Source organism: Diabrotica undecimpunctata, chromosome 9, assembly GCF_040954645.1.
Source record: "Diabrotica undecimpunctata isolate CICGRU chromosome 9, icDiaUnde3, whole genome shotgun sequence".
Lineage (NCBI taxonomy): Eukaryota > Metazoa > Arthropoda > Insecta > Coleoptera > Chrysomelidae > Diabrotica > Diabrotica undecimpunctata.
Genome location: NC_092811.1, coordinates 84,877,700 through 84,949,788, shown reverse-complemented (window position 1 = coordinate 84,949,788; position 72,089 = coordinate 84,877,700). Strand labels below are relative to the sequence as shown.

The window sequence follows — 72,089 nt, the reverse complement described above, 5'->3', positions numbered from 1 at the left end:
AAACTTGCTTTTCAACATTCCGCTAAGAGCATGTACACTTCTATTGCCTGCCATTATTCTAGCTTGTATTTCTTCTTTAATGTTGGGTTTACGTGATATTATTGTACCTAGGTATGTAAATCTTTCTACCATTTCGAATTCGTATGATGATCTTTTTTCTACTTCTACTTTAAACTTTTGTCCATCCCTGAACTGATCATCTGTCCACTGCACACGTTTTAGTTTCATTTATGTAAAGTCCCATTTTCTTTGCTGCGTTTACTATTCTCTGTACTATCTCCTGTAGCTCTTTTTTTCTCTTACCAAAACTTGGTGTCTTTTATGATATAGGAGTCCTTCTCTATTGATTTTCCTTTCTCGCATTATTTTTTCTAGGCATAAATTGAAGAGTAATGATGACAAAGGATCGCCCTGCCTTAATCCTTCGTTTACTATAAATTTGTCCGATGCATGATTGTTTACTTTGACTCTGTTTTCTGTATTCTCTAAAGTAAGATGTATCATGTTACGCAACTTTCTGCTAACTCCCAGTTAATTCCTTCCTTTTTATTCTATCGTATGCTTGCTGGAAGTCGATGAATAGCGCTATCGTTGGTAAGTTGTGTTCATAGCTTTCTGCTTGTAATTCTCTGATTATGAATACTTGGTCCGTTGTGCTTTTCCCTCGTCTATATCCGCACTGATATTCGCCTATTATATTTTCAACTTCTTTTTCTAGCTTATCTTTTATGGATTTTGATAGGATTTTATTTACGGTATTTAGTAACGCTACTCCTCTATAATTACTGCATTCTGTTTTGTCCCCTTTTTTGTGTAATGGACAAATAATGGCTTCCTTCCAATCTTCTGGTATTCGTTCTTTTATCCATATCTCCTTTATGATCTTGTATATACAATTATTTAGCAGTTTTCCACCATATTTCATCATCTCTGCTGTTATGTTATCGCTTCCAGGGGATTTGTTGTTTTTCAGATTTTTTATGATTTCCTCGATTTGTTCTTTGCTGGGTGAATTATCTTCTATGTCTTCTAGGTGTTTGATTCTTGCTTCTGCTTCCATACATTCTCTTTTTTTTGACTTATTATTGCCATTTAGTAATTCATCAAAATATTTTTTCCATATTTTGACTATTTCTGCTTCCCCGCTTATATTATTTCCTGCTTTGTTTTTAACGAATATGGGTTTTTGTTGGAAACCTTTTTTTTTCATTTCTAGCACCTTGATATAGGTTTTTTATTTTTTTATTTCTGTAATTCTCTTCTATTTCTTTTAGCTTATTTTCTATGTGTTTTCTCTTCTTTTCTCTCAGCACCCTCTTTACTTTTTGTCTTTGCTCCATATATATATTCTTTGTCTCTGTTGTTTCTTTCGTGATCATTTCCATCCATCAGTGTGCTCTGCTATTTGTATCTTTTTTAGTTCTCTTTCCATTGTTTTCTCGTATATTTCTTGCTCTTTCTTTGTTGCTAATCTAATTGGGTTATTTATACATTTCTTTTGTTTTTGTTTTCTGGTATCAGTTGCTTAATTTTGATACCCACCATGTAATGATCTGAGTCAGCGTCTGGTCCTCTGTATGTTCTTATCTTCTTTATACATTGCTGTTCTTCTTTTTCGATGAGCACGTGGTCTATTTGGTTTTTAGTCTTTCTATCTGGCGATATCCATGTTTCCTTGTGTATTTCTTTTCTTTCGAAATATGTGCTCATTATGATCATATTTTTTTCTCTTGCGAAATCTATCAGGAATTGTCCGTTCTCATTAGTTTCATTGTGTTTACTATATTTTCCTATTGTCGGTCTAAATACTTTTTCCTTCCCTATTTTGGCATTTGCGTCGCCTAGAATAATTTTCATATCATATCTGGGTATATTTTCGATTGTTCTGTTTAATTCACTATAGAAACATTCTTTGACATCATTACCTTTTTCTTCTGAAGGCGTGTGAATATTTATGAAGGTGATTTTTTGGTATTTTCCCTTGAACCTGATACTACATATGCGGTCTGATACTGGTTTAAACTCTACTATTACTTCTTTTAGTTCTTTTCTTATCATAAAACCTGTGCCTAACGTTCGATTCTTTCCGCCGCTGTTAAAAAACATTGTATCTTCTATTTCTAATATATCATTTCCCAGCTGTTTCGTCTCCTGTAAAGCTAATATGTCAAAATTGAACTTTTCGATTTCTCTCGCTAAATGTTTAAGTTTGCCTTCTTCATATGTGCCTCTTACATTCCATGTTACTAAAAGTAAGTGTTCTTTTCGTAATGTTTTCTTGTGTTTTGGTCCGGTTTTCATTTTTTTTTCTTTTTTCCTTTTTTTTTGTATTATCGCTAACCTTGTTCTGTGCTTGTTTCGTCAATGTTATTCCAGTAGTACATTTAGTTGCTAGTTTTTTTATGTTTTTTACATATTGCGCCTTCTTTGTCATTCCACTTCCATTCGCTGTTATTTACCCATATTTTTTTTACTCCAATCTTGACTTCATTTCCTTTATTTCTTTCTTCTTGAGCAATGTTTCTAATTGTTTTCTGTATTTCTCGTTCTTTTATGGTTGCATCTTCGTTAATATATATTCTGTACTCTTTAATTTCTTTTAACTTGTGCTTTTTTCCATTATTTTTCTTTTTTCTTCTTGGTTTTCTAATTCAATTAGGCATGTTTTTTCGCCTAACTTGTGAGCATTCCTTATTTTAACCTCTACCCCTATATGTTGTTTGATGAAAGTATTGATTGTTCCTTTTAACCCTGCTTGCTCATATGTGTCTATCCTTAGGCCGTTTATAACTATGTTATTTATTCGTCGGTGTTTTTCCATAACTTCCATGTTTTTTGTTATTTCTCGGAGTTCCTCCTTGATCTCTATATTTTCTTGTTTTTATTCTGAATTTTCTTCTCTCAGCTCTCTGTTTTCCATTATGAGCTTTTCTATCGTTTCCTTGCATTCTTTTTGATTTCTTTTTATTTCCTTAATATCGCCGGTGAGGTGGCTCATCATTATTAGTAATTGATCAATTTTTGTTGCCTCATTTTTTTTCTCTGGAGTTTTTGTTGGTGTTCTAGAGAACTTCTTGCTCTTTCTGAAAATGTTATCTTATTCCTCGCTGTCTTTATATCTGTCCTTCCTTTTTGCCCCTCCTTCTGAAAGTGTATCATCACTGTCTAAATTTTTCATATTTTTCCATTTTCCGGCGCCAAACACTGTCTTCCACCTCAACAGTTCAGAGTAGACAGCGTTTACCGTATTTATTTTATGTTTATTAACCGTTGTTATTTTTCTGTGTCTACCCCGAAAGTCTACTCACAACGGCAACGTCGCAATTTCAAAGGTCAGAGTTTCGTTTCTATGCTTTGATGTTAATTATTATAGGCTTATCAATTACAGCGATCTTACTTTTTATAGGGTCTTGGTGTTTTCGGATGTTATTTCACCGATTTTAAAGTTTTTTTCTTAGCACTCTCCTTCACTTAATGTCTTATATTGTTCACTGGATATTTTCAATAATTTATTTTCCGTTACAACTCTCAGAAATTGAGTTTATTGCAGACGACAAATAAAATATTTGTTTACGTTTTGGTTACCGTGTTGCCAATCCACATATATAGTGGATTATATAATTATATAGAATCTAAATTAGTATATAGAAATAGCCAGTCATTAAATTTGTTGGTAGAAAAATTTCGTGAATAAACGAAATTTCGTGATTCTCGAAGTGCCATTGATGTATTTAATAGTTAAGTCATGTTCACCGTTATTTTTGCGAGTTTCTAGCTCACTTCGGAGTTCTTTTAAACGTACTTATTGAATGGGCCTCTTGTCGTCAATTATTGAGAATTTTTCCGTGGCTTTGTTCTCCAGAAGTTTTTCTTTATTTCTCAGAATATCTTTAACGTAGTATTCCGAGCCCATTACTACCTTTATCATTCGGGGAAATCGTGGGTTTGCTTTGCCGACTCTGTAGAAGGTGATTTGCTTTTCCTGATAGCCAACAGTTTCCAAAATAAGTTTAACCTTATTCGCGTCGTCATCTTTTCTGCGTTATGTATCCCCAGAGGAAGATTCTGTTACGCCTGTAGTTAGAATATTTTTAGTACGTGTTATGCGATCTATAGCTTCGTTAGCAATATTATCCGTGAATTCGGTAGACCTAAATAAATCAATCTGGCTGAGCTTATTGTTTAACTCAGTTATTTTATTATCAAAATCACCAATTTTCGTACGAATTTCCATTTTAAAATTTAGCAGAAGATTTCTGAAATATTAGAAATATTGGAGCTGCAAGAATTACAAAGTTTACTTAAACCACGAATTTTCTGTCGGGTGACGCGATCCTCCAAAGAAAGGTCGGTGCATGTGATATGTATTTGTCGCTTAAATCCATTGCACTGGAGTTTGCGGTCAGCTGGTTTTCAAGCAGTTCGAACAAAAAGAGGTGGACGGCATGGTCCGGTTTTTTTTGTATGTAATTAGTAGTTGGTTTTATATTAATAAATTGTAAAATCGTACTCACAGTAATTACTCGCTGTAATTGCACTTTTTACACAAAATTTTTATAAAAACTACTGGCTATTAATATAGAGAACAATCATGCAAAATTTCTTTGCGAAATGATTATTTTCTACAGAGTAATCGTGAAAATCAATACGAGCACAAAATTTGACGTGAGAAATCAACCAAAGCAGGTTGTAGTTGTAATTCTTTGACAATTGCTGGCCGTTCGATTTTAACATAGGTTTGGTTCTTGTTGCACCATTTCTTTACTTTATCAAGAGGATATTGGCCTATATAGTTCGAAGCTAATATGATGGACTTACTGGCATACCATTTGAGAGCAGTAATATTTTTTCTTCTGTCTATTTTTACATCAGAGGATCCACGACCTTTTGCCATTAGAAATTTGTCTTCTGATAAAAGACAACCTGCCAGCCGCCCACTTCTTACAGTCCCTGCAGCAAGGAAGCTCCGTTCTTTCAGACTAATAATTAGATTATAAGATGTGAACCATTTATCCGTGAAAATCTTGAAATTCATGTGGTTTGGCAGATTTATGACCAACTTCAGTATTATTTTCCCACTAATTCCAAGACCTGATTAATATTGGACTGTTCTTTCCCCACATATATCTCAAAATCGTATAGTATGCCGCTGCGTCCTGCTCTTGCAAAAACTTTTATGTCCTATTTATAAGGTTTATTTTTTATATATTGCTTTAGATTACTATGCCCTTTGAATTGTATAATACACTCATCGATGCTGTTTAATTCCTCAGATTCTATCTTATTCATATTTTGCCAAACTTTTTCAATGAAAGGTTTTATTTTATATAGTTTGTCATTGTTGCTAGACGAGACTTTTAAATTATCTTTGACGTGAAAATATGCTCGCAGTTTATCAAAACGATTACGTGACATGATATCAGCTATCATATTATATCGCGTTTCTTCTGTCCAATACATTCTATACGAAGGAACACGAACAATTTCACTCAATACGTATATGCCTAAGAACTGCTCTATCTCTGCTGCATTTGTATCAATATTTTTACTGACTTTTTGCACAGAATACAAGTTTGTCTGCTTAGCAGACAGCTCAGCAGAAATATTGGAAAGACGTATAAATATTTTCATCAACCGAAAAATCACCAATGTATTCGCTGTTTACATTAATTAAATTGTTGTCTGTCCAAGTTGGTTTTTCTATGCTTTTTTTTTTCTTGGCATGACTTGTCTGTGGCTCTTCTGTAATTTCTTCAATAGTTTTTTCTTCTATATTCTCTGTAACTTGGGTGTTCAAGCTAGCTTCAACAATATTTTCCAATAATTCTTCTTTTTAAGTTTCTTCAATCATTTCTTCTTCCAAAGTCTCTTCCTCATTATCAACATTAAATTCGATATCAAAGTCGTCAAGAAGACCAACTACTTCTTCCTGGGACAGATTTTGCAATTCCCGAAAAGAAAGTTTAATTTTGGTAGTTTTGAACACACGATCCATCTGAAATAAAAATGTATATTGTACTTTTGTATTTTATTGACAGAAACAAAATTTACACGACTTCCCAATGATGCCATTTGGAGACCTCCACAAAGACCCAATGATTCCATTTGGATTCATTGATATTTATAATGTTTACATAAACAATCTTATAAATATGAGCAAACTATAATGCAAGTTATTAAATAAATACAATGTAAGAAGCAAAATAAATGTTTTCGTGCAATTACTGGTTCAATTACTCACCTTAGAATGATTTGAAATTTACAGTAAATTGATGATCGTTGTTTGACTACAAAGTTTTACATTGCAATGTGACTAACGCTTACTGATGGAATTGTCAAATAAATGAATGCAGCGTCATCTAGTAGAAAGGTGAGGCAACGCAATACCGTTCGCCAAATCGACATAAGTAGTTTCCTTTGCCGCTAAAGTAGAAAACATTGCTATGATCCCAAATGGGATCATCTGACTGGAAAGGGTTAAAAGTTGACAAAACAGATATATTATTTGTTTCAAGTAGTCATTCATCTGATAGAACAGTTGTCAAAATTTCATTTTACACAACATATTTTACCTCACGATCCACCATGGACCAGCCCATGGAGGATCTGCAATCATAGTCTGATCATCTGTTAAACATAACACTTTACAAAGTTAATTTACACTTAAAATTGAGAGCACTTCAATCAGAATATAAATCTTCTCGTGGCCATTGATTGTTGGAGTTATTTATTCGCCTCCTAGATATAATATCCAATTGAAGAGTACGACAGCTTCTTCCAAACCCTTAGCTCGCACTTCTTGGTAGTAGGTGATTGGAATGCTAAAAATACTTTATGGGGATCACAACTAACTACAACGAAAGGTAGAAACCTACATCGATCATTACAGAAAAACAATTTATTCTTCTTATCCACAGGACAACCAACATACTGGCCAGCAGATAACAACAAAATTCCAAATCTTCTAGATTTTGCAATATTTAAACGTTTACCCAACACGCATTCAAAAATAGTGCCTAGTTTTGACCCAAGTTCGGACAACACAACATTAAGCACAACTATAATATACAATCAACAGTCATTTAGACTATCTAAGAAAAAAACAAACTGGGAACAATTTGAAAACACCATTAATCAGAATATGACGTTAGGTCACCGAATAAAAGAATCTGATGAGCTGAAATTTGCAGTACAAAAGCTAAAGGCTGTAATACAAAACGCTGCTTGGAAATCTACTCCTATAAGTAAAAATGGTATCCTAAAGACAACAATGTGACATTAAATATCAAACAAATTCTAACCGAAAAAAGGAGAACGCGTACAAAATGGCTAAGGACATGAAATCCACTCGATAAGACACAGCTAAATAGACTAACACACCAGCTAACGTCAGCGCTAAATCAAGCTTGTAATGACACCTTTAATTTTTATATTAACAATATCTCTTTCAGATGACCACTCTATATGAAGAGCAACTAAAAAATTCAAGAAACCGACACTACCAATTTCTCCAATAAGAAAACCTGATAAAAGTTCAGCGCAGACTGACAATGAAAAAGCTAATGTATTTGCAGAATATTTAGAAAATATATTTACTCCAAATTTAGGTCAAAACATAAATGATAATGCAGTTAGCGAATATCTAAATACACCCTGCCAACTATCACTTCCAATAAAAACATTCTCGCCATTCAGGGTTCGCAGAATAATAATGAGTACCAACTCTCACAAACCCCCAGGATACGATTTAATCGATGGGAGAATCCTCAAACATCTACTCAGGAAAGCAGCTCTCATGCTTAGTATTATCTATAATAGAATGTTGCAGTTAAGTCATTTTTTAATCCAGTAGAAATATGCTCATAATATATTGATTTGAAAGCCAGTTAAATCGCCTACAGAATCTTCTTCCTATCGTCCGATAAGCTTGTTATCCTTGATGTCCAAGATATTTGAAAGACTCTTGCAAAATAGAATAGGCGAAACTGTACCACTCGAGAACATAATACTCGAACATCAGTTTGGTTTCCGTCAAAAATATTCAACAATCCAACAGTGTCATAAAATAGTAAATAAAATCAAGAAAATGTTGGAACAAAAGATGTGTGCCTCAGTGCTTTTCGATATTCAGCAGGCTTTTGATAAAGTCTGGCACAACGATTTGCTATACAAATTTAATTCTTTACTGACTAGCGATATGTGCCTTATCCTAAAATCCTATACTAACGAACGCTAATATACGACTTAACGGGAAACCTTAACGGCAGAACCGGAAGAAAAAAAACGATAAAGTAGCGGGAAGATTTGGAGAGGATGAATAAAACAATAACGGGGAACGTCTGATTGAATAATGCCAACTAAACAACCTAAAAATCACCAACGGATTCTTCAGACATAAAAATATTCATAAATATGCATGAACGTAAGAAACACGAAAGCTGAAATCGATAATAGACTACGTAATAGTCACACAAGATACCACAATAAAGATAAAAGATATGAAAGTCAGAAGAGGAGCAGAATGTGGAACTGGCCATAAACTACTGACAGCAAAAATGGGCATTAATTGGAAACATAACAAGACCCCCTCTACAGAAGAACCGTTGAACACTATAAGAGAAAAACAATACAATATTGAACTACTCCAAGAACAATCAATAAGAGACTATACAAACAAAGTCCAGACCAATAATTAATAGAATTCAGATACGGCAACATCGAAGAAATATACGAACATATAAAGGCGAGTATAAAACAAGCAGCATTAGAAGCCCTTGGAGAGAAAGAACATATAACAAATAAACAGTCCTTTTATGGAATAAATAAACCAACAAAAAGAATAATTGAAAATAAAAGCAACTATACAGAAAATAGCTGACTACAAACAACGATGTTTATAAAGAATATAGAGAAAAAGATCGAAAAGTGTAAAAACAAATAACAAGAAAATGAAGAATGGGAAAGAACCTGCTTGTACAAGAACTTAGGAGTCATGGAAAGTACTGAGAGGATTGAAACAAAATAAAGAAAAAATTAAATTGGAAAATATACAGTAGAAAGAAAGGACTATTACAAGGAACTGTATACAGAGCAAAGACCACAAATCATTGGAAAAGAAAAAAGGCGAAGAAAAAACAGATCCCCACAACAAGAAATAGAAATATCAGATAAAGAAATGAGAACGGACATAAAACCAAAATCAAATCAAATCAAAAATAAGAAAGCACCGGAACCTGGAGGCATCTCACCTAAGCTTATAAAGTACGGCTCAAAAAAATTACACCGGATGATAAAATGGATATTTTAGAAAGCAATAAATAGAGAACAGCTCCCAAAGGAATGGACGGAGGCATAGATGAGATCTATATTTAAGAAAAGAGAAAGAAAACGATGTGAAAACTACAGAGAAATAAGCGTAATATCATCAATAGGAAGATTGTATGGGAAGATACTGCGAGAAAAGATAGAGCAAGCGATAAAAGGCAAAATCGGAGGAGATCAGGCAGGCTTCACGGCAGGAAGATCATGCATAGACCACATATACACACTGAAACAACTGTTGGAAAAGAAGAAAAAAGCAAAAAATGGAGATATACATTTGGCATTTACGGACCTAAGAAAGGCGTATGACTCTGTACCAAGGTCAGAACTATGGGAGGCAATGTACAAATTAGAAATACAAACGGAAATCATAGAAGCTACAAAAGCTCTGTGTAAAGAAAATAAAGTGTCCATTAAAATGGGAACAAGAATCATAGGAGACTTCACCTCAACAAAAGGGCTCCTGCAGGGTTATTCCACATCTCCAACCCTATTTCTCCTAAGGCATGGGAGAACCGGTACGAAACGTATACCTATATACGTTAAGCTTTGCAGACGATCAAGTAGTGATTGCACAAGACCAAGAAGACCTCAGTTACATGATGAAGAAACTACAAAAAGAATATACCAAGGCTGTCCTAGATATTAACCTCGTGAAAACAGAGTACCTATTAGTGATGAGAAGGTCACATACCTGACGTCACATTGGCGAGTGTTGCCGATGGTACAGCCGTTTTAGTTTCAAACAAAGACCTAGACATAGCATCTGAAAATCTGCAAAATTACTTGCATACGTTAGAGAATTGGTTGACAAAATGGAAAATTAAAGTAAATAACGAAAAATCAGCCCAAAACACATTTACAACAAGAAGACGCACTTGCATGACCTGATTATAGGTGAAAATGTAGTACTGCATTGGACGGTACCCAAATCAAGTCAATATTGTCATCACATTTACTAATTACTCAATGTGCTGTGTATGAGTAGATTGTAAATATGCATTCAAAAAAAATGTAAACACGTGGCAAGGTCTATCATGAGGGTTAGACATTATTAAAATCGTACCGTATTTACAAATGTATCGACTTTATTTAAGCTCACCTTATATTTAGTATATAAATACAATCAAAAACTGTTAATAATATTAGAGGTGTTTTATGTTAATAATCGATAAAAGATATAAGTTATTATTTTCACAATAAACGACAAATAAGACTTTTCTATAAAAAAAAAATTTAGGTGAATCCTTGACATTAGAGAACGAGTATCTATCGTACTGGTCAAACACATTTAGAAAATAGATATCTACAGAAATTACTACAATATTAAGATCACTAAATCATTAGAGAGAAATTAGGAATATCATTAATATAATTATTTTGTGAAATTCAATAGCTTAAAATGCATCGCATCGAAAATTGTATACCCTGTTTGTTACGACCTATATTTAGAATAGGTTTTCCGTTGGTTTTTTCTTTGAAATTAACATGTCCTCACAATACTAATTTTATAAGTGAAATGTGTGTTAAAAGAAGACCTTCCTTGTGGATTGAAGTTATTTGTTGTGTATTTTATGCTTTATCGATATACTTTTCAGTCATCAAAATATCACAGTTGACGTTTAAAGAGATTTACTACGATTTCGTTATAACATTTATGAACTCAATTTTCTTTATACAATTTTTATTTTTTCATATTCATTTTAAATTCCACTTAGAGTATTTGAATATTTCCATTCAATTATTTGATAAAAGTGGAAACTATTATTTTAAATCAATGTTTGATAACCAGTTCTCCCGAGAGATAATTAATTTTTGTAATATTTTTACTGGCTATACATTTTTTCACTTTATATTATTTGGGGTGTACAGAATCTATGTGAATATTACCATAGTAAACTGTATTATAGAGGTCGGCAGATTTATGGGTGATATCATATTCCACTTTGCATTAAGTTATGGTTCAGTTTTGGCGGTCATTTACCATCGAGCATTCGAAGTTGTATTCAATACAATGGAAGATACATTAAGGACCTTAAATAAAAAACCGCGCAAAATGGATGCAAAATTTGCGCAACTCAACAAAATGGCATTATATTTGGTTTTCTTACGACAGAATTATCAAGATCATGTCATTTGTATTTGCTGTTCTCTAGTTTACATATTTGGATATGCCTTTACTATAATTTCTCCTGTAACTTTTTGTATTCATTTGTATAAGACCAGAGGGGAATATAAAGATTGGTGGATATTGATAGATTTTGCTTATCGATATCATATATTTTTTAAACTCTCTGATAAGTTTTATTTTGGTACCTCTACATCAGCCTCTAGTTTGGTAAGTAGTTTTGTTTTACATACAGAAAATACTAATTGAAATTAAAACAGTAAAAATTAAAATATCTTATTTTTGAGTTCTTTCTTTAACAAAAGATAGACTTAAGATCTACATTTAAAAATACTGCATTTAATATTTAGCAGTTTGTTGTATACGTACGTGTAATGTAATGAAAATGGTGTTGAATGTATTTTATGTTCCTTTATTTCACTAATTAAAAACATATGTGTGGTAACCTACATAACGTAACTCCGTAAGTAATGAAGTGAGTAACGGCCCATGGCATCTGTCAATGTCCAAGTGTCATGTCATAGAACTACTAAATGTCAAGTATATGACAACTCTCCTCCTCGTAAGGAAATGCTAAACTTGTAAGGTTAATAAATTAAAAACAAAAACATAATACAAGTCCAGCCTTACAGGCTTTTTTTTCACCCGTTGGGACCTTCGTAGTACGGGGGCGTTATCTGAGCTAGCTGCAGTATTTATAGTATCTAGTATATGTGGTAAGCAAATTGAAGTATTATTTAAATCATGTACATCTTTATCTTGAACTGAACTGAGAATATAAATCGGAAATCGAATTCAGGATTCAGCCTAAATCTATGCAAAATAGGCAGACGACAAATGTACATTGGCATGGAGATTTATAATTGTATTCACGTCATGCCAATTTGTTTAGACAGAAATCCTTCGGGAAAACGATTTCTTAATACTCCACGCTAGAGTAAAATAATAAAAATAAAGCCAAGAGTCAGAAATATGCATGCCAGCTAATGGTGGTGCGCTGTATTTACTTGTGGTACCTTATTTAATTTTAAATATGTTATTTATATTTTAAAAATACAGACAACCTATAGTACGAAACTCCGCGTCAGTCTACAGTACCGTCTATTGTTCCACTTTTTTTTGTAATTTTCTTTCAACTGAACTAGAACATGGTGCTGCTTCATTTGACGCAAAAGTATCTGGAACAATTGGATTATTACCCAGGTCAAAATGTGTCGGTTGTATATTAATGTATATAGGTGTACTTTTTCCTATAGATCTGATTTGATCTATATGTCTCTTCCATATTCTTGTATCGTCTAACTGTATAAGGTAGTGAAATTTCCCTAGTTTACGTTTAACTCTACCAAATTCCCATTTATCAGCATGTATGTAATCACGAGTCTCTACTCTATTTCCCACCTCTAAGTTTCTCTAAGTTTCTCTAAGTTTCCTCTAACTTGAGATGGTTTTGATTTTGTACAGGTGTTTTGTAAAACGATTTCAATAAATCTAATCGTGTTGGGATCTCTCTTCCAAACATCAAATTTGAAGGACTGACATCAGTTGTACTATGAGGTGTTCTTCTGTAATTTAGTAAGAATTTGTTGAGCTGTAGCTCCCTTTCATTATTATTTCCTTTTTGTACACGTAGCGCTTGTTTGAATGTTTGTACGTACCTTTCTGCCATTTTATTTGTAGTTGGATGATATGGTGCACTGAATTTGTGAAAGTGCTGCAAAATCTACATGAACTCTTTTAAAAGTGGTTATAGTTGTCTTCCATGGGTGTACTACTGTTTTTTCTGGATTATTCCTGATTTTGTTGCAGTCTGTACAATTTTTGCATATCTCTTCTATATAGAGAGATCCAAAAAACTAAAACTTCTTCTTCTTCTTCGTTTGTTTTTGGGTTTCGATTATATAATCATTTACCCAGTACATGTAAGGTTATGCTCGTCTTGCTCTAGGCAATGCACAACCAGGGATAAATTTCTACTTCTGTTTACTTAACTTTGACAGTTATTTTGACAATACTCATAAAAACTGGCAGCATCAGATAAAACATTATAAAAACTAAATGCATAGCTAGAAATATATTGGAGCAGTTTATTACATAATTAGTGAAATTTATTTAAAATTTATCTTTGAGTAATGGCTGTTCTGTTGGTAAACGATTTTAGAACACGTTTTTACTTAGTTTCCAACTGAGATAAAAGTTTTAGTTGTGTATATTCAATTCTATCAAAATTAAATATACACAACATCGTTTCTTGTTTATTTCTTTTATATTCCCAAAGAAGAAAATAAACAGTATCGAAGGTTTTAGTAAAAAAAGTACTATTTTTATCAACCTATATATATGTATATATATATATATATATATATATATATATATATATATATATATATATATATATATATATATATATATATATACCTCATTCTATTTTCCTGAATTTAAACCGTCGAATTTCAATACAAAGTTTAACCACGAGTTTATCCTTTAAGCCTTTTTATTCACTGAAAATGTCATATGAGATAAGCAAAAAGAAAAGGAAATTAACATTTGAACCTAGTTAGTTTTCCTGAAAATCGACGAAAATCGTCGCAGCACATGCGATTCTTTATACACAAGAAAATTCAACTTTCACGTAGAGTTTCCTAGGAAACCCCACAGTTCTCATATATTTTACGCTGTTTGATTTTATCTTTTAGTACTTTAAAAGGCATAAGGGATAAAATCGTGGCTAATTGTAAAATTGGGTAAAAATAGATAATAGATGAATTTTTTTTAAATATTTTTTCTTTTTTTCAGAGTGATGATTTAATCTCGTTCTTATACAAATTCCCAATTAGCAAACTTACCAAGGCTGAAGCCAATCAGGTAAGACATAAAAATATTTTGACATATAAATAATTAATATCACTTTGCTACAGACTTTTGTAAGTATACGTTTTCTTGGGGTCAGGTGCAGCATAGTAATGCCCAGTCTCAGCCTAAGAAGCGAAATGTGGTTAGTAAGAACACAAAGTCATTGATACTATACAGAGTGTCCAAAAACTCTCCTGGTAAACGAAAACCGGAGATTCCTCAGATAATTTTAAGACAATTTAACCCAATTTACCTCATCTGAAAATGCTTCCTAAGAGAGCTAGAGCTCTTTGATAATAACTGTTTGTAATCAGTTTCTTTTTAATACCTCCAGAACGCTTCTATTTAGAAAAATAAAAACTGGTACGGGGGACCGATTCTGACTGAGCACAAGTTAACCTGTGTTTTAGTTATGATCGTAATTTATGCAAAAAGTGCAAGTAAAAATCTGATTGATTTTGTGAAAGTTGTGCATATCAATAAAAAAGGTAGTAAGTGACCAACGAGATATTATTTTTCACTTAATTATTCCAAATAACAAACATTTTATTGTATATACCAATAATATAACATTAACCAAAAAATTTTCAATCGAGGTTTAAATTGATAAGAACTGGTTGAATTCCCATTAGGGGACAGGGCCACACTCACTCTTGCGGATAACACCTCTTATTTTAAAATAATTTTACCGAAGCAAGCATGGATATAAGTAATGCATAACAATTTGATTCCGAACCATCTCAATATAAAAGAAATGTACCAAAAAGCTACTCAGCAGTGACCAATCAAATTAAATTTCCTTCCAAAGAACAAGCACTAGTGTTTAGTGCAATTGAAAATACTTCGCTTTAAGACTACCTAATTCCTCTTGGTAATATAATTCTACCATGGTACCATCCAGTACCATGGTGGAATAAGGATTGCAAAGAAGCAATACGGCAAAGTAAAAAAGCTCTAAATAGGTTTAAATGGCACAAAACCCAAGAACGTAAAATAGAATTAAAACGATTAAAATCTAGAGCCCAATTAATCATAAAAAATTTTAAAAAAGTCTCATGTCAAAATACGTCTCAGAAATAAACAGTTCTACTCCAACAAGCGAAGTTTGGAAAAGGGTAAAGAAAATTTCCGGTTTAAAGTATTCTTCATCAATTAACACTCTTAAAATAAATAATATCACAGTCTCTTCTTCACAAGACATTGCTAAAACTCTTGCTTTCACCTTTGAACAACATTCCTCTAGCGAAAACTACTACATTAATTGTCTATCTTGACATATCATTATAGAGACTATCTTGTCTCTAGAAGAATCCCACGAAAACCCCCTATCTTAACCTCTTACTATTATAGAACTAAATAACTCCTTACAAGATATGAAAAACTCAAGTCCAGGACCCGACAATATTCATGTTGTATTCCTAAAGCTAACTAAAGGATATAAAATGGGATATCCTTGGTATATGCGAGACCAGAAGAAAAAGTGATGAGTATATAATACTAAAAAATGGCACACATTTTATACATAAAGGTGTATTCTTGGTAAAACAAAGCCTCACACAGTGTATCGAAGAATTTAAGCCCATATCAGACAGAGTAGCATATCTCATCATCAGGATTAATAAAAGAACCACTCTGAAAGTGATCCAAGTATTCGCTCCGACCAAAAGCCACGACGATGAAGAAGTAGAAATATTTTATGATGAAATAAGAACAGCTATAGATACAAATAAAGCAAATTACGAAATACTATTAGGAAATTTTAATGCTAAATTGGGCAAAAAAGAGGAAGATTACGAACATTTAATTGGTAACTATGGCTACGGGAAAAGAAACGATAGAGGAGAAATGCTTCTCAATTTCATGAATGAACATAACATGTACTCAATGAACTTCTTTTTCAATAAAAAAAACCAAGCAGAAAATGGACATGGATGAGCCCCGATAAAAAGACAAACAATGAAATAGATTATATCTTAACGAAGAATAGAAACCTAGTAGAAGACGTATCAGTATTAAATCAGTTTGACCTAGGAAGCGATCATAGACTAATAAGAACAAAACTAATAATTAACAAAAAACTAGAAAGAAAAAGAATACATGAAAAAAGATACAAATGGACATCTGAAGAAATCAAAAATAGTGAATTTAATAAAAAGATAGCGCATGCATTAAATCAAGTTAGCATGCAGCAGATAAACTTCAATGATATTGATGATTTAAATAACCTTATTACCGAAACAGTGAATAAAAGCCTTCTGCAACTGAAAAAACCAAAAACAACATACAATGAATTAGACAAAGAAATATTACAACAAATAAAAAGAAGGAAGATCTTAAATAAATCTAACAAAAGGGGAACCGACGAATATAGAGAACTTAATAGGCAGATTAGGAAAGGAATCAGACAACAAAAAAGAAAAGAAAACGAAAAATGAATAACAACAACTATTGAAAAAAATAAGAGTATGAAATGCCTCAGACCGACACTAGGACGACGTCAGATGATATCATTAATGGGAAAAGACGAAAATGAAATCACAACTAGAGAAAACATACTGACACGAATAGAAGAATTTTACACAGAACTTTACAGAACACATCAACAAGATGATGAGATGAGACCAGCACGGAAATTAATAAAAAATGTTGGATCAGAAATAATGCCAAAAGTAACAATTTCAGAGGTAACTACAGCATTGGAAAACATGAAGAGAAATAAAGCTGCAGGAGAAGATAGTATTACCACAGATATGATATTAGAAGGAGGTAAAGAACTAATTGCAATTGTAACTAAGCTTGTGGACAGTTGTTTACATCAGGGCAAAGTCCCTAAGAGCTGGAACAACTCTAAAGTAATCTTATTACACAAGAAAGGTGATAGTCGAAAATTGGAAAACTACAGACCCATCAGCCTACTGTCACGCCTGTTTAAAATACTCACCAAAGTCATAACTACTCGAGTAGTTAGCAGTTAGAATAACAAAGTTTCCAGTTTTCCTAGCATTTGTAGACTACGAAAAAGCTTTCGATACCATAGAACACACGGCCGTAATAAACGCAATGCAAAATTGTAGAATAGACAGCAGATATATTAACTTAATAAAAAAACTATGAACCAAGCTACAGCTACATACTACCTAAATGAAAATGAACACACGAACCCTGTACCATTAAACAGGGGAGTCAAACAGGGAGATACTTTATCACCCAAACTGTTCACCTTAGTTTTGGAGGACGTTTTTAAAAACCTAAATTGGAAATATAAGGGAATAAACATAATCCTGATAGCTACTGACCTACAAGAAATGTAAACCATGCTTTTAGAACTACATACCGAATCTTCTAAAATAGGACTGAAAATGAATTTAAACAAAACGAAAGTCATGCACAATCTAAACAATTGGCACAGATCAATTTTAACCTGGAGACCATACCAACACAAAAGACCCAGAGGCAGACTTCCTATGAGATGGACAGATGATCTGAAAAGGACTGCCGGGAAAAATTGGCTACAAGTAGCGTACAATAAAAAACAATGGAAAGGAAGACTTGAAGAGGTTTATGATCAGATGTGAACGTGAATGGCTAGACGAAGAAGAAGAAGAAGAAGATTTCTAAAGCATTTATCAATCTTAGCAGAACATCTACTGCAAATTTTCAATCAAATTTGGCAACAACGACAATATCCGTCTATATGGGCAAAAGCCACAATTTTGCCGTTTTTAAAATCCAGAAAGCCTCGACTTGATCCAGAATTATACAGACCCATCTCTCTAACATGTGCCATAGCTAAATTAATGGAGAAAATAGTCAATGCCCGGCTTATGTGAACACTGAAAAAATCTCATTGCTTCTTACCAGAGCAAAACGGCTCCAGACATAACCGGTCAGCAATTGACAATATCGTAGACTTACAAAGTGATGTCCAAGAAGTGTTAGCAATGAATCAAATGTGCATAGCTATTTTCTTCGATATAAAGAAAGCCTTCAAAACGTGTTGGAGATTCAACATCAATAAAAAATTGCACGACTCCAATATTAGAGGACACTGCTTAGCCTATATCGAAAATTTGTTAAAAGACTTGTCTTCCCAAGTAAGAGATAATAACGTTTATTTTGATTTTTGTACTGCAGAAAAGGTACCCCACAAGGCTCAGTACATAGTTCTACCCTATTCCTAGTTGCCATAAACAACATATTAAACAAATTACATAAACCTCTCAAAGCTCGCCTCTATGCCGACGATTTAGTGGTGTACATTAAAGGAGACATTTGACATTTTTAACCCAACTAGATGAATGGACAGCTAGTACAGGCTTCGAATTCTCCGTTACAAAGACAACTGGTATGGTGTTTACAAAAAAATCATCCATTACACCAGTCCTTTATCTTCACAACAGCATTATTCCCTTCCAAAACTCGGTGAAATTCCTTGGTATGTGGCTGGATCAAAAACTTTCCTGGAAAAAGCCCCTACAACACTTGGCGCTAACATGCAACAAAAGATTCAAAAACAATCTAAATGAGATTCTTGAACGAGACTACCTTAACTGCACAAACATCTTTATTGATGCCTCTAAATCTAATGATGGCATTAGTTGTGCATTTGTTACTCCAACGTATACCTTCAAATTTAAACTACCCCCTAGCTTAAGTGTTTTTACCGCTGAACTGTTTGCTTTGTACCGTGCCCTAAAACATGCAAACTTCTCAAGAATTTCAAAACCTCTGTTTTTCACCGACTCGCTCAGCTCTCTTCTTGCAATACAGCAACTATCATAAACAGCTATTGGAGCAACTAATAAAAACTGAAGTACAAATCGCCCAAGAGAACCACATAACTCCTAAATTTATATCGATCCCATCACATATAGGAATTATCAGTAATGAAGAGGCAGACACTAGTTTTCGTGATGCAGCAACAAGTGCGGAATCTGAATTAGTACGTGAGAGTGTATGTAAAGATCTCAAAACGTTTTTTAAACAAAAAGTGATTGGTCAGTGGCAGCGCGAATGGTTTCTATCGCAATCTAAATTAAGATCGCTAAAACCAGATAAACGACAGTGGAAAACTAGTGCCAGTATACGGTTTATTCTAACGCGCCTACGTATAGGACACACTTAGATCACACTCGTATTTACTTTCGGCCAGTAAACGCCTCCTGTGCGACCTATGTGCTACGCCTCTTACCGTCGTCCATTTGTTAATTGAGTGTCCAAAATACCATAGAGAACGTTCAATCAACAATATACCAAATACTCTACCAGATTTATTAGAAGAAAACTGTCACGTAAAAAACTTATTAAATTACCTAAGGTCAATTAATATTTTGTATCCGATTTAAAGTTTTGTTTACTGAGTAACGCCTCTAATAACCTATTGGTGGATGCGGCAATCTTTCTTCTTAATAAAAAAAACTGGTACGATTATTTATCGTCCAGAGTTAAATTGATTCCAATAATTGCAAATTTCTAGTACCGTTTATAAGCGTCCGTCTTGGGTAGGTCAACGGGTATTTTAACGCATAACTTTTTTATCTGTGACTTTTAAGCATATTTGTGATAATAATTATTAAATTTTCAGATATTTTAGTACTAACAGGTAATTTTACTTTAAGTCGGTAGAATACACCGTTTTCAAGAAAAATCGATTTAAAAATTTTTTTTCGTCATGGAAGTTAAATTAATATTTTTGCACTAGTAGGCAGTGAACTGTCAACAGATCTATAAACTATGTTTTTCCTTGTCAAACTCTTGACAGTTCGTGAAGTTTCTCTTTTAGTTTTTACTTTGTGGCATTCAAACACAATAATTTCAATTCAACAAAAATGGTTTTTAGTAGTGAGGAATACGCTGATATACATTTAGTTTATAGTGAAATGGCGTGTAGCGCTCGAGCAGTAAAGTAGATACGCTGAAAAGTTTCCCGATTAAGAGGAACATATTTAGTATTCCCAAAAAATAATGAAACAGAGAGACATAATAATGAAACATTACAATAAGTTATCACTTTAATGGAAGTTTAGGAAAATTTAGAAAAGTTCGAAGTATACTGTCATGTATCCCACAATTTCAAAATCCTCCGCAAGAAATATCTTACACAACGAAAATTTATATCCTTTTATTTTACAAAGGTACAAGGAGATTTTCCTGGTTAAAAAATTTTCAATCAATTTTTCTAGAAAACGGTGTATCATACAGACTTAAAGTAGTAGTACTTTTTAGTACTAGAATATCTAAAAATTTAATATTCTAGTATCACAAATGCTTAAAAATTACAGACAAAAAAGTTATGCGTTAAACCCGTTAACCTACCCAAAACGGACGCCTATGAACGATACTAGAAATCAGCAATTAATGGAATGGATTCAGCTTTGGAGGATAATTAATCATATTAGTTTTCATTTTTCTAAATAGAAGCGTTCTGGAGTAATTAAAAAAAAACTACTTACAAGGCGCATCTTCAAAGAGCTCTAGCTTACTTAGGAAGCATTTTCGGACTAAGTGAATTGGGTTAAATCATCTTAAAATTATCTGAGGACTCTGCGGTTGTGGTTTGTCAGAAGACTTTCTAGACACCCTGTATATTGATGCACGAAAACGACGAAAAAACAATGACCTAACATAGTAGTATATGATTATCTGCATCGGCATTAGGGTAAAGAAATTACAATTATTATAAAATAGTGTAAAAATTATTTCCATTTGTGATGGGAGGTCATCAATCCCCACTACAAATATTATTCTTTGTGATCAGAAATCTATCTACTACCGTCAAATTATTTAGATACCTTAAAACCTTAACTCTCTAAAGGGCACTTACTAATATTGTTGAAAATCTTACATAATTATCATTGTAATCATAATATACACATATCATATAAAATATCGTTTTTATGAAATTTATACACTAAACAACGTATATTTTAAGCATATAATTATATCTATTTAAAGGCCTAAATTTTCCGCAACTAAATGTAGGACTGTCTAAGTCTTGCCACTTATCACTATCTTGTTCATTTTTAACCAGTTTCAAGCAATTCTCTTTAGGTCGTCGGTCAATCTGCTGGTGGCGTGCCTATAATTATGTAAGCTTTGTGTCTAGGATGTCATTTACTTATCCTACATGTCTCGAATAAGAAAGATGTTTTTTCCTATCCGCGTCGATCCAAAGAATCGATCAGACAAAGGAGAGACGCTCTAACGACCCCCCTTTACCCCTTCGATCTCTCAGGTCGATGACCACATCCTGATAGTTTGTCGTTCTATTAATTTCAGTCCTTTTGTCAAATTTACAAAAGTTTGTTTTAATAATTCACGCAAAATTTTGCAAATTAACCTTTGAATATTGACAAAGTGTTGAGTTTGTAATATTACTTGATCGACACGTACATTTCTTGAGCATCTAAGTGTAAAAGAAATGCACATAAACCATCTAAAGAAAAAAATTAGCACAAGTAACATCATCCAGCTTCACAAGTCCACTGCTAAACATAGGCCTTTTTCTCATGTTTCCAATCCTCTCTATCTTGCGCCATTTTCATCCAGTTTTTTTCTTTTTGAATTGTCAGACCATCTTGTAGATGGTCGACCGACCCTTCTTTTGTCTTCCCTTGGTCTCCATTAAAATAACCTCTTTGTCCATTGCCTATCCGCCATTCTAGCTATGTGTCCTGCCCATCTCCGTTTTAGTCTGGCTATCCTTTCGATCACGTCAGTCACCTAGGTTCTTCTCCTGACCTCTTCGTTTTTTATTTTCTCTCGTAGAGTTATTCCTAACTTAGATTCTTCCCTTTGTAACTCTGAGTTTTCTAGCCGAGGCTTTTATTAAAGTAAGTGTTTCTGCACCGGACGTCAAGACTGGGAGGACGCATTGATCAAATACTTTTCTCTTTATGCATATGGGCAGCTCATTTTTAAAAGTTTCTCTCAGTTTTCCATATGCTGCCCACCCAAGACCGATTCTTCTCTTCAGTTCAAGGGTCTGATTATCCCTGCCAATCACAATTTTATGTCCTAGGTATTCATATTGATCTACAAGTTTCTCTGATACGAATTAAAGCTTTTTAGCACATGTCTCATGGTACCGTTTTTTGTTAAGTAAAATATCAAAATATCACGTCTATTTGACACGAATAAATATCAGAGAGAGAGAGAGCACATTTTCGTCTGTTATATATACGAGACAACAGCAGAGCGTGATCGAAAAAGCACTTCTATTGGCTACGAATGCCAAGATTAGAGATAAGTGTGAAAACATGCATCTTCGATGAACACATCTACAGTACATTCAACCAACTTACACCTCTAAACGATCAACGGAATTCGCAGAAAACCTTTCGTTGTAGTAAAAATCACGGTAAACTGCATTGGTGTTCTCCATAATGTTTAACACTTTGCTAAATTTGGGTATAAAATAAATATATGTGTCATTAACCCGTTATTCATAGTTTTGCATATTTTGTTACATATTTTTTAATAAATAGTATTCTTGCATAATGCTATTTAACGTAAATTTCTTTCACCTACTTGTTTAATAATTTTTTGTGAAACAAATACTACCGTGCTAAGGATATTATTTTATATTCAAAATAGATATACAAAGTACTAAATTATTACGTTATTACTTTTAATTTTTGTTAAAAAATACATCGGTGTAAACTAGAATATTTTGTCAATTTAAATAGTGGTGGTTAGATTGACCATATATGTATGTTAGAGTGTACCGTTTTTGAGACGTCTGCGATTACGGGTTAAAGTTAGGGTTTTGGTAAATATATTTAACCTTTTATTTTCAAATGAAAATACTTGTACTAAAAAGAAAATAATTGTGGGAAACATTTTAATTTGTTTATGTACGGTTTCCAACCATTTGTAAACTTTTTATCAAACATAATTAAATTATAAACGACATCCCTAATGATCATTAGGCTAATTTGCTTAATGTGTTTAGGATCTTTGTAAGCGGCTATATTATATTTTACCTCTCAAGCACAATAGTTAGAAAGTTTCTGTTGATCTAAACTCAGTATATTGTAATTCAAACGTGTAGTTTCAAGTGATCATCATGCCCAGACGTAAGTTGGATATTGATGAATTAATTGCAGATATTGGAACAATGGTTACTCTCCACCTTTTGTGCTATCCCTAAAAATACAAACGCTAAATATTGCAGTGAATACAGAACAATATCACTAATAAGTCATATTCTCAAATTATTCCTGAAAATAATATATGGTCGTATAAATAAAAAACTGGAAGAAGGAATAGATGATAGTCAGTTTGGGTTCAGAAACAGAATAGGAACCAGAGAAGCGTTATTTTCTTTTAATGTCTTAGCTCAAAGATGCATGGATATGAATGTTGATGTGCATGTTTGTTACGTTGATTTTGAAAAAGCATTTGACAAAGCAAGACATGAAAAATTAGTCCAAATTCTAAAGACAAAAAACATAGACCATAGGGACTTACGAATAATAACAAACCTCTACTGGAAACAAAGAGCACAAATCGTAATAGATAACGAACCTAGTCCAGAAATTGAAATCAGGAGAGGAGTTAGGCAGGGATGTATTATGTCCCCATTACTGTTTAATGATTATAGTGAAGCCATTTTTGAAGAGGAAAAGTTTCTGGGAAAAATATGGACCAAAAATGAATATAAAAAGACCAAATACATGATAATAACAAAGAAAACAAATTATACCAACAAACATACATTTGGGAAATGTATCGAAAGAGAAGGTTGATAATTACAAATACTTAGGAACCTGAATTTCAGACAATAATGATCAAACAACCGAAATAAGAGCAAGGATAGAAATAGCAAGAAATGCGTTTGTAAAAATGAAAACAATTCTCTGCAACAAAGACCTTAGATTAGAACTGAGAGTAAAAGCACTGAGATGCTACATGTTTTCGATACTGCAATATGGGTTTGAAAGCTGGACATTAAAGCAAGAACACATAAATAAGTTAAAGTCCTTTGAAATGTGGTGTTACAGGAGGATGCTTAGAATAGGCTGGACACAGAAGAAAACTAAGTATTGTGAGAAATGGGCAAATAATGCGAAATAATAAACACAATAAAAATAAGAAAGTTACAATATCTGGGACACGTAATGAGGGGACAGCGATATGAACTGCTAAGGCTGATAATACAGGAAAGATAAGAGGAGGAAGGAGTATAGGAAGAAGAAGAGTGTCATGGTTGAAGAATTTAAGGGACTGGTTTAAATGCAGTTCTATAGAACTCTTCAGAGCGGCAGTAGATAGGGTAAAGATAGTGATGATGATATCCAACCACCGATCGGGAGACGGCACGGCACTTAAAGAAGAAGAATGGAAAAAGACAACGATGGACCTTTAAAGTCATTATTATGTATAAATCAACGTGTTAATGACGCACTCGGGATAAGTGAAAGTAAGCTAAAAACTGTAATGAAGACTGTCAGAGATTCTCAAAAGGATATTACTGTGACTGAGTATCACGAAGACAAGAAAACAACTCGTAAACATTCTAGAAGGATTGATCTACCTGATGGAAAAAAATTTGAAATTCACAATATTTTGTATCGAATGCGTAAAAACAATTGACATGTCCGTTTAGATATTTTACTAGCCAAAATCAAAGAAAGGCAAGTTTCTTGAATTAAGAGGACTAGCCTTTAGAAAGTGTTGAGAGATTTAGGATTTAAATTCAAAAAAGAAAATAATAGGTTACTTTTATGCAAAAGGAGTAGTGTGGTTCACAAAAGAATTAAATTTTTGAAAAATATACTAGACTTAAATCTGAAAATGCAACATTCGTATACTTTAATCAGACACAGATATTTGCAAAGGGTAAAAGAATTTTGGCAAGACGACGGCATACAATCAATAAAACATACAGATAGCGAAGGTAAAAGACACATCATTCTTCATGCAGGAGGGAAAGAAGGCTTTATAGAAAACGCAGATTTGTTTTTTTCTTTAAAATCAATATCTGCTGATTATCATGAAAACATGAATGCATATTTGTTAAATGGATTGAGGAGAAACTGTTACCTAATCTGAGTGAACCATCAGTTATAGTTTTAGATAATGCACCTTACTATTTGGAGATTTTGAAGAAACAACCAAAACAGTCATGTAACGTACCGAGCATAAAAAATTGGTTAGTTAAAAATAAGATCAATTTTTTAGAATACGCCTTTAAATCAGTTACTGGAAATTTCGAAACGTAATGAAAAAGTTATAAACGTAAGTTTATATAGTTAACAAAATATATCAAGTTATGGACATCAAGTACTACATGGTACTACGGTTACCGCCGTATCACTGCCAGTTTAATCCCATCGAATACATCTGGGGTATATGTAAAACGTATTATTATAATCATGTTGGATGCAGTTGATACAGCGACGATGCAGGTAGGAAATGTGGCAAGAAGCTCTTAAAACTGCTACTCCAAAAATATGGGTAAATAAATGTAAAAAATTAATAGAAGAGTGGTGGATCCGAGAAAATAAAATTAGTGAAATTAATCCAGTGATTATACATTTACATAATGATAGCGGTAGTGAATCTAGTGACAACGATGGTGATTTATAAATTTACATAATCAGTAACTACACTATTATAATGTTATTTACAAAATAATTGTATAGCAGGTTAACCATTATATTTATACATTCATTATTAGCCAAATAAACAATAAGGTTGGAAACAAAAAGGTACTCATTAGTAAAGTGTCGATAAATTTTAGCTCCGAATTAAACGTGTTTTTTGTTATTTTATACCAAAAATTTAAACACAAGTTTGTACTGGGAGTGAAATTAAAGTGTTTTCTAATTACAGAAGTGAAAAATTGTAAGTAAAATTTTTATTTGATTCACATAAAATCATTTAAATGATTTTATTGAAAACTAAACAACAGAAGATCTATTTTTATTTCAAATAAAAATAAGCCGATAAGCTGGCTTAATTACCTTAAGTCAGTAGCGGCTCTATTAATAATACTATTAAATGAATAAAATAAAAATTAAAAATGGGTAACAATTTAAAAACTGACACAGTAATCACCAAACCATTATTAACACCTTCAGCACCAACCTCTTCTTCAACATTAACCTACTCTAATGCCGTAAGCAACTTTAACTTTCCATCCAAAGAACAAGCAGTTGTTTTGTCATCGGTACCGAAAATAAAAATACACGAATACATAACAGCAATAGGAACTTTAGTACAAACAAAAAATATCATCTTCACGTCCAGAATCTTAAATAACAGAGTATGCATTTATCTCAGTAACACTAAAATCTTAGAAAAATTACTATATAATCACAAATCCGTTTCAATACAAAGAAACGACATAGAAACTAGAAAATTAATTACGCCTGCGAGCCGACTAGTGATATCAAATATCTGCCCCAGTATTCCAAACACTATTATCGAAGAAGAGCTCAAAAAATTGGAACTTATTGCAGTGCCTAAAATAACATTTTTTAAAGTTAGCATGTCTGAATCTGATGATGAATACAATCATATATTAAGATTTAGGCTTCAAGTATTTGTTGCTCCAACAACTAATAATCATATCCCAAATTCACTTCTGATATCTCATGACAATACTTCCTACAGAATTTATCTCTCCTTAGATGACCTAAATTGCTCTTAATGTAATACCACAGAACACAAAGATGAAAACGACACTACCGAATCAATTAATACGCAAAATACTGATCAGCTGTCTCAATCTATAAATATTACTATTTCTGAAACAGAAAATTATCCAATAAATAAAACATTCCTTACATCAGAAACCCCAACTGCTCATCAATCCAGTACTCCTGCTACTTCTTCAACCAGACCACTATCAAATACCTCCTCCAACTTACAAAACCTACCCGAATCACTATCTAATAATACCAACATAATATTATATACTTCTATAAAAAGATAAATGTCAACATCTCCTGAAATAATAGAGTCAGACAATCAAAAAATAATAATTCCTGTTTTAAAGAAATCTGCACCTAAAAGGATTAAAAAAGCTTTGAACATCGAAACCTCAATGAAACCTATAGAAGCCATTTTATCGTCAGCTACTACTCCTTACACACTAAAATACACAGAACTATGCGATTATATTACAAATGCTAAAGGTTCAAAGTTTCCTAAAAACGTAGCAAAGGATTATACAAATGACCTAGAAGGACTTAGCGCTGAATTGCAAAAGGTACACGCAAAAAAAAACGACCGACGTCTTAAAAATAACATTTCAAAGATCTTAAAAAGATACATGAAACAGACAACTCTTCTATACTGAGGAAGAAAGCGACGGAAACCCTATCCAATAACCAAATTTATAGTTCAATGGAATTTGAATGGCTTTTACAGCCATATCGAAAACTTAAAAATATTAATCAATGAATTCTCACCTTTAGTAATATGTTTACAAGAAACACGACTTTCTAATAATAATGAAAAAGTGAAAAACTATACACCATACATCAAAAATAGATCGGTGCAGCAAATAGCTAGCGGTAATGTTGGCATCTTTGTTAAATCTACGGTCGAGTCCAAAGAAATTCCGTTAGATAGAAATCTGGAAGCTGTTGCAGTCTCAGTAGTTCATCATTTCAAAATTAACATTTGTAGTGTATATTTACCACATCTGAAAGAATCCATACTCCTAGAACTTCAAAAAATGATAGAACAAATTTTTCTACCACTAAATTTCACCACTACTTGAGTGGAATACACTTTCACACTTATTTAACAGCGACCATCCATCAATTTTAATTACTTATATTAAAGACACAAACATTAATACAAAATCATACGAAACATGGAAATTAAAATCAGCGGACTGGGAAAAGTACACTAGTTTCATAACTGAACTAATGACTTCAAAATATTAGAAGATATAAACATCACAATAACAAATTTTAATGATATTCTAATAGATTTAGCTATAGAAACGATTGAAAAAACTAAAACTACCACAACCTCTACCCTGGTAGAATATCGAAATAGGAACTTCTTTGAAACAAAAAAACACTCCTTTAATATATTGAAAAAACACAATTCCGAAACTAACTTAGCTGGACTTAGAGCATTAGAGCCAGATCAAGGTTTCTAATCAAAAAATCTAAAAAGGAAAGCTGGGCCAATTATGTCTCATCAATAAATTCGTCTACGCCAATAAGTGATATTTGGCAGAAAATAGGGAAAATAAAAGGCTCCACCAAAATTAATCATATTGACTCCATTGCTACAGATAACTTCATTACTTCAGATAAACTAGAAATTGTAGTAACCTTAGCTGATCACTATCAACTATATTCGAGCAATGATCAATACAACTGTACATTCTTAAAACACAAAAAAAAAACCGAATTGTCACAAATCAAAATAGAAGATATTTTATTCCCTCTCAATATACCGATTACACTAGACGAGTTAAACTAAAGCCTAGGCAATGCTTAAAAAACTTCTTCAGGACCTGGTGATATTCCAACAATATTTATTGAAAAACTACCTGAAACAGTAAAAAAAATTCGAGTTTACATCTTTAACAATATTTACACAAATAAAACGTTTCCTTCAATATGGCGTCAAGCAATTGTAATTCCTTTTTTTTAATGAATAAGCCAAAAAACTTACCATCCTTCTATTGTCCAATATCTCTCACCAGTAACATTTGCAAAGCAATAGAGAGTATTGAGTAAAAGACTGAAATGACACTTGGAAAGTAAAAACTTTTTACTCTAATACAAAGACGATACCGTTCAGAGAGATCGACAGCTAATAACATTATTGCACTAGAATCCGAAATTCATAAAGCATTTACAAATTAACAAAAAGTAATTGCAATATTTTTCGACATCCAAAAAGCTTTCGACACAACATGGACGCATTATATCGTCAAAATTATGAAATACTGGAAAATAGTTGGTTACTTTCTCGCTTTCACCAAAAACTTTCTTCAAAACAGGTCCATACAAGTAAAAACGAATGGATTCATGTCAACATCGAAATCACTCCATAATGGAATTCCTCAAGGATCGGCCAAGTTCACTATTATTCTTAATCGCAATAAATAATATAACAAACCATATAAAGCTTCCCGTCAAAGCTAATATTTTTGCCGATGATCTAGTAATACATTTGGAGCCTACTCCAATAAGAAGCCTGCAAGTGATAGCAGAAGAAATGCCACTATACCTCAGAAGAAAATATATATCACTATGCTAAGCTTCAAAAATTCTAAGCGTAAAGGATCATACCTTGCTGGCAAGTTTAGTATAGGCAGAATCACTAGAACAATACGCAAATTATACCACCAAGACAGTAACATTTTACGAACGAGTTAAAAGACTATCGTATTATATCAATCATATCACCTTGGCACCCATATAAATATACCAGACACCTCCCTGGATAGTATTTTTACCAATAGTAGACTCTCCTTACTTAATCATAATAAGCATTCACATATTTCTGCTGAGGTCAGGCTTCAGTATGATGCAAATTTACTTAAATATTCCACTTACAAATTGTTCTTCACTGCTGACTCCAAAGATTGCAATGGAGTAGCAGCTGCTACTGTATCAGAAGACGTAATTTCTGCCACTAGATTAACTGACGTCTGTAGTATTTATACCGCAGAGCTTCAAGCAATACTTAACGCACTAAATTATTGTAAAACCACAAATGAAAAACAAATACTAATATTATCAAATTCATTAAGTTCTTTATAGACCATTAAACATGTTTATCCTACACACATCAATCTATTCCTATTTAAAGACGCGTTGCAACAGCTCCAATTTTATGGGAAAACCATATTATTTATGTGAGTCCCATCACATGTTGTAATAACTGGTAATGACCTAGCAGACAAAACAGCGTTTAAAGCAATAAACAATGTGAATATTCCGACTACAACAGGTATACCAATATCAGATACTAAATCTTTATTTAAGACTTATGTCAATAAAATCTGGCAAGAAGTATGGGATCAAACGAACACAAATCTTGAAGGCATCAAACCAGACGTATCTTCAAAATATCTTCCTATACCACCAAAACGAAAAGACCAGGTAATTATCAGCAAACTCCAGCTTGGGCATACACGACTTACGCACGACTATATAATCTCCAAAGAACCACTACCAATGCGCCAAAGATGCCAAATACCTTTCACAGTCAACCATATAATAATAGAATGTCCAGAGTATACATCAGTCAAGGCGATATTCAAGATAACCAACAGCCTGAAAGAAGCACTGGTTACAAAATTCATTGAAGTTCTGTCTTTTTTAAATTATTGTAAACTCTATAATAAATTATGATTTAATTTTTGTTACATGTACATTGTACTATATTGTTGTAAGAAATGACTTTTAAAATGTACCTCATTTTCTCTATTTTATCATAAACCTATCGCTAATAGCCGCGGTGGTTGATGCTGATAAGTAAATTAAAAACAAAACAATAATATTTAAAATTCAATTTGCATTTTTGCTCCTCATTAACTTTTCCATCAACTGATAATACAGGCAAACATATTCTAAACAAAGTAAATAATTAAAAATATTATGGAGAACTAAAGTGCAGTTTACCGTGCCTTTTATTAAAACAAAAGGTTTTCTGTGAATTCCATTAATCGTTTAGAGTTGTAAATTGGTTGAATGTACTCAAAGGAAGAGAGCGGAGTGAAAGCATATTTCTGGTATGATCATCACGATCAGAGAGAGGGACAGAGACTACTTTTTGTTAATTAAGTAGAAATTAGTGCTCAGGTTTGGATTAAGTAATGGTTTTTAATATTGGGTTTGAGAACTATAGGATTTGATACAGCGAAAAATAAAGCACTGTGTTTCCCATGTGAAAACTTGAAAAATAATAAAGTTACTTTTTCTACACAAAAGTTTAAATAACCGGCGATTGATTTAAGACTAAGCATTCAAATAATAATTTAAGTAACCTACCCTACCCTTAAAGTTTAATTTTGTTTTTTTTAGAATTCATAATCAGAAAATACTGATAAAATTTATAATATTCAGAACATAATAGGTATTTAGTAATATAATCTTTTCTGGAAAGTCTATAATCGTAAACACATGGACGGTGATATCTGTGATACCGCCCACTACGTTTGTGTGTACAACAAAGGAGTTTCACAGCCGAATATATACTTTAATAACATTTTATTTTAATAGATTTTACTAATATACTGCTATATATTCTTTTTTTTATGTAGACATGACTCTGTCGGCTTTTCAAGGTGCATCCAATAACTTTCCAATAGGGAACTGTAAATATAAGAATTACTCTATTTGTTAGTATCCGACTTATATGGTTGTTCTATTCTACTCTTCTATTTCTTAACCAGTTCTTGGTGTTCTCTATATCTGTATTTTTAGCTCTGTCCCATTGTGTCTTACCATCAATTTTTTTAAGTATTTTTATTTTTGCTGTTTCTAACATCCTTTTTGTCCTCTCTGTATCAGGTTGTGTTTCTGCCGCGTATGTCATTATTGGTATGACGACTGTTTTGTAAATTCTGGCTTTCATTTCTTTCCCAATATTTTTATTTCTCGATATTGTTTCATTCAGGCAGCCAGCTGCTCTGTTTGCTCTATTCACTTGATCTTTTACTTTAGTTTCGAGCGTTCCGTAGCGAATTTCGTAGATAATGTCATCTCTAGATATTTAAACTCCATCACTTGTTCTATTATCTGACCTACCAGCTCCAATTTACATTTTGGTAAATTTGCTGTTGTAACCATGCATTTTGTCTTTTTTGGGAAAATTAAATGTTAAGTTTTCTGTTATTTTCGGTTATATTAAATTGGTATAGCATACGTTGTCAATCGTCGTCACTTTAAGAGAGTAGTATTGCGTCGTCTGCATAGCAGATTATTTTAAGTTGTTTTTCTCCCATTTGATATATTCTTTTTTGGTTCTTACTTTTTTTATTTTATCCATAATCAGGTTGAACAATAGAGGACTCTGGTAATCTCTCTGTCTTATCCCATTGCCAGCTGCAATAGGGTCGGTTAGTTCTTCTTCTACCTTTACTTTTATTGTGTTGTTTTGGTAGATATTATCGATCGTTTTTATTATACCTAGAGGTAGATTCATGCACACAAGAAGTGGATAACGTCCTTTAATTTGACCTGATTAAATGCCTTCTTCACGAAAAATAGATATGCCGGTTTATTGTATTCTAATGATTTCTCTTTCACTTGCCTCATCACATATATATATATATATATATATATATATATATATATATATATATATATATATATATATATATATATATATATAAATATACAGCGTCGGCGATCATCCCGACCTAAAACCTTGTTCTTCTGCTACTATTATAACTTCATTCAGTTTATGTGTTATCACATTGGTTGTTAGTTTTAGTGTTGTGTTTAATAAATTAAGTCCTCTGTAATTTTCCGGGTCCGATTTGTCTCCCTTTTTAAAGAGAGGTATTAGGATGCTTGATTTCCATTCTTGAGGAATTCTGTTTTGTTTTATTATTTTTTGGATTAGTTTTAATAGCTTTTTGCTCAGATCTGATCCTCCATACTTTAGGAGTTCGTTTGGTATTCTGTCCTCTACTGGTGATTTTCTATTTGTTTATTTCCTTAATGATTCCTTTACCTTTTCCTTCTCAATATTTAGTTCTTTGTTTGTCGTCACCTCTGGTGTTGGTGGTTCACTATCGTCACCATTAGCAAATAGGGATCTAAAGTAGTCTTCTTATGTTTCCTTCTGAATGTGTTTTATTGTTATAAGGTCGTTCATCTCTTTTCTTTGTCCTCTGGTCATTCTCCATATTTCTATTTGTGTTCCGTAGAAGTCGTGTTCCATCTGTTCGAGAAGCTCTGGCAGTGTTCCTTTTTTATTTGTCTAACTAAAGTACTTGTTTCATTTCTGATTCGTTTAAAGTGGTAATAGGCCTGTTGTGCTTGTTGTGTTTTTTATTGTAAAATGACCTTCTTATTTTTTTCACATTTTATTTTCACTTCCTCTCTAAACCATGGTGTTTCTTTTGCTGCGTTAGTTATGTTATTGTTGAGTTTTTTCCAGCTTTCCTCGATGTTATTGTTGTCTAATATTGCATTCCCAGCAATCTTCTCTGTTATTCTTTTTCTGTATAAGTATTCCGTGGATTCCCTATTTAGTCATTCTACTTTGATTTTTATTTGTGTTGGCACCGCTCTCTTGTGTGTAAAAAATTTCAGGATGATTTTTATTTTAAATAATACTAGGCTATGGTCACTACCTACATCTGCTGAGTTGAGGCATCTTACGTCAATTATTTTTGATGGATGTATATCTCTGGTGGTTATAACATAAGCTGTCATAGATCTTTTTTTCTCCTTTTTTTTATTTCCTGAAGATCGCAAATGTCTTTTTTTTCTCTTTTGGCACTTCTGTTATTTCTTGGTTCCTTGAGTTGAGTGATCTGATATTTCAAGTGGTAATTCTCATCTGGGTTTTGGATGTTTTTCGCTTGTCCTTATTACATTTTATCCTGGCTTGGTATCGGTTGTGGTAACCGCAAAACTACTCAATCCACACCGAAATCACCCCAGGTAGTGTTTACTCCTTAAAAGTCGAAATACTGCAAGGCATATGCATTTATGACAAACATTAGAAATATGCAGCATATATATGTGCATATGCATTTTGCATATAATTCAGTCTGTAGTCGTTACTATTTGTTGCACAGGAATATCTAAGTATCCGTAGTTATTTGTGTATTAATTTTTAATAATAAAACCAACATACAATAACTCTGTAAGCTATTTAAATAATTTTAGGTTGAAATGTTAGTTACAACTTTGGTTCTGGAAAAACCCGAGCTTAGAGCTTCAAATATATTTACTGTGGGCACAAATTTACTATCATCGGTAAGTATAATAAATATTTATGTTTAGGAATAAGTTTAATAAGATTTAAGTCCGGAAGTTAAAAAATCTTTTTCTTTAATTAATTAATAACTAAAACGTTCGATAACGGGCATTACCCTGCTACATGCTTACTATACTGCTGTATAGTATAGAGAACGGAACAAAGTAAATTATAGCATTACGAGACTGAAGACCTTTAAATGCCGATATTACGTATTCGAAAATAATCATACATATGGATGTCTCATACGTATAACATTTCACGTTTTATGCAGTAAAGGAAACAGAAAACCAATATTATAAGGGAGTATCCCTGAAGTGAATTAAAAAAAAAGAGAGAAATAGCTGTCAAATATTTAAACAGCTTATTTGCAAAGATAACAAAGGCCCATTATAAAACTTAAGGTTGATCTGCACCCTATATTAATTTGTTTCTGATCCTAGAGGTAACTCTACTGTGGCATGTTGCTGTGGTAAATTTTTAAACTTAATTGTAGATTTCTACATGGTGACTGTAATATTTTCAATTCCTAACATAAATTACAGTTTTCTATCGTTATATCAATCGGCTGAGCTGTTAAGTTGTGTAGACAGTAATTTTATCAAATAAGCTCTCCATTTAATGCTGATCACTTTATTACTATAGTAAACCAAATAAGCAAAGATATAATGTTACAACATCTTTATGTATAATATTTTAATGCTCTGCTGTGTCCATCGGAATATAATATATATTATGGTATTCATACCATATTGTGAATTTATTGACAAACATGTTTCATTTTTTTATGTTTAATTTTTTTTGACGTATAGTGTAGGTTTACCAAATAATCCAAGTTACGTCTTTGCAGGAACATATTGTTTTTAGAAAAATAAGGTTCCATACACACATATCATTGAAATATGATTTATGTTATCTAAACACTTTCATCAACAAAGAAATAATGTAGGTACTTGGGCGGCGATATCTGTGAAAATCATATTACCATCAAATTCATACTTGTCATCATATATTACATGTTTGTTGATAGTTAAAAATTAAATGATCTGGTAATATTTAATATCTCCTTTTTTTCTTTTTTATCTTTATAATCAACTCTGCCACTTCTTTGGTATGCTAATACCTCTATAAAAGGTTGTCATTCCATCTTTTGCGCGGTCGTCCGATACTTCTTCTGTCGATTGGTGACTTATCTCTTGATATTTTGACGACACAGGTTTCCCTCATTCTACTTATGTGGTTATTCCATTTTTTTTTTCTATTTTGTGTCCATTCAATTATACACTGTACGTAACATTTTAGTCTAATGTCTTCACTTCTCTTTCGATCTTCCAGCGTATTTCCTGTAATTCTTCTCAGTACTTCTCTTCTTGTTTTCATCTCAGTAATAATGTGTCTGTTTCGCCATATAGTGTTATTAAGGCATCCTGCCAGTCTATTTGCTTTTTGTACTTCATCTCTCACTTCTTTCTCCAGGTCTCTATAGCTAGACAGTGTAATTCTCAGGTATTTTATTTCCATTGTTCAATACTGATGCCATCAATTTCTATTTTACATCTGGTAAGTTCTTTGCTGACTACTATTGTCTTAGTTTTCTGAGATGAGATTGTCATATTAAATTTTTTTGCTATTATGTTAAATCTGTGGACAGTATTTGCAGACTATCTTCATCTTTGGCTATCAATATTGCGTCGTCTGCGTAACAGAGTATTTTGATTTCTTTGTTTCCCATTTTGTATCCCCATCTTTTGTTAACGCTTGTGATGATTTCATCCATGATTAAATTGAAGAGCATTGGGTTCAATGAATCACCTTGTCTTATTCCGCTGCCTATTTCTATAGATTCTGTAATTTGTCCATCTATTCTGACTTCCATTTTGTTGTTTTGGTAGATGTTTTCGAAAGTTTTTATAATATTTAAGGGAACCTCTCTATAATACAGAAGAATCATTACATCTTTGAGTCTTACTCTGTCAAACGCTTTCTTTAGGTCAATAAGACACAGAAATGCTGGTCAATTATACTTAAGTGATTTCTCATTAATTTTCTTTATAACGCTTATATATATATATATATATATATATATATATATATATATATATATATACATATATACATATATGTATATATAAGCGTCATAAAGAAAATTAATATATATAAGAGTAAGAAAAAAGAATGCTTTACACAAACAGAAGACCTTTTTGTTGAAGTGTAGATCTAATGGATGTTTCCGTGGACATGTTACAAATGGCCTAGTTAATGTTAATTCCCTTTTACATCATAGGACTTGGAATATTCATCATGATGCTCGGAAATTATGTGACAGGTTTGGAAGAAATATTATTAATTTAGAGATTAAGATCGCTTTTGCTAATACTAACTTTTTTTAAAGAAAATTACATGAGTTACGTACCAAGGCTTATAATATCTTAAATTTCCACACATTTAATGAATTTAATCGTAGACAAAGAATTAAATACAACACAGAATTTCATAAAATCAAAAAAATACAAATTAATAAGTTCAATAAATTAAAAATAGAAGCTTTTGATAAAATAAAATTTCAAGAAAAATGGTTTAAAAATCTAACATCTATTCATTTTCCTTTTGAAATTAAAAAATTTTTAGCATTAGGACCTAAATTTTCCTTATGTCCTTCCAAATCTGATATTAGAGTTCCTAATTTACTTTCTGATATTGAATCAATAATCAGACCACTTAATGATAGTCAAAAGGATGTTGTTAGATCTAAATGTGCAAACGTTATTACAAACTTTTTGCATAAAGAAGACAAAGATCATTTTTTAAATAAATACTATGTGCAAACTAAAACTTTTTCTTAAAAACTATCCTGAAATTTACATTGTCAAAAGCGATAATGGTAACGTAACTGTTGTAATGTACAAAGAGGATTACCTACAAAAAACTGGAGAACTCTTAAATGATACTAAGTATTACACTACATTTAGAACGAGTCCTGTTTGTACTTTGCAACAAAAAGCAAATTGTCTAGTATCTAACTTAAACGGAAAAAAAATTATTGATAATAAAAAAGCAAAAGAGCTCAAAATTTATAATTATATTGCTCCACGGTTTTATGCTCTACCTAAAATACATAAACCAACTTTATCTATGAGACCAATTGTTTCATCTTTATGCCCTCCCAATGGACCAATAGCACAGCTCCTCACTGACATCTTAACTAATGCTTATAATTTAAACAACAATTTTTACATTAAAGATTCATTTGATTTTATTTTAGTTCTTTCATTAATAATTTCCAATTACCACAAAATTATGTTTTAGTTAGTTTTGATGTAACATCTCTTTTTACCAATTTGCCTTTAGATTTAATCATAAGTAGTGTTGAAAAGCTAGCGCTAACCCATTAGCTAGCGCTAATGGGTTAAGAAAGAACATTAATTAAGAAGATTGTTATATGTTATAATATAACTGTTTATGAAAGGAAAACAGTGAGAAATAATGAAAAATTTAAACGAAAAACTTATATCCATTTCTTTAGGTTAGATGGTTCAGAAAACCCATATGTATTAATAGATTTATAAGCTATTACTCTCATCATCCAAATAAGATGAAAATGAACATTATAACGGGATTAAAAGAACGTATTTTAAAGCTTTCTCATCCAGATTATCTACAAGAAGATCTTTAATTGTTAAAAAATATTTTAATTGAAAACTCTTATCCTCCAGATATGCTACATAGGACGCTTTTTTCTAATATTGTTAATATAAATAACTTAACACCATTTTTTGCTAAATCTCAGAACATTATATCTAACAATCAGAACATCTATTATCATTCACTACCTTTTATACCATCATTAACACCTAAATTAATACAAACACTAAAGGTTATTGACAATATAAAAATAGCAACAAAGAACATCAAAACTATTTCATCTTTATATTCCAAAACTAAATATCCTATAGACAAATTTGAGAAAACTAATGTAGTATACAGCATTAGTTGTACTCAGTGTGAAGCTGAATATGTTGGTGAGACCGGAAGAATTCTTTCCAATCGCGTTATTTCTCACAAAAGTGATTGCAGAATTAAAAAACCATCTTGTGCTTTGGCAGAGCATGTAATCGATAAACACCATATTATGGATTTTGATAACATTAAAATTTTATGTAGTGAAAGTAATAAATTCAAAAGGACTTTTTTGGAAATGATTTGTATTAGCAAAAGTGATAATAATTTAAACAAAAGATCAGAAATTCAAAATCGAAGCAAAATTTATAATTATATTATTTCTTTATAATTTATGTATAAAACTTGTAAAATATCACATTTTGATTTAATTTTCCATATATCTGTTACATTTTTTTAGACATCTATCAATGGTGAATAAATCTTCTTCTTTTTTGTTACTAAACAAGAAAACATTTTTAAACAAAATTTTATTTTTGGCAATATTATTGTCAAAAATAAAAATTTTAAGTCGGCATTTATGACATTGAGGCTTATTTGTAATTGGTCGCTATTTTAACTTATTTATAAATTCAATTGTTTTTGTGTTAAGAAAATGTTTTTAAAATTATATTAAAATTTCAGAGAAGCATTTATTAGATTAGGACATTTTTGTATTAATTCTTTTTTAAGATGTATTAGCAGCAATTTTATTTACCAAACTAATTTTATTTGGTAAGCTAACAAAAATTTTTTTCTTTCTAGTTCAACTTTGTAAGATATTTTGTCTTTTTTAGCAGCTCTTGATAATAATTGTAAGCACAATTGAAATATGTATATATATATATATATATATATATATATATATATATATATATATATATATAATAATGCTTATATTTAATATAAGATATAATGTAATATATTAGTGGGAATTATATTTAGGTACATGGTCAATCGTCAAAAATGTTATTTAAAACATGCGAACATGTCTTCCTTTTGATCTGTTTATTACTGGTTTCAGGTTTATTATCTTCCTAATTAATGCGTCTTGTTCTCTTCTTTATATATGTCCAAACCATCTCAGTCTTTGTGCATTCATAAATTTTACTATGTTTTCCTTTTCAGTTATATTTCTATTTCTTATTTCATGCTGCATTAGTCTTATATATTCATCTTGTTCTGTCTTTATTGGGTCGTATTTTTATATAATTTTTCTTTCAATAATTCTTAGTTATTCTTCATCTTTTTTCATAAGACCCATTACTTCCGCTCCGTATGATATCACCGGTCTAATTGCTGCTCTATAAATTTTTGTCTTTGTTTTTTTGCTGTTCTTTTTGTCTGTAGTGGGTGATATTCCCAAAACCACCTTTTAAATAAAAAAACAAAATTTGTTTAATTTACTAGTGTTTGTACTGTGAGAATGATTTCCTACTGTACTGTGATGATTGAGAAAGTGGAAATTGAAACTTCAATAAACTTAATTTAACCTTTAATTGTGGCTTGTTCCCATTTTGAATAGTAATTACTTTAAAATGCCAAAAGAAAATAGCTTCAGAACAATAAAAATTATTTATCCTTTATATACGAGTATATCCTTCTTTTTTAATACACTAAAGATGTCAAAATCTAAAAATTTTCTAGTCTTGTTCAGTTTTTCTAATCGGGCGAAATTGATTTTTTTTATTCTTGGAACTAAGCGGATTCGTGTCATTTATTTTCTAACTGAAAAAACATTTATATAGTTTTCCCGTAAAATCCAATGTTTAAGATATCTTAATTTTTCCAAATTTGATATTTTTCGGTATCAAAAAATTGCCAAACTAAAAAAACAGTAGTACACATTACACATGATTAGTTTCGAGTTAGTATCAGACCGTTTATTAAACAATGAACATGGTATTCCCTTCAAATTGCTCCGTTTATCAAAAAATATCATATTTGAAAAAAATCCAACACATACCATCGAATTCTACGTAAAAAACTGCATAACTAAAAGATTTAAAACAAATATCCATTAGAAATCAAGAAACGACTTACTGTGACCTTGCCAAATTTTATTTAGCGCCAAATCATAATATAATTACTATTTAAATGGGAATAAGCCACAATTAAAGGTTAAAATACGTTTATTGACGTTTCAATTTGCACTTCGGAAATCGTTCTCAAAATACAAACATTAGTAAATTAAACAGTGGGCCTGCGTAGCGCAAGCGGTAGGATGCTTGACTCGCAAGCCGGTGGTCCGGGGTTCGAATCCCACCGCCGGCAAAGAACATCTAGACATTTTAAAAAGTCTATAGGCCCCAGGTCGACTCAGCCTGAATAAAAATGAGTACCTTGGGTAAAACCAGGGGTAATAATAGACGGTTGAAGCGTAGCACTGGCCATGTTACCTTCCTTGTATACCGTAGGCCCTAGATATAGCAGACTACCCTGCTATACTCCCAAAGCCGCGACAGCGGTATAAAACGGGAGACTATTATTATTATAGTAAATTAAACAAATTTTGTTTTTTGTTACTTAGTGAAAAAGTCTTCTAATAATTTAATTTTATCTGACTCATCTATATTGACAATTCAGACATACCTTATACATTTTAAAGTAGACGACTTTAAAATGATATTGCCAATATTGTTGAGTTGCGTTCCTGGGACGACTTTACTTATAAGATAGTTCATTCGATTACATGAAATCAACTTTAACTTGAGAATATTTGTCAGAAAAAATCATAACATGTAATTCGTCTTTAAAAAGACAAATACATGCCATGATGACAGTAAAATTCTCCTGTTAGTGATTCCATAGTAAATTATGAGGGAAAAACCAGGAAAAAATCTCATAATACTATCCCGACATGATCTTGCATTTAGTTTACCTTCAATAAACACCAAATTCCGATTTTATATGTTTGTTATTTAAAAAACATTTTTTTTTTTTATGGCATAGACATTAGTCATTCAGCCAGTTGCAATAGATTTTCCAATCAGACAAATACACAACTCTATCCCTAATCGAAAACTAACGGATAATTAATAGAAGAATATACGACAAGGAAACTTACAGGGTCACTTGCTTCTCGTCTAGGGGCCCATCAAGACATTCTTAGTAGACAAACAAAACTGGACCACGGATAAGGTGTTATAACATTTAGGGTAAACAAAGGATACAAATCTAAATTTCCACACGATCATGAAAAATTCCATTCTCGCGTACAAATTCTATAGAACTGTGCATGTGTCTGACAAGAAATCTATAATGATATTATATACTTGTTGTGAGCCTGTAGCCAATAGCGACTGGATATTGAATGGTGCATACATATTAAATTCAATTAATTTTTTGTAGAGAGAGTTTGAATGCTGTTGAAACTTAGGACATTCAAAAAAGATGTGATCAAGATCACCTAGTTTTCCGCAATGTTTGCAATTATCATCTTCAATCACATTTATTTTATATAAATGACTTGGATAACAAGCATGTCCAAAGCGTAGTCTATTTATGGTAGTTATATATTTACGTGGAGATTTAAAATTCTTAAACCAAGTAGTTTGTGGAATAACTGGTTGTAAAGTGGTGTATCTTGTTGGGTTTGTAAAGCAGTAAAGATTCCATTGATCTTTCCATGTCGATAGCTGTTTTTTTTTTAAAATCGTAATGGCATCTGATACACATAAAGAATATGACAATAAAGTGCCTGATATTATACTGGTTTTAGCTAAGTAATCTACATATTCATTATCTTTGAGTCCAATATGTGCCTTAACCCAAATAAATTTTATATTAAAGCCAGAGTCTGCTAAGTGCTTTAATTGATCCTTTATTAAAAAAATATAAGGATTACTAAATGTTTTGTGCAAACAAGTATTTTTTATGTTCTGTAAAACTGAAAGACAATCTGAAAGAATTAACGATTTTTTAATATAAGAGTTTTTAACATATTTTAAAGCTTCGAGTATGGCCAATGATTCAGCCGAGAAAATTGAGAACTCATTGGAAAGTTTGTACTTAAATTCAGAACCTCCTGAGGGTAGAAAATAGGCACAGCCAGTCCCTTCTATTGATTTAGATGCGTCCGTGTATATAACTGTGGCATCACTATAACAGTTCAAAACAGATCTCAGAATATTGTTACTCAATTTGATGTTGTCACTATATGTGGGTATTATAACTTCAGTTTTATGGAAGAAAGCAAAGAAGTCTAAATTTTTGTCCACTTTGGCCAAATTCTTTGAAAAAATAGAATTGTTCTGTAAAGCAGTGCATAAAGGTGGAGATGGCTTTTTAATCCAATATTTGTGAGTTAGGTCTGATTCGTTAAGTTGACATATACTGGAAAATAATTTGGGATTTGTTGAGTGGGCTTTGAGTACCCATTTTTCGCTTAATAAATTTCTTCTAATTTCAAGAGGAGGTTCATAAGCTTCAACGTGTAGTGGTTCTATAGGGGTAGATCTCATGGCACCTAAACAGACCCTTAAGGCAGAATTTTGAAAAATGTCAATTTTTCTTAGAAGATTTCTAGACGCGGAACCATAAAGAGTAGATCCATAATCTATAATGGATCGTATATAAGCTCTGTAAAACAATAAGGATGTTTCAACATCGCAACCCCACCACACTTTAGTTGTCATTCTAAGAAAATTAATACCTTTGTTGCATCTATCCAGCGTATATTGTATGTGTTGTTTCCAAGTCAATTTTTTATCCAGTATAAGGCCCAGGTATTTGAATGGTTTTTAAATGTAAAAGATTGATTATCAAGAAGTATATTTTGATTTAGAGAAAGGTTGTGTCTTGTAAAGACAGATACTGCTGATTTGGCAATTGATAAATTTAAGCCGTTCTCTAAGTACCATGGGAAAAGAGAACTCCATACTCTGCTTAGGCCTTGCATACCGTTTTCATATTTCTTACTTTCTGTATAGACACAAAAGTCATCTACATATTGTATTATTTTAAATGGAATGTTGTTTATTTGCATATTATGTATGTCAGAGGTGTACATATTAAATAAAATTGGCGATAATACCGAACCTTGTGGTATGCCGTGATAGTTGTGTCGAGGTCCTATTAGTTTGTTATTATGGTCTCTGACGTAGATTATCCTGTCTGTATAGAAACCGATAATTGTGTTCACGAAAGCAATTGGCAAATGAAAGAAATTTACCATTTTGAATTTCAAGGTTGACAAACAAACTGATTCATATGCTCCTTCAATATCCAAGAATAGGGCTGTTAAATAGTTATTCCTAGTTAAGTTATTCTGTATATCTACAATAAGTGTTGTTAAAGCGTCTAGAGTTCCCAAACCTCTTTTGTAGCCAAACTGGTTTACTGGTAGTAAATTCTCTTTTTGCATCCACCAATCTAATCTAAATTTTATGAGTCTTTCTAGGGTTTTGAATACGCAAGAAAGTAAGGATATTGGTCTATATGAACTCACGATATTTGGATCCTTTCCGGGTTTAAGGATAGGAACGACTAAGATATTTTTGAAGGAATCGATAACTTTGTTATTTTGGATGATATCATTGAAGATATGTAAAAGATGGTTTTTTGCAACCTCTGGTAGGTTGATTAACATTGGGTATTTTACATGATCGATTCCAGGAGAAGCGTTAATGTGATTTTTAAGGGCGAAGTCTAATTCAGTTTTTGTAAAAGGTTTTAACAGAAAGTGATTATTTGAATGATGACTTTGTGTAGGCTGTCTAGGCGAATGTTGAACCCATGGAGGAGATACTCTATTAAAGAAGTCGTCTAATAAAGTATCATTGAAGGGTTTTGTACTATTATGGTATTTTCGGTTCATTGTTAGCTTGTGACCATATTTCTTTAGAAGAAGTATTTTTGCTTAAATTAGAACACCATTTGATCCAACTAGCTTTGGCTTTTTGTTTCAGCTGCTTTTTAGTATGAGCAACATTTTTCTGACATTTTAGATAATTATTAAGGCTTGGTGAACGTTTATAAACTGCTAATGCTTCTTTTCTGTTATTAATTATCAGATCACATTCTGGGTCCCACCATGGCGGAGGGGATCGATTTTTGAATTTAAAAATTTTATATTGAGGAATAGATTTAATAGCAGCATCATTAACCTTTCAGTGCTAACGCATGGTCTCATAGACGGAGCTAACCTATTCATACCGATAATTAACGATCCGTTCCGATATTCGCGCTAGGTCATTCAATAGCTTCATATTTTGCCTAACCGTTGTTAGTATTAAAATATTGTTGAATGTAGATACACGGTTCGTTCGTTACACACGATTTCGGTCTCAGAGACGGATGTTAGCTTTTGCGGCTGTACTAAAGGTAAGGATTGTAACTTTTAGCGTTGTATTTTTAGTGAATAAGATATTATTTTTTTACTTTTTAGAAATAGAAATGAACTACGAGGAGGAGCAAAAATATTTGCAGAAACTTCTAGAGGACGTTGATAGTAATGATGAATTGGAATGCAACGATTCTTCGGATAGTTCTGAAGAAGACGAAGTTGAAATACAAAATCTCGATACAGAGAGTGAACAGGATATATCAGAAGCAGAAAATGATATATTTCATGAGGCAGAAGCAGAAAATATTTGCCGGCGAATTCCTATTTTTTTGGTAAGGATAAAAAAACTAAATGGCGAAAGCATGTTGGTAATAAGCGAGTGCGTACAAGAGCAGACAATTTACTGAGACATTTACCAGGAGTAAAGGGGGATGCTAAGGAGAAATTAATCTTTAGTGATATTTGGGGATCTTTTATAACAGACCAGATGTTGGAACTTATTGTAATAAATACAAATATAAATATTGAACTACATGCTGATCCTTTGAATAGAACCTACAGAAAGACGGATATACTAGAAATAAAAGCACTTATAGGCCTGTTGTACATAGCAGGAAAGTTCAAGAATAACCATCTCAATGCTCGCGACTTGTTTAGAAAAAACGGTACTTCCTTAGAAATATTTCGCCTTACAATGTCATACGAGCGATTCAAATTTTTATTGGCATTTATTCGCTTTGATAATAAACAAACTCGTGCAGAGAGACAAAAAATAGATAAATTAGCTCCTATTCGAAACTTTTTTGAAGACTTCAACACCAATTTGCCAAAACACTACACCATGTCACACTATTGTACAGTTGATGAAAAATTAGAAGCTTTTAGAGGACGCTGTGGGTTCAAAGTTTATATGCCAAAAAAACCAAATAGGTACGGTATAAAAATATACGCCTTGACTGATGCTAAATTAGCTTATACCTCAAATTTAGAAATTTATGTTGGTCAGCAACCACAGGGACCCTACCAGCAAACCACAAAGACTTTGGATTTAGTAGTACGTTTGTGCAGACCTATCTGGGGTACAAATAGAAATGTTACACTTGATAATTTTTTTACCAGTAAGCAGCTAGCTGATACATTATTGGCCAATCATCAGCTCACTATAATTGGAACTCTTCAAAGAAATAGACCAGAACTGCCTTTGGAATTTACGGCGCCTATAAATAGGCCTACTTCTACAAGTATGTTTGCATTTCAAGATAAATGCACTATTGTTTCGTATATTCCAAAACCGAAAAAAGTTGTGCTCCTGATGTCAACAATGCATTATGAAGATGATACGTTGGATCCCCAGACTGGTAAGCCTAACATAATAATTGATTACAACGCAACCAAGGGAGGAGTGGACACTATTGACAAGATGTGTAAAAGCTACAATTGTGCAAGATCGACTAATCGCTGGCCCATGGTGATATTTTATGCACTACTGAATATCGCCGGCATAAATTCATATACAATATACAAGTGTAATTCTGCTCGGAGAGCCCAACGCATACCACTTAGAAGAACATTTTTAGAGACAATGGGTATTCAATTGCTTGAACCACATGCCAGACGTAGAGCAATTGCACCAAATATGCCAAGGATGATAAGTATGCGACTCAGAGAAATGTTTGATATTACGTTGAATGTGCAAAATATTGCAAAATGTCATGGTCGTTGTTTTTACTGTGGAAGACAGAAAAGTCGAAAAACAAAGTACAGTTGTTACTCGTGTAATAAATTTATGTGCTTAGAACACATAAAGGGTATATGTGTGGAATGTTCAGAAAAAGATTGACTTTTTTTAAGTTTAAAGTTACCTCGTATTATTAGAATTTTTTAAGTGTGGTTATTATAAGTGGATAATGTAAGCTTTAGTTTAAAAGCAACTAAGCAAATTTTTTGTTTGTAGTAAGATTTTAGGGTTTTTTCCCCACATTTTAGAATAGTAGCTTGTTTTTGTTAAGTAATTATTTTTGTCAAAATAAATGTTTATAAACATAATTTTTAAATAAAACTGTATTTATTTTAAATAAAAAAGTATTTAATAAGACCCTTAAAGTAATTAAATTTTAAAAATTAGTAAAATTTACAGTACTAGGGCATGTATAAATATACGGTCCCAGAGACGGACGTTAGCACTTACGTCAAAATAATTCACGTTAGCACTGAAAGGTTAATGCAATCTATTAGAAAGTTATAATTTTCATAAGTATTAAGGGAGCTACTTTTATTGGAAAACATGTTTTCAATTAAGGATGTATACAGGGACCAATTTGCTTTTTTGACATTCCATTTGCTTTTTGGATAAATTGTTTCCTGCGATGTGTTGGTTATTGAAAAATTCATAGCTATAGCAAAATGATTGGAGCCTAAGGTGTCAGATAAAACTGACCAGGTGATTTTACTAGCTATATTAGCTGTGCAGAGCGAAATGTCAATCATCGATTTTTGCGTACCATATCTAGGAAGATAGGTAGGCTCTCCATTATTCAAAATTACAAGATCTAGATCCTCGACACTACTAACAATTTGGTAACCAACTGCATCATTTTGTAATGAGCCCCACAGTGAGTTATGAGCATTCATATCTCCTCCAATTATAAAAGGTGAGTTGACTTGTGAGAAGATATTTATCCAATCGTTTTTGGAAGTACGAATTTTAGGTGGTCTATATATAGATAGAAAACTTAATTCTGTTGTATTAATTTTTACGATAGCACCGCAGACTAAAATTTCATCGTTAAAATTGTTTCTAATATTTATTTGACAAAAAGGTATGGTTGTTTTAATTAATATTGTAACACCTGCGTACCCGTCGTACCTATCTTGGCGAATTACATTATAACCTTTAAATACATAATTCTGATTTGGTTTGAACCAAGTTTCGCTTAATAAGGCAATGTCAATATTTTCAGTTATTAAAAAATGAAGTAAACTGTTTTTATTCGAAACAACGGATCGAGCGTTCCATTGCAAAATTTTTAATGATTTAAGTTCTGTGAAGATGTTATTTATTGATAATATCCTCCAAAATCGTTTTTATTCCATGGTAAATACTATCTTGACTTATTGTTTTTATATCATCTACAGTTTGAATATTTGTGATTAAATTAAAAAAGTAATTGGAAATAAGTGTTTGTAAAACTGTCTGATCTGGTTTATTTTGACAATTAGGGATGTTTAAATTAGCAGGAAGGGGTCTAGTGGGGCCAAAATTAAAAGGAAACATAGGTGCATTATGTGGGGACTGTGGGGTAGGAGAGATTAATTTTCGTTTTTTCGCTATACTATAGTGACTTGAGGAGGGTTGTGATGTATTATTTGATAATATGTTTTGATTTCTACGCGTGACTACTTGTGTGGCAGCAGAAGGGGTTGAATTTTTTGTGAATGGTGGCAGGGGAGGAAAACTATTTCCGATATTTTCTAGTCTGGAATATCTATTCTGAGTGAACAATCCCGAGAAGGATGATTCACAGTAAGTTTTTGCCTCGATGAAAGAAGTTTTTTGCTCAATCATTACGTGTTTGATCTTCTTCTGCAGTTCATATTTTGGACATTTGTTGGAAATGGATACATGATCCTTACTATTGCAATGGATGCACTGAATATCATTATCCTGGCACGCATGATCTTCATTTTTGGTTTTCCCGCATTTTATGCAATGTGTCTGTGTACTGCGACACTGCTTGGAGATATGTCCAAATCTCAAACAATTATAACACTGAGTGACCTTGCCAATATAGGTTTCCACAGGAAAAAATACACTATTTATTGCAATGTAGCTAGGTAAAATATTTCCCTCAAAGGTGACTATTACAGTCCTTTTCGGTACATAGTTAGTTTTTCCTTCCGTGTCAACCCTTCTAAAAGTTCGTTTAAAACCTAATATGGGGGAGGGAGATTCACTGTTATCTAACAAATAATTTTCATCGTATTGGGTATCAACATCTCTGATTAGACCTTTAATTTCTAGTAGATGATTAGGAATATACGCTACCAAATTTTCATTTTTTAACTTTAAATTTTTAACCAAATTATTTGCATCAGAAATAGACCTTAACAGAACTTTAATTCTGTTTTTTCCAATGCCTTTAATTTCAATAATATTAGGAATATTCAACTTTTTATGCAAAATATGCGCAACAGTTAAGGGATGCAAACGGCCTATATTTTCATTGTTGGTTTTTTCTATATAAACATAAACATTATTAAAATTGTACTTATCTGATTTGACGTTGAAAAATTTTATCGCTACTGCTTTTTGTGTTATTTCTGGTTCTGGCAATGTTGTAGTACGGTCACTCGTTTTATTCGCAGTTTTTGCAGTGGAATCATCAAAATTTTCGATTAAACTGGATTCATTAACATGCATTTCACTATTATCACTAACACATGAAAAGTTTAAATCACCTATTGGCGTCTCTGGGGAGATCGCGTCCCCCATGGGGGGGTCGCTTATAGACTTATTTATTACACTGAGTTAATGTCAAACTTTGAATCACCTGTACTAATTTAAAATCGAGTTAATTAGTGGCAAAAGACACTGGGCGCTTATTATTGTCGACCTATCGCTTCGGAAGTTCGAATAATACTGATTTAAAAAAAAAACATAAATGATGCATGCTCTATATGTTACTGACTTACCAATACTGGTATTTTCCTTTTAATAACTTTCTCTTTCAATATGGGTAACCAGATCCTACTACATTCTGCCGAGGAATTCGCGACACAATTGGTCTCATTTAGCATAATTAGAGCCGCTTCTTTGATTTTTCTCTTTTTATCATCCGTTTCTTTTAGGACTATATTTGAATCATTCCATTGAACCCTATGTTCATTATCCCATGCGTGTTTACAGATTTGAGATCTATCAAATTCTCTATTTTTAATATAGGATTGATGTTCACTTATTCTAACATTTAATGGTATTGATGTTTCACCTAAATAAAACTGATCGCATTCACAAGGTATTTTATAAATGCAATTCTTTGTGCTTTCTTGTTCATTGTTAGGTTTGGTTTTGGACAAAATAGATCTCAACGTGTTTGTTGTTTTGAATGTTGTTGAAATGTTGAATTTATTTCCTACCCTTTTAAGCTTTTCCGATAATCCTTTTATGTATGGTATTGTTATTTTCCTCGTATTATTCCTTGCATATGCTGTAGGATCTCGTTCTAAGTTGTTTTGTTCTATTCGATCGATTGTTGAAAATTCCTTATTTATAAACGATAAAGGATAATCATTTTTTAATAAAACAGATGTTAACAAATGTTTTTCCTCCAAAAAAAAACAGATGTTAACAAAAACATTTGTTAACATCTGTTTTATTAAAAAATGATTATCCTTTATCGTTTATAAATAAGGAATTTTCAACAATCGATCGAATATAACAAAACATTTTAGAACGAGATCCTACAGCATATGCAAGGAATAATACGAGGAAAATAACAATACCATACATAAAAAGATTATCGGAAAAGCTTAAAAGGATAAGAAATAAATTCAATATTTCAACAACATTCAAAACAACAAACACGTTGAGATCTATTTTGTCCAAAACCAAACCTAACAATGAACAAGAAAGGACAAAGAATTGCATTTATAAAATACCTTGTAAATGCGATCAGTTTTATTTAGGTGAAACATCAAGACCATTAAATGTTAAAATAAGTGAACATCAATCCTATATTAAAAATAAAGAATTTGATAGATCTCAAATCTGTAAACACGCATGGGATAATGAACATAGGGTTCAATGGAATGATTCAAATATAGTCCTAAAATAAACGGATGGTAAAAAGAGAAAAATCAAAGAAGCGGCTGTAATTATGCTAAATGAGACCAATTGTGTAGCGAATTCCTCGGCAGAATGTAGTAGGATCTGGTTACCCATATTAAAAAAGGAAGTTATTAAAAGGAAAATACCAGTATTGGTAAGTCAGTAACATATAGAGAATGCATCATTTATGTTTTTTAAATAACAAACATATAAAATCGGAATTTGGTGTTTATTGAAGGTAAACTAAATGCACGATCAAATACTTACCATGTCGGGATAGTATTATGAGGTTTTTTTCCTGGTTTTTCCCTCATAATTTACTATGGAATCACTAACAGGAGAATTTTACTGTCATCATGGCATGTATTTGTCTTTTTAAAGACGAATTATATGTTATGATTTTTTCTGACAAATATTCTCAAGTTAAAGTTGATTTCATGTAATCGAATGAACTATCTTATAAGTAAAGTCGTCCCAGGAATGCAACTCAACAATATTGGCAATATCATTTTAAAGTCGTCTACTTTAAAATGTATAATGTATGTCTGAGTTGTCAATATAGATGAGTCAGATAAAATTAAATTATTAGAAGAATTTTTCACTAAGTAACAAAAAACAAAATTTGTTTAATTTACTAATGTTTGTATTTTGAGAACGATTTCCGAAGTGGAAATTGAAACGTCCATAAACGTATTTTAACCTTTAATTGTGGCTTATTCCCATTTAAATAGTAATTAATTTAAAATGCCACAAGAAAATAGCTGCAGAACAATATAAATTATATTATACATTTGCTATTTATCCATAATCCCAGGGCCTTATTTACTTGCTCATTCTGTATGTAGTAGGATCGGCGAATATGCAAGAAGGTGCCCTTAAAAAGTCACCCTTATGCCGTTGACATAATTTGGATTCATTCAAATGATTCAGCCGCACTCTTTTAGCAAATTTTGTTTAACCGAATGATCCCATCGCATACTCAGCAGAAACAATTTATAAATAGTCTTAGGTCAATAAGATTTGTTTATTTAGATTCCTCCTGACTAAACTATAATGCGGAAAAAATGAAATATTAAGTGGGTGTCCATAACAATTATATTTTTTATTAGCTAGGGTGACATATTTTAAAAAATATTGATAAGATATTACTGTCGGCGTCGCAATGCAAGAAGATTATTTTTATAATTAGAGGGCGGCTATTCTCAAAATATGGACAATTAATTTCAGAGCGAAGAAGTCGTCGGCTGGAAAAGAATGTACAAAATATTTTATTTTTACATTGTAATTATGACCTTTGAGCACGTGTCAAATGTGTTTTTTTTTAATGAATATTTTGATTCGGTATGTATATTTATGGTATTGTTTGTAATGCGCATAAGTCCAGTTTTTCAAATTTTTATTACATATATTTTTTTGCGTCTCATAGAGTCTTTAAGCATATACCCGAACTACTAAAACCACACTCAGTCCTAACTGCAAGACGCAAGAGTCTCGCAGGCTTAGTCTTGTTCTTGCTTAAATCTTGCACGGTCAGTCTTGGTCTTGGTCTTGCTAAAATTAGGCGGTCTTGGTCTTGGTCTTGCAAAAACGCAAAAACAAGACCAAGACTGCAAGACCAAGCCCGATTTTGTGTAACATTAAAATTGAGACGTCGTAGGAAGAGATACAGATTAAATTTAATTAAATAACAATTAAAAAAAAAACGTTAAAACGTTTGTAACGTATTATAAAATTATAAATTAATAAGTAGTCATTGTTGTATACTTATATATAAAAATTCTTTTACTCTTTTTAGATTTCTGGTAACGTGGTTACATATGTCTTAGTGGCTTTACAGTTTAATGCAGCATTTTCACAATAAACCATAATGATTGAGTTAAAAATGACAAAAAACGCTATAAATGGTTTATTATTACATTAGACTTAAAGGAAAACTCAATTGGGAATGAAGTTAAGTAATGTCGAAAAAGTATCTACTATACTACTAGTTACTTTATGTTCGTTACTATCCAATACCCTAAGTATCTAATAACAAACCAAGAATTATATATCGTTACTTCATTATTCTAAATACTTCGCTATTTTGTTTACACGGTAGGCGACATTATCTGTTATTAATTTGTCTTGTTACTTTTGAATATTAGCCGCACTCTTTTAGCAAATTTTGTTTAACCGAATGATCCCATCGCATACTCAGCAGAAACAATTTATAAATAGTCTTAGGTCAATAAGATTTGTTTATTTAGATTCCTCCTGACTAAACTATAATGCGGAAAAAATGAAATATTAAGTGGGTGTCCATAACAATTATATTTTTTATTAGCTAGGGTGACATATTTTAAAAAATATTGATAAGATATTACTGTCGGCGTCGCAATGCAAGAAGATTATTTTTATAATTAGAGGGCGGCTATTCTCAAAATATAGACAATTAATTTCAGAGCGAAGAAGTCGTCGGCTGGAAAAGAATGTACAAAATATTTTATTTTTACATTGTAATTATGACCTTTGAGCACGTGTCAAATGTGTTTTTTTTTTTTAATGAATATTTTGATTCGGTATGTATGTTTATGGTATTGTTTGTAATGCGCATAAGTCCAGTTTTTCAAATTTTTATTACATATATTTTTTTGCGTCTCATAGAGTCTTTAAGCATATACCCGAACTACTAAAACCACACTCAGTCCTAACTTCAAGACGCAAGAGTCTCGCAGGCTTAGTCTTGTTCTTGCTTAAATCTTGCACGGTCAGTCTTAGTCTTGGTCTTGCTAAAATTAGGCGGTCTTGGTCTTGGTCTTGCAAAAACGCAAAAACAAGACCAAGACTGCAAGACCAAGACCGATTTTGTGCAACATTAAAATTGAGACGTCGTAGGAAGAGATACAGATTAAATTTAATTAAATAACAATTAAAAAAAAACGTTAAAACGTTTGTAACGTATTATAAAATTATAAATTAATAAGTAGTCATTGTTGTATACTTATATATAAAAATTCTTTTACTCTTTTTAGATTTCTGGTAACGTGGTTACATATGTCTTAGTGGCTTTACAGTTTAATGCAGCATTTTCACAATAAACCATAGTGATTGAGTTAAAAATGACAAAAAACGCTATAAATGGTTTATTATTACATTAGACTTAAAGGAAAACTCAATTGGGAATGAAGTTAAGTAATGTCGAAAAAGTATCTACTATACTACTAGTAACTTTATGTTCGTTACTATCCAATACCCTAAGTATCTAATAACAAACCAAGAATTATATATCGTTACTTCATTATTCTAAATACTTCGCTATTTTGTTTACACGGTAGGCGACATTATCTGTTATTAATTTGTCTTGTTACTTTTGAATATTAGCCGCACTCTTTTAGCAATTTTTGTTTAACCGAATGATCCCATCGCATACTCAGCAGAAACAATTTATAAATAGTCTTAGGTCAATAAGATTTGTTTATTTAGATTCCTCCTGACTAAACTATAATGCGGAAAAAATGAAATATTAAGTGGGTGTCCATAACAATTATATTTTTTATTAGCTAGGGTGACATATTTTAAAAAATATTGATAAGATATTACTGTCGGCGTCGCAATGCAAGAAGATTATTTTTATAATTAGAGGGCGGCTATTCTCAAAATATGGACAATTAATTTCAGAGCGAAGAAGTCGTCGGCTGGAAAAGAATGTACAAAATATTTTATTTTTACATTGTAATTATGACCTTTGAGCACGTGTCAAATGTGTTTTTTTTTAATGAATATTTTGATTCGGTATGTATGTTTATGGTATTTTTTGTAATGCGCATAAGTCCAGTTTTTCAAATTTTTATTACATATATTTTTTTGCGTCTCATAGAGTCTTTAAGCATATACCCGAACTACTAAAAACATACTCAGTCCTAACTGCAAGACGCAAGAGTCTCGCAGGCTTAGTCTTGTTCTTGCTTAAATCTTGCACGGTCAGTCTTGGTCTTGATCTTGCTAAAATTAGGCGGTCTTGGTCTTGGTCTTGCAAAAACGCAAAAACAAGACCAAGACTGCAAGACCAAGACCGATTTTGTGCAACATTAAAATTGAGACGTCGTAGGAAGAGATACAGATTAAATTTAATTAAATAACAATTAAAAAAAAAACGTTAAAACGTTTGTAACGTGTTATAAAATTATAAATTAATAAGTAGTCATTGTTGTATACTTATATATAAAAATTCTTTTACTCTTTTTAGATTTCTGGTAACGTGGTTACATATGTCTTAGTGGCTTTACAGTTTAATGCAGCATTTTCACAATAAACCATAGTGATTGAGTTAAAAATGACAAAAAACGCTATAAACGGTTTAACCTATAACCCTATAAGATGTCCACTACACGTCACAAGTAATAATAATATTTAAATACGTGTGAATTATTATTGTTAATTAAATTTTAGGAAAAAGTTTTATTAAATAGTTTGACACTTTAATTACACTAGTAGAATTGCCAATTGTACTAATTGAAATAAATGTTAAAAACTGTCTTTTATTTTTATTTACTTATTTGAATTTTTCCAAGAGTATATTGTAAGTTCTTAGCTTAAGTCTAGCATGTATCTATATATATATATATATATATATATATATATATATATATATATATATATATATATATATATATATATATTATATATATATATATATATATAGAGAGAGAGAGAGAGATAGAGAAAAGGAGTACGACCGTCAATACAAGATAAACTAAGGAACACTCGAAGAGTGGTGGGTTTTTCGGTCAAAGTGGAGAAATAAAAGACAAAGAAGGTGGCTAATTTATCTATTTATTGAAGACGTTTCGCTTCTTAATCAAAAAGCATCATCAGTTCATCTAAAAAGAACAATATGAAAAACCAAACATCCATGGAAAAGTTATTATAAGTTGGTTACCTCAAAACGATATGTAGCAGTCAAAGATATAAAATGTGTAAGGAAGCTTATGATACTGGACATTAAAAATTATATTGTATAGACAATTAATTAAACTGAATACAGTTTACAAATTAACTCAACTTAGCACAGCAAAAGACATGTGGTAATAGTACATGTGTATAAAAAAATATGTGAAAAAACTTAAGTAAAAAACATTAATATATAGAGAACCAAAAAGATCATATGATGCACTTCCAATAATTATTTAAATTTGATCTTAAGTTTAGGTAACATTATTAAAAATTAAATTATAGATATTTAAAAAATATATATAATGAAGTTACCACTCTTAAGCTTCTCAGTCGCTGTCGGTGAAATGCGACAGGAATCTAGGTACCACGCCGAACGAGAAAATACAGTAACCTTGAGGTCAAAAAATTTGACAGAACAGCAAGGCATTGTTTAAAAAGTTAATAATGTTGTAGCAGAATAGCCAGCAACAGGTAAAGATTGATTCAACCTCCATCAGTCCAAGGTTCATACATTTGGAACTGAGAATAATATAGATTCTATGAATATATTTTATTATTAAATTTTATTAAATTATTCGAACAGAAACAGAAAAAATTATTTAAATATGTAAAAGTAACATTGACAAAATAATCAATAAAATGTAAGTTGCAAAAATCTAAGTAAGTAAAGTATTATATTAGAATATATGAAAATATAATAGAAACTACAAATTAAAAGACAATTTTTAAAATAAACAACACATTAAACCTAGTTCTGCAATATTAATGCATGATAAATTTGGCTCAAGTTACTAATGTCCGTTCTCTTATTGAGAGCGGTAGGGTGTTTAAGTATTGAACACAATTCCAAAAACTGTCTTTTAACGATATTGCGTTCATTGCTAAGAATCTTAACTTCATTAAAGTCAACTTTGTGTTTAGTGTTAATAGCATGCTGGGCAAGAGCACAAGTATGCTTAGATAAGTTGATATCACTGCGTTGAGTCGTAAGACGCCCTCTCAGTGATCTCCCTGTCTGCCCGATGTAGCATGAGTCACACTCAGCACAAGGTATGTGATAGATGACATTTACTTGTTCCAGAATGTACAAGGGTGTTTTAGTTTTAGAAAACAAATTCCTGACAGTCTTAGCATTTTTAACTGCAATTTTAACCGGTTCATTTTTCCGTTACAGTTTAATAAGTTTTTTAGTAACTTGAGGAAAATAAGGTAAAGATGAGTAATGGATGGTTGGAGTCCCAAGTACAGTATTAGGCAGAACAGTGTTATTAATTGAATTATTTGATATTATTCTGAGTTTGTCACCATTGGGCATGTCATTTAAAGAGGAACCATAACCCTGTGCATAAAAGTATTTATTAATGAGGGATAAAGGATATGAATTCTCAATTAGAATATTTTTAAGTAATTGGAGGGATTCCCTTCGATTAACCGGATGTGTCAGTCTATTTAGCCTACAGCTTAAAGCTTTAACTAGGTTTAATTTATATTTGTAGGGATGACAAGAATGGTAGTTCAGAAACTTATTAGAGGCAATTGGTTTCCTATACCAACTTGTGTTTAAGGTGTTATATCCCATTCTAATGACACGCATGTCTAAGAAGGGAATACTATTAGTGGTAGGGTCAATCATACAACAAAAATTTCACCATATGACAAACACCATCAGCCTCTATTGGAAGATCAATGGTACCAACAACTGATTTATTCGAACCATCTGCTAAGCAGACATGTTTAGTAGATGTGGGATTATATTTGATTTCTTGAGAATCCAAAAATTTAACTCCAGCGGCACCTAAAACGGATGTAGAGCAACCACTGTCTAGAAGAACTACAAAGTTTATAGAAAAAATGGAAATATTAACATGAGGACGACTATCAAAATCTTTCTTTTCAAAAATTAAGTTTAACGATGACTTATAAGGTCTGTCGATCTTATATCTATTAGATGTACAACTGCCGACTGGCTGTACACCACCTAGTTTTTTAAACACCTGGGACAAGAAGATATAGTCACACCTTTATAACCACAACGAGAACAAGATACTGGCTTGCTTCTACAGTCACGGGAAATATGACCTGGCCTATTACAATTAAAACAAATAATCTTTTTCGGATTTCTGGGAGCATGATAAGGGGGAGACTGCATTAATGGAGGTGGGGATGAAAAAGATTGCATCATTGGGGGTGAAGGTGAGAAAGATTGCATCATTGGGGATAGGGATGAAAAGGACTGATTTCTTACTTCAGTATTCTCTGGTGGACTGGGTCTATCATTTTCATACATATATTTGGGATTGGGTCTCCTAGAAGAATTATTTTTTCTGTCCTGTCTGTTACCTACTCCACTTTTGTCTTGCTTATTTTGGTTACCCATCACATGAACTTGTTCTTTGGGCTTTTCTGAATTATCAATTGAAATACCAGCAAGACCCTTAGTAGTCTGCAACAAGGGCAGGACATTCTGCTCCAAACGTTTTATAGTAGCTACTAACATTTCTACTGTAGCGAAATCTTGCAGGGCTATTAGTGGAATGTAGTCCACTAAAATATTTTTTCTCATTATTTTCACCTTTTGGGCTTCACTAGGGTATGTTTCCAAACGTTTAAAAAGGTTTTCCATCACTGCTAAATAAATGATTATGGATTCATTCTTTTTTTGCTTTCTACTTTTAATTTCATCTAAGAGATTATCATTATAATCTGGGTGCAAAAAAGCAGATTTGAGTAGGGCTACCAACTCATCCCAACTACTAGTTTTATCTCTAATACTTCTATACCAAATAGCAGCATTACCTTCAAATAGTTCAATGGCTGAACGAAACAGGATGTCTTCGGAAATATTCCTAGACATAGCAGAATCTCTAACTTTTTCTAAAAATGTGGGGAGGGCTTTACTTTCACCATTCAACTTAATATGTAAATCAGAAATAATGACTGGAGTTGAAACCTGTATTAATTGGGGCTGGGACTGTACAACTGGGAACTACAGGTACTGAGACAGGGCTACTAGTGGATGGTTTGGATATTTCATCAGATATTTCCTCTTTTTCCAACACATCACCTTTCAATATCAACAAATCATCTTTACACTCATTCACAAACTTTTTTACATCTTCCTCAACATCATTCATAGGAAAATTTTCTAATCTGGTGTCTAAATGAGTAGACCTTGTCTCAAATCTAGCAAAATCAGCTTTAGTTGATTGTGCATTCATTGATTGAGCACTACTATATAAATCTTTCATAATTAATTTAATCTCACACATTTCCTTCTCAGGATCTACTACATTATTAACCAAATCGACTAAACTTGAAGACGAAGTGGCCTCCTTGGCCAACAAAGCCCTTAAAATCTTTCTCTTATCATTAACTGTCTTATTTGGGACATCGCTACCTCTTATGAAAAGCTCATAAGATAACTCTCCTGTTTTCAAATGATTAACCTGGGTAGACTTCATTTTTCAAAAATTGGATGAAAGCAAACACACAAAATAACTAAGATCAAACTCAACAACTAGTACAAAATATGACAATTTTAAGAAACATCCGTTTCTATTTATCACCTGATAGTAAGTCTCACTTGCACATCTACGCACTGGAATCCAAAACTCAACCAGTTTGTTGCAACTTCTGCTCTTGACTTAGTAATCAGTTGATAAACAAAAATGAGGTCTCTAACCTGTCTCTTAAAAATTTACACTTCCACTAACAAGGACTAAAAAAATGGTTTTAAACAACATGGGACAACATGGACACTAACAAGCAACATAAACTTTACATACAAGGGGAGACAAAACACTAATAATATTGAAAACGTGACGTTTGAGTGAGCTACACTGAATAAACACCAAAATAAACCAACTCTTGTTCCGAAAACTAAACAAGACTGCTAGTCAAAACTAAAACAGCATCTCCTGATCACAAATATTACACTTGTGGTCATTCAGATACAAGAAAGGATACACAACAAACAAACAATCTACTATTGAGACTAAACTTAGTCGAACATTCTCAACGACTCACAATGACTACTTTTGGTACACAAGCTTCAACTAACCTGTGGCATTTAATACGCCGTCAAAGATGGTTAATTAGAAGACAAAATGCATAACACTACTTCACAACTACACAGCTCAAGCAAAAGGTCACTCAAAACAATACAGACATTTACTAAAAATGACCGAATAAACAAAAAAATTGCAAAAACCGAATATTCTGCAAAATCTGTCAAAACAATTAAAAATAAATGCAACAATAACGGTATTATTTGTTACTGTTATTAACTTTTAAAATTCTTTTCAATATTAAAACATTATTTAAAATACATATTTAAATAATTAATTCTCAAATATTTGCTTTCATTACCAAATCGCATACAATACATATACAAATAGTTCTACAGTAGATTGCATAAAAAAACAATAATACATATGTTAATATACAATACAATATTGATATAGGTACATTACTAAACAATTACTGTTTGTGAGACACTGGGACACTATTCAAAAAAGGGTTTCATATACATGGCAGAAACTAGGGAAAAAATTGAAAAAGATATATGGCTTCGGGAAAAAGGACAAAAATCTAAAAAAAAATGAATTATTAATTGTAACGAAATATTTTGCCTACCGTAGGGTAAGATTATGGGGGTAGAAAATTGGGGACAAAAACTAAAGGGGTTAAAATAGGGCAAGCAAAACAAATCGATACTGGTGCGGACGGCACTCAGGGGTTAACTGGAAAGCTGGGGTCGTGGGTAAGTGAATGACAAAGGGGTCGGACTGAGGTAACTACCAGAAAATGAAACAAAGGGATACTCACATAAATCTCCTGGACAACTGGGCAAAGAAAAATACTTCTAGCAATTTTAAAGGAAGGAGGCCGCTACGAAGAATCCTAAACTTGCTGGATTTAGGAAAAATATCCCTAAAATAAAAAAAAACACATAAAGGGTTGGAGATTATTCTAAAATAATGACAAACAAAATAATCAGACAAATAAAATAAACATTTATTTTTGTCTCAAACAAACTGTTACAAAAATACAGATGGCCCAAAAAAATATACTATATTGTAACGAAATAGTCCATCTCCGATACGTCATAATTCTTAGAAGGAAAGATCTAGAGAGCACAAGAATTGGGATTTCAATATCGCCCGTCTTCGATGGTTCTTTCAATGAGACGAATTAGAGGTGGGACAACACCAGAATATTCTAGAACATAGTAACTTTGTTTGTTTGTATATATGTAACGTTTTTAAGAGTGAGTTTTTAGTTTATAAGAGAGTACCGAACTGTAAACTATAAATAAATATATTTATATAAATTCGAACCGTTCGTTTTATTTAATCTCGCTACAGTTGGTGTCCGGTGTGAGATTTGCAAATAAATTCAGCAGTGACTTTTGAAAAAGACTTTTGAACTTTTGAAAAGTATTGTTCGTGAACATCCGCGTAGTTCGGTAGTGTCCTTTGTACGAAAGAACATTTAAAAAGTACGTGTGTGCTTGACCAAAGATGCTGCTAGTACTCTCAGTAAAACAGTTGCGAAAGCAACTAGAAGAACGTGATGAAGATTGCAGCGGGTCCAAGAAGATCCTCCAAGAACGACTGAAGAATGTTCTTAACAAGAATGGAGATAGAACAGAGACATTCCAGTTTCAGTCAGCAGAAGAAGCAGTTTTAATGAAGATAGAAGAAACTTCTAAAAAAAATTGAAGAAACTTCTAAAAAAATTGAAGAAACTTCTAAAAAAACTGATAATAAATTCGAGACTGTTTCCAAAAGATTCGATAAAACGTCTCAAATGATAGAAGAATCTTATAAAAAAAATGATGATAAATTCGAGAACGTTTCCAAAAGATTGGATGAAACGTCTCAAATTATTAAAAAGTAGGTAGACAAAACGACGAGAAACTTAAGAATATTTCTCGAAGATTCGACCAGAAATTTGAAAATGTTTCTCAAATGATGGAAGAAACTTCTAAAAAGAATAATGAAAAATTTGAAGAAGCTTCTAAAACATTCGAAAAAGTGGAAGAGAAGATCAAACAGTTAGAGAGCATGATAACTAATACAAAAGTGCTACAACCAGTTAATACAATAGCCTTAGATCCGGTACTAAAAGAAGAATCACCTAGAGATGAAACGACACATAATATAAGATTTAAATTGCCACCATTTGATGGAAAGTCTTCTTGGTCCATATACCTTAGACAATTTGAAGCTATTGCGACAGCCAATCATTGGAGAGAACAAGAAAAGGCTGTCTCCTTGACTGCTGCTTTACGAGGTGATGCTGCGGATATCCTAAGATCGATTCCTAAGAGTCAAGAAAAATGTTACCAGACCTTGTTCACTCGACTAGACAAACGTTACGGAGATGCCCATCTGCAACAAGTCTACAAGGCGCAACTAAGAAGTAGAATTCAACGAGCAAGTGAAAATTTGCAAGAGTTTGAAGCAGATGTTGGTCGTATAGTGCGGTTAGCTTATCCAGAGGCACCAGACAACATGTTGGAAGAAATTGCTGTAGATATCTTCGTCAATGGGTTAAAAGACAATGAATTACAGAAAGCTTTACGACTATCAAGACCGAAAGTTCTAGATGAAGCGCTCGCTATTGCCTTGGAACATGAAACGGCTAGTCAAACTTCACGGACCCATCTAGTAAGAATCATTGAAGAAGGCGACGAACCAAACGATGAACGTCTGGAAGAAATGGTACGAAAAGTAGTTCGTAACACGATGCCGAAGAGACGCGAGCCCAGATGTTGGAATTGTGGTGACGTAGGTCACATTCGCCGTAATTGCAAGAAGATGATACAACAGTCGCAAAACTAGAACGGGTTGACACCAAGGGGCAACTGCCGACCTCGAGAAGTTCTGGAAGTTATCTAAAATCCTCCGAAAGGACAAGAAACCCATACCTCCCCTACACGGAGTAAACGGGATTGTCCATACGAAAATCGACAAAGCCGAAGTCATGAAGGACGAACTAGAAAGGGCGTGTAGAAACAACGAACACCCCGACGATGACATAGATTTTGAAGAAGAGGTAGAAAGAACAGCGAAAAGACTTAGAAGGAAAAAGGGTAGAATAGGTATTACACATACATCTCCCGAAGAAATAAAGGAACTTATAAAAATGACAAATGCCAAAAAAGCCCCAGGACCCGACAAAATCACAAATAGGGCGCTGAAAAATCTACCAACAAAAGCTATTGTTTATATCACTAACATAATAAACAACATGCTAAAACTACGATATTTCCCAGATAGGTGGAAAGAGGCACACGTAATAATAATTGCAAAACCTGATAAAAACGGCACATTTCCGCAAAATTACAGACCTATCAGCTTATTATCATCTATAAGCAAGATAGCAGAAAGAGTCATACTAAAAAGACTCAATGAAGAATCACAAATGCTAGGAACCATACCAGAGGCTCAATTCGGGTTCAGAAGCGAACACTCCTGTGAATTACAGCTACTACGACTTACAGAATTCATCACCAAAGGATTTAATGAAAAAATGTACACAGCTACAGCTTTTCTGGAAGTCAGCAAAGCCTTCGACAGAGTCTGGCACCATGGACTCATCTATAAAATGAATGAATTTGGTTACAGTGAGGCGATGACATGCCTCCTTGCGTCATAGCTTGCCAACAGAAGGTTCAGAGTTCGAATAGGGGCAACCCTATCCAAGGTCGGGACCCTGGAGGCGGGTGTGCCTCAGGGAGCGGTGCTGTTGCCGTACCTGTACACCATCTATACGGCCGACACGCCAAAAGAGCCAGGCTCTCTGTTGAGTCTTTACGCTGACGACACAGCAATAGCTGTTAGCTGGCGAAACCCGGATCATGCAGCTAATCATCTGCAAAAAGCACTAAACAGATTTCAAAGATGGTGCATAAAATGGAAAATAGCCCTAAATCCAGACAAAACACAGGCTGTAATGTTTAGTCACAGAAGAAGTGTACCAAATCGCGAAATTACAATCGAAAACACCCCAGTAGACTGGACCAACCAGGCTAAATACCTAGGGGTACATCTAGATAAGAAGCTAACGTTCACTGAGCACATCAATCAGCAAATACGCAAAGCCAAAGCGTTGAAAAGTCAGCTCTCAACACTTATTGGAAGGAAAAGTAAACTAAGATTTAAAACCAAAATCAGGGTTGCGAATAGTATTATCCTGCCAGTCCTAACATATGCATCCGCTGCGTGGGGACACACCTGTAAAACAAACAGGAAAAAGATACAGACCACTCAAAATCAAATAGTCAGAGATGCCCTTAAGATACCAAGGTACGTACCCTTGAGATATGTATATAGAGACTCAGGACAAACAAGAATCCTACGCACGTTAGACGAGAGAGCATATGAAATTTTCAACGGACTAAGAAACCACCCAAACAGAATGTTAAGAGAGCTGACTAACTACAATGAAAACACAAGGACGGTACATAGAAGACCAAAACAACAGATAGATCGATATAGGGAGATCCCGAACGAATAAATAAAGAATGAGATGGTTGCAAGAAGAACGAACAAAGAAATGCAGTCAATCAGAAAACACACCAAAAAAACTCTGGCGAGAGGGTACGCTTTTCTTTTTTAGGTTTTTAGGTTTTTAGGTAATTATAAGTCCAATATACACCGGGGTGTGTGAGAGCATTATACACTTGGGAATGCACACCCCAATACACGCACACAAATAGGATTAAGGAAAAAAGGAAAGAATTGTTGCCCAGGCATTTTATAGTCCCGAAGCCACAAGGAAGTCCACAAAAAAAAATGTGTTTTCTGATTAAATAACGTAAATTCATATTGATATATTCACACTTTTCATTAAACCGTTTAACGTAAATTTACCTTATATAGCAAATATAGAAGGGGCTCGTCAGGCCTTCTATATACCGCTCCGCGGACTAGGCCCTTAAGGCAGATCGAATGAAAGATCTACTCGCGAAATCCGAGCACTGAGGTCATGTGCGGCATACATGGGCTTGGTGGCCGGACCACTCTCGGGTGCTCAGCCGGGCGGCGAGGAGAACAAAATTTATTTTGCCAAATCGGCGGCTGAGTGACCGAGCACACACTCTTTTCCGGACATAGAGTCATCAGCTCAGGCTGATGGCTCTATGGTCGGAACACACGCTCTTTTTTCTTTTTTTAGGGACTCAAGTCCCGACGTAAAGCTAGAGTAAAATCAATAGAGTCAGTAAAGTAAATAGGGAGAAAAGCCTAGATGTGGCTACCCCTACAGTTAGGTGGCATAACCACATTCACTAAAAACCGAGGATGTCCTATTACCCAGGGCATCTTAAATAAATTTCAGATCATAAGCCTCCTCACGTAAGTCACACGATGAGGAGGGGTGGTGGAAAAGCCTGGGGGTCAGATAGGTACCACTTCGACTAGCGAAGTGTGACCGGTTTGATCTTCGGACGTGTGGATCCCATTCTTACATTGGTATACACATGTTCCTAGGGGCAAGGTTGATCACTGCGTGTGTGTGTGTGTGTGTGTGTGTGTGTGTGTAAAAGAACTTTGATCGGACAGTGTGGTCCCGTGGCTTCGATTTGTTCCATGAATACTAGTGAGAAACCGTCGAAATATAAGTATCCAAAGGAGCTTTTTGAGACGATGATTAAAACGGGCCAAGATCTTGATGATGAACGAACTAAAAAAGTGAAATCTATGCTGATAGAATTTCAAGATGTTTTTGTCTTGGATAAGAAGGATAATGGCAAAACAAGCATAGTAAAGCATAAAATTAATACCGGAGACGCTCAGCCAATCAAACAACAACCTACACGACTTCCATTTGCGAAAAGAGATGAAGCCGAAGACATCATCAAAGATATGAACAAACAAGGGGTAATTGAACCATCAAATAGTCCATGGAGATCACCAGTAGTGCTAGTAAAGAAGAAATATGGTTCAACACGTTTTTGTATTGATATACCGACAGCTCAATGCAGTAACTAAAAAAGATAGTTATCCTTTGCCCAGAATAGACGATACTTTGGATACACTTTCTGGTTCTCGTTGGTTCTCCACACTCGATCTGAAAAGTTGATATTGGCAAGTAGACATGGAGCCAGCTGATCGTGAAAAAACCGCATTCTCGATAGGATCAGGGCTTTGGCAGTTCACAGTTATGCCCTTTGGTTTATGTAATGCCCCGGCCACATTTGAAAGATTAATGGAGGCAGTTTTAAGAGGTCTAACATGGAAAACATGCCTGGTTTATTTGGATGATGTAATTGTAGTTGGAAGATCCTTCGATAAACATGCCAATAATCTGGCAGAAGTCTTTCAACGATTGCGGGCAGCGAATTTGAAGTTAAGTCCAAAGAAATGTCACTTGTTTCGATGAGAAGTAAAGTACTTGGGACATATTGTAGCAAGTAATGGTGTAACAGCTGATCCAGAAAAACTTGCAGCAATTAAGGATTGGCCTGTACCAAGAGATAAACACGAAATTAGAAGCTTTCTTGGCCTATGACCTTTCCTGACATATTACCGACGTTTTGTCAAAGGATTTGCCAACATCTCCAAGCCAATAACAAAGTTGACAGAAGAAGGCAAAGAATATACATGGAGCGAAGAGTGTCAAAGAGCTTTCGAAAACTTACAAATGGCTCTGACCAGCGCACCGATTTTAAGCTACCCTAGACAGGCAGGAAAATTTGTGTTGGACACCGATGCAAGCAACAGTGGAATAGGAGCTGTTCTCTCACAAATCCAAGATGGACAGGAGAAAGTCATCGCTTACTTTAGCAAAGTCTTGTCGAAACCAGAAAAAAACTATTGCGTTACTAGGAGAGAATTGCTAGACGTAGTAAAGGCTTGCGAGCATTTCCTTAAATACTTGTATGGCAGAAAGTTTCTTCTTTGCACGGATCACGCTGCTCTAAAATGGCTCCTACAATTCCGTAATCCAAAGGGCCAGATGGCACGATGGTTAGAACGATTACAAGAATATCATTACAAGATCGAACACAGGGCTGGCAGAGTTCATTCAAATGCTGATGCCCTTTCGAGACGGCCGTGCAGTGCAAATTGTAATCACTGTCTTAAATTAGAAGAACGACTTTGACCCCGTGAGACGAACCACCGTCATTAATGATCAATGGCAGCCTCAACAGCTACAAGCCGGTCAAGCAGATGATCCACGTATAAAAAGAGTATTGGATTGGATACGTCGAAGTGAAAGACCTTCTTGGCAGGATATTAGTGCATGTAGTCCCGAAGTCAAGTGTTACTGGAGCCAATGGAATTGCCTAGTGCTGAAAGATGATCTTCTGTATAGAACCTTTGAGAACGATGATGGTACAGAAACTAAGCTTCAGTTGATTGTACCTAAAAGTAAAGTGTCAGAAGTATTGCGTCAGTTACATGACGATGCATCAGGTGGACACTTTGGTATCACGAAGAATCTGCAAAAAGTTCAAGAACGGTTCTATTGGGTAAACTGTAAAGATGATGTAAGAAGATGGTGCCGGAAATGTGAACTGTGTGTAACCAGTAATGGTCCAGTTGGTAAAAAGAGGGCACCCATGAGACAGTACAAAGAGGGTAGCCATGGATTATTTTACGAAATGGACTGAGGCCTATGCGATACCAAATCAAGAAGCTGCTACCGTTGCTGAGGTACTTGTTAAAGCATTCTTTAGCCGATTTGGGGTTCCCTTGGAGATCCACTCCAACCAAGGGCGAAACTTCTAGTCCACCCTTTTCCAAAACGTTTGTGAACTGTGTGTAACCAGTAATGGTCCAGTTGGTAAAAAGAGGGCACCCATGAGACAGTACAAAGAGGGTAGCCATAGATTATTTTACGAAATGGACTGAGGCCTATGCGATACCAAATCAAGAAGCTGCTACCGTTGCAGAGGTACTTGTTAAAGCATTCTTTAGCCGATTTGGTGTTCCCTTGGAGATCCACTCCAACCAAGGGCAACACTTCGAGTCCACCCTTTTCCAAAACGTTTGTAAATTGATTGGTTTCAATAAGACCAGAACGACACCCCTGCATCCTCAATCAGATGAAATGGTCGAGAGAATGAACCGAACAATGGGTAAACACCTGTCCAAGGTTATATCAGAACATCAAAGAGATTGGGACCAGCACATTTATTTATTCCTAATGACCTACCGCTCGGCCGTAAATGAAACTACAGGCCAGACTCCAACCTGCCTGATGTTAGGTTGTGAAGTTCGTTTGCCCTGCGACCTAGAGTTTGGCTGCAGACCTTCCGAAGAACATGTTGCAAGCGAAGATTATGTCGATCGCCTGAAGTTAAGAATGAACAACATTCATGAACTTGCCCGACAACACATCCAGTTAGCCAGTGACAGAATGAAAGATCAATACGATTCTCGATGCAAGAGTGAAAGCTATGAAGTAGGTGATCTTGTTTGGCTTTATAATCCACAACGTCCTCGAGGCTTGTCTCCCAAACTGCAACGACAATGGGAAGTTCCGTATGAACTTAAAAAGAGAATAAATGACGTCATATACCGAATTAAGAAGTTGCCGAAAGGTAAACCAAAAGTAGTTCACATAAATCGTCTTGCACCATATGCTGGCTCAAATGAAACAGGAGAAGCACGAACCCTTCAACATGAGATCAAAGATGACCAGCGACCAAGCTTTAATGAATTTATGTCAAATTACGCAGAGAGAAAGAGTACTAGATTCGGCGTGACCACAGAAGTTCAGCAAGATCTTTTTAATGTTCCGCATAACGTCTCTCTAGCCCACTGTGTTGCCCAAGATCTTGAGATGACTAAAGGAATCTCATCCGTATTTTATAAGAAATTCGGTCGTTTGGACGAGTTAAGAAACCAGCAGCCTAAAGTTGGAAGAGTACTGAGATTAGAAGATGGTTCTCGATATTTGCTGTATATGGTGACCAGGAAGTCGTATACAGACAGGGCAACCTACGAGGATATATGGCGTGTTCTAACTAATTTGAAGAAAATCGTCTGTAATTACGACATTAAGAATTTGGCCTTACCCAAGATAGGCCATGCACTAGATAATCTGGACTGGAAGATTGTCAGAAGCATGCTTGAAGTGATCTTCCGAGAAACCGGCGTACGAATTACTGTATTGCATTAACCCGATGTGATCATATCCTTCAAAGTCAGTCGACTGTTATTTCTTTCTAAGGGGTTCATGCAGAGCTGGAGAGCTCTGTAGATTCCGCCATCCTGGGCCTACATCTGGAGTTGCTGATCAGGACGCTCAGATCTAAAAGGGGAGCAGTGTAACGAAATAGCCCATCTCCGATACGTCATAATTCTTAGAAGGAAAGATCTAGAGAATACAAGAATTGGCATTTCAATACCGCCCGTCTTCGACGGTTCTTTCGATGAGACGAATTAGAGGTGGGACAACGCCAGAATATTCTAGAACATAGTAACTTTGTTATATATATATATATATATATATATATATATATATATATATATATATATATATATATATATATATATATATATATGTAACGTTTTTAGGAGTAAGTTTTTAGTTGATAAGAGAGTACCGAACTGTAAACTATAAATAAATATATTTATATAAATTCGAACCGCTCGTTTTATTTAATCATGTTTCATCAATTTAATATTTATAAATTAAATATTGATGAAGGTAAACTAATCCTTCTAGATATATTTAATCAGATTTTCATTAAAAAAACCTTTCCTATAATCTGGTTTCAATCTATAATCATCCCCATTTTAAAACCATATAAAACAAAAACTGATCCCTCTTCTTACCGACCAATTTCTCTTACGAATAATATTTGTAAATTACTTGAAAAAATCTTAAATAATAGATTAGTTTGGTTTCTAGAAAAAAAACCAGCTACTGACCTCCATCCAAAATGGATTTAGAAAGGAAAGATCGACAAATGACAATCTAATATATTTTGTAAATGATATATGTGAATCTTATAGAAATAATCAACAAGTAATTTCCATATTTTTTGATATAAAAAAAGCCTTTGATACTGCATGGCGACATCGCATTCTGAAAATAATGGTTAGCTACGGCATACAAGGAACCTTTCTAGCCTTTGTTAAAAATTTTATGAGTAACAGAACATTTCAAGTTCGTGTTAATGGCATCAATTCAAAGACTGAGCACTTACAAAATGGAATTCCACAAGGTTCCACTCTAAGCCCTACACTTTTCTTATTAGCTATTAATAATATTGCACAAGAAATAAAGTTACCATTAAAAGCAAATTTGTATGCTGACGATCTAATAGTTTACTCTAGAAGTTGTAATATCTCTCTCGCGACAAAAATCTTTCAGGCAGTTCTTCACAAACTGGAAATATAGTCCCACAAAAGTGGTTTTACCTTTTCAAGTGAAAAGACCTATTTTATTATCTTAAGTAAAAATAAAACCAATAGCAAACCTACCCTAATTCTAAATGATATTAACATAAAACAAGTAGATTCAACAGACTTTCTAGGATTGAGATTCAACAGTCATTTGAAATGGACAGACCATATTAAAAAATTAGCCTTATCCTGTCAGCCAAAAATAAACCTCCTTAAAATACTTTCTAACAGAAATTGGGGTGCTGATACAACTACTCTGCTATATTTATATAAATCACTCATCCGTAGTAAACTAGATTACGGTGCAATGTGCTATTCTACTGCTAGTAAAAAAATTTTTAAAGTCTTAGACGTTATCCAAAGTGCATCTTTGAGACTTGTGCTAGGTGCCTTCCGTACTAGTCCGGTGGCAAGTCTTCAAGCTGCACTAAATGAGCCACCTTTGTTTATAAGAAGGCAATATACCACACTAAGATATGCTGCTAAACTATATAGCAATATTAACAACCCTAACTACCTACTCCTACATACAAATAACACCACTCACAAAAGTAACAGACAATCAAGATATTTAACCTTTAAAAAACTTGTAATGAATTGTGGATATAATAAAAATTTGTTGACATACTCGCTATCTACATACCTAACTGAACCCCCCTGGACAATTAATAGTCCTACTATTAATAAATCTCTAGTAGCTTACCCAAAGAATACCACAAATCTTATCCTCGTTCGTACATTATATAAAGAAATTCTATCAAAATATGACAATTAACTTTTGAACAGATGATATCGAATATGCTATACGAATACCTACTTTTGGCAGCGTATTTACTGGTGAAGCTATTGCAATTTTAAAAGTACTTGAATTTTGTCAAAAATATACAGATACTAATCTTCTACTATTAATACATCTCTAGTAGGTTACCCAAAGAATACCACAAATCTTACCCTCGTTCGTACATTATATAAAGAAATTCTATCAAAATATGACAATTAACTTTTTAACAGATGATATCGAATATGCTATACGAATACCTACTTTTTGCAGCGTATTTACTGGTGAAGATATTGCAATTTTATAATCACTTAAATTTTGTCAAAAATATACAGATACTAATCTTCTGTTTATCTCAGATTCATTATCTGTACTCCAAAGCATCAAACAAGTCTATCCAACACATAAAATCTATACTTCATTATTTACTAAACAAAAATGTAAACATTCACTTCCTCTGGATACCATCACATATAGGTATTTCTGTAGTAATGAAAATATTGACGCCTTAGCGGTTAAAGCAACCTCAAATGAAAGCATGGATATTATCAAACAAATCCAGTCACAGATATCTAGCTTAATATCAAACAATACTGTACAGAAGTTTGGCAGCGATACTGGGATTCAAATAACTCAAATTTTAAAGTAATTAAACCCTCTATCGGTGTCCGGCTCCAAATTTCAGAAAAAAGAAGAGAACAAGTGGTTATAAATCGCCTAAGAATTGGTCATACAACATTAACCCATCAACACTTATTAACGAAGCAGTACCACCAGAATGCTAATACTGTAGATGCCAAAAAACAGTCCAACACATACTTACAGACTGTCCACTTTACTCATATGAACGAAGCACCAACAAAATTTCTGAAGAACCAGGTCAACTTAAAAATATATTAAACTGTAACTTAACGAATACGATCAAATATCTTAAGGACATTAACCTATTCCATAAAATGTAATTTTTCTTTTAGTCGATAAATTTTTATGTTACCTAACCTTATAATATGTACAATACCATATATATTGTAATAAACTTCCGCTAATAACCTTTTACGGTTGATACGGCATTTTGAAAATAAAAAAAAATCATTTTGGGTAAAACTTAATTTTTAAAACTTATTGTTTGTTGTTGATAAGAAGCCCTAAATTAATGCTTATTTTGCTTATTATTTGTAATGTTGGTTCAAATGTTTATTTATTATTTTATTAGTTTGCTCGCTACCAGTTAAATTACAAATAAATGGATAAATATTCAATAAAATGTGTGAGTTCAGACTAATATTCATGGCCCCAAATGTTTACCTATTTTTTTTTTAATATTATTTATACTTGATTTCAAAGCAAACTTTTTCTAGTTTTGTGCTAAACATTTCACTACATAGTAGTAAAAGTTTCAAAATTATATTATCGCGATTTAAAATATAGTTAGTGTATATTATATATGAACAACTTTATCTACAGAAAAATATAATTTTATTCATTTGGATAATTAACTTTGTTCAAGTGTCATTGCATTTTGTAAATACTTGTTAGTATATTCTGGTTTAAGATTTGGGACGAAAATTTTACGTTTATAGTTTAACTTATTTTCTATTTATGAATATATTCGTAGTCATCTAGTCCCTTTTATTCTCTTCTAGACTTAATATTATTACAACAACTAAAGTTTCTGCACTTTTCACTGTATGCCTTTTCTTAGCCGTTCTCTCCAATATTCTGACACCATG

At 32.9% G+C, this 72,089-nt stretch overlaps 1 long non-coding RNA gene across 1 annotated transcript; it reads left to right on the top strand.

Moving 5' to 3' along the window:
- Nucleotides 1-12,000: 12,000 nt before the first annotated feature.
- On the top strand, nucleotides 12,001-53,432 carry LOC140449726 (uncharacterized). Its single transcript, XR_011951873.1, has 5 exons — nucleotides 12,001-12,165; nucleotides 14,246-14,314; nucleotides 34,138-34,227; nucleotides 52,073-52,227; nucleotides 53,289-53,432. It is a non-coding gene; the product is annotated as an uncharacterized lncRNA (long non-coding RNA).
- Nucleotides 53,433-72,089: the final 18,657 nt, after the last annotated feature.